Source organism: Mya arenaria, chromosome 8 (genome assembly GCF_026914265.1).
Source record: "Mya arenaria isolate MELC-2E11 chromosome 8, ASM2691426v1".
NCBI classification, from domain to species: Eukaryota; Metazoa; Mollusca; class Bivalvia; order Myida; family Myidae; genus Mya; species Mya arenaria.
In genome coordinates this window covers 32,291,463-32,361,735 of record NC_069129.1, presented here as the reverse complement: position 1 = coordinate 32,361,735, position 70,273 = coordinate 32,291,463, and the positions used below count along the sequence as shown (strand labels likewise).

The 70,273-nt window shown below is 34.6% G+C and overlaps 3 protein-coding genes across 4 annotated transcripts in view; 2 read left to right on the top strand and 1 right to left on the bottom strand.

Annotated features, from left to right (window-relative positions):
- The first annotated feature begins 10,124 nt into the window (after positions 1-10,124).
- On the top strand, positions 10,125-41,931 carry LOC128244139 (zinc finger protein 236-like). Its single transcript, XM_052962154.1, has 33 exons — positions 10,125-10,209; positions 10,646-10,767; positions 11,319-11,525; positions 12,006-12,224; positions 12,522-12,821; positions 13,469-13,605; positions 14,329-14,456; positions 14,801-14,961; positions 15,343-15,468; positions 15,965-16,120; positions 16,420-16,608; positions 16,752-17,010; positions 17,723-17,920; positions 18,311-18,457; positions 18,972-19,221; positions 19,713-19,770; positions 20,067-20,282; positions 20,909-21,001; positions 22,242-22,417; positions 23,028-23,236; positions 26,325-26,585; positions 28,497-28,581; positions 29,972-30,101; positions 30,624-30,735; positions 31,304-31,390; positions 31,633-31,940; positions 32,523-32,666; positions 33,244-33,411; positions 34,367-34,591; positions 38,320-38,512; positions 38,974-39,263; positions 40,238-40,604; positions 41,540-41,931. Exons 1-33 carry the CDS (start codon positions 10,158-10,160, stop codon positions 41,929-41,931), a joined length of 6,165 nt encoding a protein of 2,054 aa, XP_052818114.1. The 5' UTR covers positions 10,125-10,157.
- Positions 41,932-45,624: 3,693 nt separating this feature from the next.
- On the bottom strand, positions 45,625-61,409 carry LOC128242197 (uncharacterized). Of its 2 annotated transcripts, none has more exons than XM_052959272.1 (2): positions 61,190-61,409; positions 45,625-53,549 (listed from the first exon to the last, which is right to left on the bottom strand). In XM_052959272.1, exon 2 carries the CDS (start codon positions 53,497-53,499, stop codon positions 49,999-50,001), a length of 3,501 nt encoding a protein of 1,166 aa, XP_052815232.1. In that variant the 5' UTR covers positions 53,500-53,549; positions 61,190-61,409; the 3' UTR covers positions 45,625-49,998. The 2 variants fall into 2 exon arrangements, with proteins under 2 accessions (XP_052815232.1, XP_052815233.1); XM_052959273.1 differs by lacking the exon at positions 61,190-61,409 and adding an exon at positions 54,956-54,976.
- A 6,142-nt stretch (positions 61,410-67,551) lies between these two features.
- LOC128242434 (putative ferric-chelate reductase 1) overlaps positions 67,552-70,273 on the top strand; it is a 4,123-nt gene continuing 1,401 nt past the window's right edge. The window contains exons 1-3 of the mRNA XM_052959581.1: positions 67,552-67,662; positions 69,524-69,610; positions 69,763-69,919. Of these exons, the coding sequence (XP_052815541.1) occupies positions 67,555-67,662; positions 69,524-69,610; positions 69,763-69,919 (352 nt within the window). The 5' untranslated portion in view covers positions 67,552-67,554. The remainder of the gene's footprint in view (positions 67,663-69,523; positions 69,611-69,762; positions 69,920-70,273) is intronic.

Below are 70,273 nucleotides of genomic sequence, written 5' to 3'. Positions count from 1 at the left end.
ACAATAGCTCACCTTGAGCACTTCATGCTCAGGTGAGCTAAAAATCTGTGATCAAATTTTTAGTCAGCAGTCTTATATAACTGGTGTTCATGGATTTTCGCCAAAATTGGCTCGTTCCAAGACAAAAAAATAATAAAAAAAATGTCAAAACGTTCAATCTGTGAGAGGGCAGCTTTAAACATTTATTAAACTCATATCATCCAGTGTCATTTTAAAAGAGTTTAACTCTCTTTAAAATAAATTACAATCTGAACAAAACTATTTTAATGATCTACTTGAACCAGTGAGCATGCAATAGGTGTTATCCGGAATTCATCGAGAAAGGTTTTTCCGCTTATTTGCATGTAGGTACAAACACATTAAGCCCAGATTGGTGTGGTGATCTATTCATATTAAAATTCAGCTAATCCATATGTCCTTTGTCCATATTAAATTATTTAGATGACATAAGGTCAATATGGTTAACAAGGTATTTGTACTTACAGATTAATTACATTACGGAATAAATCTATTCAGCTATATCTGAACATCAATCTACATCAATCCATGTTATTCTCTCCAACCATTTGGGTGGGAATGCAAAATAAATAATAGCATCTTTGTAGAAAGCATCCACGATTGTTACTGACAGCATATATAAAGCGAATCTCGATGAACTGCGGCCAATACCTCGTTTATAATAACTTTTGAATGCAGACAGCAATGCAGGCAAAGCTACTATTCATGATCAATAAACGCTTACATGTTTTAACAGATACCTTCTTAGTCCCAATCATTCAGCCGCTCTGATCAGAGTCAATTCAAATCAGAACGGCATCAGATGCAAGCGTCTAGATAATCAAGACCTAATAACTTTTACTAGTTTCGTACCCAAATCGGTTCGAACTTTAGTACTTTTCCCGACTTTTTTCCGATTTTAACCCAATCTCGAAAAAATCAAGGCATTTTCACGACCGGGAACAGACTTTTCGATATTCCCGACTTTTTCCCGTTTTCCCAGTAGCGTGGGAACCGTGTTTAAATGATAGTTCCAAATGTTCTAAACAATAATCTTATCCTTTGAAACATGGCCCAAAATGCAATTAAAACTTATCGAACATCTTAAAAAGTTTGTTTTATTCATGTTTGAACAAATCTCATATTTTGTTATTCGTAGAATACAGAAGGAATTTCATTTAAAATTTAGTAGAATGTCAACTTAACCAAGATTTATTTAGATCATGGGTTATTACAACCATGTGATCAGAACAATAACGCTTTAACAAACAATTAATTAAACATATATATATAAACAAAGTGGACATATATTACATACAGTTTCCTAGGAATAGGAATAGAAATACTAAGACAAATAAGTCATATTGTTTTTAAAGGAGAATGACTATTTGACATTAGATAAAAGGGATTTACAAAATATAGCCAGTTTAATAAGTTCTTTTTTGTTTTTACTGTTCATTAATTGATCTAACTTAATACAATTAGAGTTACGACAAAAGTACAATTTAATATTTTTCTTTCTATCGTCTGAAAAATGTTGACATTCAAACAAGTAATGAAATTCATCAACTATTACTACTACACAAATGACATGTTCTACGAAATCTCTCAACATTTTGACCACGCCCTACTTCAATAGGAAATTTGTGATTCATAATTCTAAATTTAAGCAAATACAATGAAAGATTCTTGGGTAGTATATCAATATAGCTTTCAAACCCAAAATCTTTTTTGTATACTTTATACATTTGACATTTTGGTGAATTTGAAACAATACTATACCAATTTTGAATAAATTGGTCAGATAATCTGTTTTTAACCATATTTTTAAAAACAATAACACTATTAACCTGTTGCAAATCAAAGAACATACTTAATCCTAAATCATTTAAAGAATTCTTAACAAAGGAAAGCCATGGGAACTTTAAGCCAGAGGTAACATCATTGTGCAAAGAATATGCAGTATTATACAATAAATGACTAATTTTGCTGCTGCTCACATCAGCAGAATTTACTATTTTACTCCAAAAGGTCAAAAGCCTAGTTTTAGCTTGTATAGAAATTGGTTTTAAACCAAGTTCACCATAAATCATACAATTAGGGGTACACTGTTTTAAATTTAAAATGAGTTTACAATATTTTAACTGAAATTGGTCTAATATCTTAAGATCCTCCATAGCCCATACCTCTGAACCATATAATAATATTGGTACAATCATTGAATTAAACAAATACAATTGTAAAGAGAAAGCTAAGTTAAGTTTACGAGATTTCTTTATAAGTGCAAACATTGCTTTACGAGGTTGATCTACCAAAAGTTTTTTAGTTTTAGTAAATTTACCATTGTAGCTAAACATAACACCAAGATACACAAACTCATCAACAATATCTACTTTAGCGCCATCATAGTAGAAATCCTGTTCTTTCAGTAATGTTCTTTTAGACTTGCAAAAAACAATAACTTTAGTTTTACTAGGATTAACTTTTAAATCCCACATGTTACAATATTCTAGCATGGCATTCAATGCCGCTTGCAAGTCGGCATGAGATTCGGCGAGAATAACTGTGTCATCAGCATAAAGTAATATATAAAGACGTAGGTAAACATCTACATCATCATCACTTAAACATTCAAAGGTACTTTTAGAAAAGGTTTCAAGCCGTTCAAACCTACTTGACATAAACTGAGTCAAATCATTAAGAAACAAAGAAAATAGTATCGGGGAAAGGTTCTCACCTTGCCTAACACCAGCTTGACTACTAAAAAACTCTGATAATGAATTACCAACTTTAACACATGACTTAGCAAAATCATACATACTATTAATTATCTTAATACATTTACCATCTATATTATTTTCTAAGAGTTTATGCCACAAAGCTATTCTATTAACACTATCAAATGCTTTCTTATAATCAATAAAGGCACAGTAAAGTTTTCTACCTTTCATTAAATAAAAATCAATCAAGATTTTCAAAGAAAAAACATGATCAATGGTACTATAATTTTTTCTGAAGCCAGCTTGCTCCTCACAGAGTAAATTGTGGTTAACCAGGAAAGAGTTTAATCTGTTATTTAGGACAGTCGTAAATAATTTTCCCATGCAACTTAAAATTGTAATGCCTCTATAATTATCCGGGTCATTGATGCTACCCTTGTTTTTTTAAATTGGGAAAATGATGCCTCTACTCCAAACCTCTGGGAATACTCCAGAATCAAAAATGAAATTAAATAGTTTGCAAACAAGTAATAAGAAAGACTCACTTCCATTATACTTAAGATATTCGTTTAAAATATTATCAAATGAAGAAGGACATTTATTGTTTTTCAAGCTGTGTACCGCTTTTCTAATTTCATCAATACTAAATACCATGTTTAATTCTTCATTATTGCCCGGGATAGAATCAAAATCAATTTCTGAATACATATCCACATCATTGGTTGACGAAGTTTGATTTAACTTGACAAAGTGTTCATAAAATACATCTTTAGAAATGCTAGACAAGGTTTTCTTCTTTTCATCGCAATATTTATTTAATAATCCCCAAAAAGCTGTGGGATCAGAATTACGAAGACTTTTTAACTTTTTATTTACATTCCCTTTGAAAGTATTAATTTTCTTATTCATTAATTTCTTATAAGACTTACTATTGTTAGCTAAGGAAGCAAAATTTTCATTTGTTCTATTAAATCTGTACTTAATTTTACTTTTAATATAATTAGCTCTAGCAACTTTACAATCATTATCATACCATTCTTTTTTAAAGTGTTTACAAAGTGTTTTATTAACAATTTTCTTTTCTAACAACAATTGAGATTTATCAGCAGCATTAGTTAAAATATTAGAAACACTATTTGTCAAATGATTAACATCAACAGTATACTGCTTACTAATACATAAGCTATCTATTTCATCTGCCAAAGCAGTGATCTTTAACTCATCAATGTGACTTACAAATTGATTTTTTGCATTATTATCCCATATTGGTCCAAACGCTCTATCCTTAATGCTAAGAAGAAGTCTAGCGTACAGGGTACATCAGAAAATTTGCAAGCATTTGGGAAATCAAACACCCGTGTATGCTTTTAAAAATGAGTGAAAAAAATATCAGTCCAGTTTATCCAGACCCCAGCGAAATTGAAGTCTGGGATGACAGTTCGAAATCAAAGCTTTTGGAATCTTCATGGACTGGTGTGGGGTATTCGTTTTCTGGAAGGTAAGCAATATAATAAATATATTCACTAACATGGCACGCATGGCCCTAAACTTTATCCTTATACTATTAATGACTTATGATACTGTGTTTCTAGCGTTCTTTACAGTAGTTTACGTTCAAGCTGTTAATCTCCCCCCCCCCACCCTCTTCCCCACCCAAATAATTTTTTATGACATAGTGTATTTTTCACATAGTGTATTTTTTATTGTGCAAAATAGTGAGAACTGTTTTTTTATTTTATGTATCTATTTACTACTATATATATCGACTGTTGTTGTTTATTAAATTATTCATTACTAAAGGTTCATTAGACACAAGAAGAGAAAATTTGTTCCAAAATGGTTGCAACAGAACGTCAAGAAGGATGGCATGATCAGTGCCCTGGTATGTTTTCTCTTCTGAAATGATTTCTCTAGACCATTTACAACTGTAGAAAGGGATTTGAAAACTTCAATGCTTCAAAACATTGCCATCAGAGATGCTGTAGTAACCGATCACTTGAACAACAACAACATAACAAAGGCAAAGTTAACTTTACCAGATATTCAAAATGAAATAATAACCATCTGTTCAAGCAGCTTTTTAAAGCAGATTTTAGATATGTGTAGGAAAGCTGGAGGATATATATGCAATAATGGCAGATGAGTGTCAGGACTGTACATCCAAGGAACAGCTATTTTTGCAATATGCTATGTCACCAAACAAGGTGGTCAGCAGGCAATCTGGGAAGACTTCATTGGGTTTATCACTTGCAATTCTATCAGGAGTAGCCGTTGTTGAGTCAATCATGACCCTATTGGAGGAATGTGATCTAGATCTCTCCTGAAAGTACGCGGTCAGTGTTACAATGGTTCCATTTATAGGGCTGGAAAATTCAGCGAGTTCTGCTCGCTCATTATGTGCATTGCAGGTCACACAGTTTGAATTAGCAGTCATACACAGCTCCAAATTACTATGTGTGCTCACAATGATGTCAACTGTAGAACACATCACATTCGCTTTCGATGTATATCCTCGTTATTAAATAAAGTTAAACTCTACATTTAGGGAATTATTTCATTGAAATTTAACGCTGTTATCAGAACAATTTGATTAACATAACTGTGGCCAGTAAACATATACGTGTTGCATGGGGTAATCTTTCAGAGCTCTATCTTCCAACAGACAATTTAGCCCATTGATTAAGAAGATCCAGAAACAGAAATAGCAGACTTGCTTTTATTGTGTCTGTTCATGAAAGTTAATGAAATAGCAAAAAGTCTAGCCTGGATTAAAACTCATAACCACTGCCTGGATAATATTATTACATGTATAGGCATAATCGTTAGCGATTGAGTTATCAAGGTATGCTGCTGACTGAGCATGCTCACGAATGCGTTTCCAGTGGTGGTCCACACTTTTGAAGAGCTACATGACCACCACGATGACAGGGCCCTGCTCTTCCTCACTGCAATTCTACTATTTGATTTTATCATAATTCCATGTGTACAGCTTTTACTGCATACTTTAGCCACCATTCCTGATAATTCTGCAACATGTGAGAGATTGATCTGTAGTGCATCAAAGCCTATCCAGATGGGCTGTCTAGCCTAGGACTCATCAGCCACGAAATAGACATGGATGTTGACTTAGTTGTAAAAAGCTATGTTGCTGCCAAAATCATTATTTGTTTAATCAAACTTTGTGCAGGGTGTATTTCTTGATTTTCTTATAGTCATTTAAAACATAATTTAGTGTTGTTATTTTCCTGGAATTGTGTAGTCTTCGGCCGGAAAATAAACATTTCTGTTTTAGTAAAAGTTATAAAGTATTTGATTTTTTATGGGTGCCGCTGTTAACGCTATTACTTCTTTAAGACGATTTTGTGTATTTAATATTAATGTTATGGTTTTAAATGTCTTTATACTTAGCTGGTAAATCATCAATTAATGAATACAAAAGAAGTTATATTCTTAATGATTTACTACTTTTTCTAAAGATAATTGAGCTTGACAGAAGTCAATTCATTTCAGTTACCTACCATTGGCAAAGCTGGGAAGAAGAAGCAGCAGTATGACACTGGCAAAAGCATACAAGGAGGTTGTAAAATCAGGGATGTCTGTGTACAAGGCAGCCATACTGAATGGGCTTCCTGAGTCAACTCTGCGTGATAGAACCCTTGGATTCCAGCCAGTGACCAATAATAACAAGAAATTTACCAAGCTGTGGTCAGCCACCCGCATTCACTGCTAAGGAAGAGAGACAGTTAGTTGAACGGTTAACAGATATGGCAAGCAATGGCTACGGTTACACCCGGCCAGAGCTGTTTAACCTAGCCACCGACTGGGGAATTACACTTCATCGAAATAAGCAGTGCGACCCACAGTTTGCTCCTTCTGGTATACTGGCTTCAAGCGAAGAAACCCTGATGTAACCTTAGCCAAGCCACAAAAGCTATCAGTACTTAAAGTTAAGTGCACATCAGAGGAAATAATCAATAAGTACTTCGCAGAGCTGGAGAAGGTGATGGAGAAACATGATCTTGAAAATCATCCTGAATTTATCTGGAACATTGATGAGACTGGGCTGATGATGGAACATTATCCCCGCCATGTTGTTTGTGTGAAAGGCATGACACCACAGGTCACAACTTCAAATAGGGGGAAGACTGTGACCATTATAGCATGTGGAAGTGCGGCGGGCGGCAGACTTCCTGCATATTATTTATTTCCAGGTATAAGATAGAACCATGACTTGTTGACTGGGGCTAGCCCTAGATCAGTCAGTGCCATGACAGAGTCAGGTTGGTCCAACTCACTTGTATTCATGGAGTACTTGAAGCAACACTTCATGAAGCATATTACAACAAAGGACCACCCTGTTATGATCCTATTTGATGGCCACAAATCACACATCAACCTTACATTATCTACACGAGGAGAAGCAAACAACGTTGTATTTTTTGTCCTTCCACCACACACTTCTCATATGACACAACCCCTTGATGTTGGGTGTTTCGGGCCTCTCAAGAACATCTATCACAGTGAGTGCCAGTCTTATATGCGAAGAAATCCAGGAATGCAGATTAACCGCTACAACATCGCTGATATCTCAAGCAAAGCGTACAACAAGGGAGTCTGTGCTGAAAACCTTATAAGCGCCTTCAGGAAGACTGGTGTATTTCCACGAAGGAGAAGTTCAATAATTACTACCAAAACTGCTCCTTCTGACATCTACGCTATTAACCTTACTGGTGACCATGTGCAGTACACAGATAACAGTCAAGATGTACAGCTGCAGTCCTTTCTAGAAAGCAGAAAAATACTGAAAGTGGTAGAGACAACAAAAAAGGCATGAAAAAGGAAGCCAACCATCATGGGAGATATAACATCTCCATCAAAGAAAGGGCTGATGACGCCGAATGAAAATGTAAAGAAAGCAAAGAAGACAGTCATGAAGAAGACAACCAAGAATGCACACCCTTCACCTGTGCCTGGTCCATCTGGCTATTGTAGCCTTCTGGCTTCAAGTGACACTGAGAGTGAATGTTCCTATGAAGTTGCAGAGGAGGACTTGTGCTTTGTCTACCGGAAGTTTTCACCAGAGCCCGTGAACCTTGTCTACACAATAGAACTGGTGAATTGGGGCAAGTGTGACAAATGTGGCCACTGGACTCAGCTGAAATACTGCAGTCAGTTCTTGTGTCCATGCTGTGAATAGTGACTCCTTGCTGTGATGAGTTACTGACTGTGATAGCTATACTTTCTGTATATATCCAGTGACAGCTGTGATGCATTTCATTCTGTGATATTTTCTGTTATACATAATTATATTAATATGCACTTTATTTTGCAGGGTATAATACATTCCTATACCCAGAACTGTCTTCTGTGTTGACTTATAAATGTAAGCTTACTGAATAGAAGTTTAATGCAGTAGCATCATTACCCAAAATTCCACCTGTATCTGGTAACTGAAAAAATCCAATATGGCGGCCAAGATTAGTAAGCAAAAGGCATCTAGAAATGTTAATGTTGTTCCCTGTTATATAAAACTTACTGTTATTGATGCGAAAATGATTGTTGTTTAATATATATTAGTAAAACTTTAAAATGATGGTATATAATATTGCATACAATACTGATACGTTGGATTGTTACTTAAAGGGGCTATATGATGAAATAGCGAAAAAAAGAAGAAAATTGTCGAAAACTGACATAAGCTTGGTATCGATGTGTACAATGCATTGAAACTAACTGAAGTACCATATAGTCTCTGTGGCATAGTGGTTAAGCTTCTGCCTATGGAGCAGGAAGTCGTGGGTTTGATCCCCGGCTGCGTCATACTAAAAGACGTTTAAAGTTGGTACAAGTAGCTCCCTTGCCTGGCGCTCGGCATCTAAAGGGTAGTGCTTGGAAAAGTGGTGTACTCAATACTGGTTTAACCCAGGAAAGTTGTACCCTGTGCATCGGTGCTTTACACCAAGCATGTAAAAGAACCAAGGGGTCTCTTCAAAAAAGAGGTAGTGTATCGCACCCGGACTTCCTTGTATCCCACCACTGTCTCTTCAGCGTGCTGTCCCTCCAGCAAAAACAAAGGACCCCGTTAGAAATAAGTGCTTGCACTTTCACGGGTTATCCTTGACCGCAAGGTGTAGAGAAATACATACGTACATACATACATACATAGTTTACAAAAAAAAATGACTAGCTAGGTAGAATTCATTCTTATGCGTGATTGGCTAGTCGATGTTAGTAGAATTCATTCTTATGCGTGATTGGCTAGTCGGTGTAACCACATGATATTACCAAGTTATGCACCAGTCAATTGTTACCACACACCCACCAGGTCCAGGGAATAGCGGGGACTTTGACTTTCGGTCCAGCCAACATTGGCTTAAATCCCCGCCCTGCGGAAATAAACTGTTGGTAAAATCACTGCCAAATGCCCCTGCACCCAAGGGACCTTAGGTTGGGCCCATTCCCTGCTATATTTTGCGCGAAGACAAAACCACTGCATTCACCCGGCACTGCAGGGCCACCTGAAAGGTAAACTCACGGCCCATTTTCCCGGCTATCCCCAGTACACCCATGGACCTGGGGGGGGGGGGGGGGGTCTTGGTTACAATTGACTGGTGCATTAGGTATATAGCTTAGATATTCCAAATGTTTAGAGTAAACCTTTATAGCACAGTGGATCCAACACTCGACTGCAATTTTGGTGACACCGGTTCGAACCCAGTCTCATTTTTTTATACATTTTCGTATTTTGTTTTACAATTATGATATCAAAGAGTAAAACATTGTATTAAATAATTGTCCTGAGATTCATTACAGAAAAACCTTTTTTGGGTGCCAATCTGGTGTATAGTGACTTAGTCCCTTTAATACACCGGTATTTGGTACATCCAGGATATAGTTTGATTTAAGGTAGCATGGCTGAGGTTGCTAGGGAAGAAAAATTACAGTGTGTGTCGGGCCTACAACTTTTTAAGGCTTAGCTACGCCCCTTCAAGTCAAGGTTATGCCCCTGAAGGGCCTTACCCCGACGAATACTTGTTTTGCCCCTCGTAAAATTTATGTATTACTTATTTAAAAAATGCAGAGTATTTCCAATTTGCTATTGATATTATAAACGTGGCGTACAAGAGAAAACCCCCTCAAAGTAGCCCTACCGGCTCTTTGTGTCTATTCATGCAAAGCATTGTTCCTTTTTATAATTTTTAGTTATTTGCGACCAGATTTTGTTCCAAAAGTCTTGTTTACGTGGGTATTCGCATTGATGTGAATCAAAATACTTACGATTGCCTTTAAATCTGCTAACGCCTTAAAAAAATATCAACTACTGCAGCCGTAGATGTCGTCTGCTCATTTCACGTTCTATACGGGCACTTGGCGATTGCATTTCAGCCTCGTTTTGATAATTTAGATGTCGGCCATTTTGGATATTTGTAAAAATGAAAAATGTCGTTCGAGGCTGTTTCAGCGGCAGAAATAAATATCGAAGGCATTCCAGGTATTGTTCTTGAGGTTTTGTTACTAATGGGTATCATTTTAGCTAAATGATTTGGGCTAATCTATAGTTTTTACTTAGAAATCGACGAGCTACTTTTGCGTCATTCGGCCAAGTGGTCGTCAGGCGTATTGATACGTGGAACTTCACATTGCGAATGAATATTTCTAGTATTCATACTCGTGGACTGTAAGTTATGTTCGCATGTTTGTTCAGAAATGAAAACTTCATTGTTTTTTAAGGAATTGATCCTTTACCTGATTTTACTCTCTGACTTTTCTGCACTCACCCTATTTCGAACCAACAGCCATTGCTTTTCATACATTCAAAACCATGACCTACATTGTTCCAATTTTGAAAGTGAAAGTAAAGAGTTGACAGCAAATACCCGCATAACATGCCAGAAGTAGATTATACAGAATAAAATTATTCGTTCCAGGTTTTGCCCAGTATGTAGCTTCAAACACAAATCATCAAGATGGCGGTGTGCAAGCAGTCACTGATGTTGGCCAGTCAGTACTTCAGCTTCAAGATGTTGGGGGTTCAAATACATTCATACAGGTGATGAACACTTTTGTTAATTACTCTAAACTCTCTATTCATTAATTGCTATTGATAATGAATAAAAAAGAAACAACACCAAGTTGTTTAAAGTCCAATGTAATGTTCTAATGTTGTGTCACAAACTGTACCATGGTATAAACTGTGTATGTTGGCATACAGCATGGAATAAACAGTACTGTATGACCAGTACATGCAGCTAACTGTACTGTAGAAATCTGGGAGTCCAGGGCCTAATTTAAGGAGTTTTGTACTCCCATATTTCCATAAGTGTCAACCCTGTAGTAAATAGATGTATTTATTTACAATTAAATTGACAAACAATAAAAAAAGTAGTTAAAATATTCAGTTTAAAACATCAAATGAACAAGTAAGTGTACAATAAGGCGGCCCAAGTTCTGATTATAGCCTTCATGTATACATACATTGTTGCCTATTTTTTTTAACTAGATTTAAGGATTCGAGTTATCAATCCATAGATTTTGATTTATTTATAAATGTTTCTAAACCAAAAATGGATTAACATGTATATATCGCACCCTTTGTTTTAGGTTTCTGAGGGCAACTTTGCCCCATTGGTACAGTTTGGAGACCAGTCACAGGGCATGTACATCACTGACAGCTCAGGCATTCCCCAAAGTATTCAGATTCTTGATGGATCAGTGCCCATTATCCAGGGCCCAGATGGCACTTCCATTATACAGCTGGCGGCCCCTTCTCAGTTTGTGTCGGGAGCAGGGATGGAGGGTCTTACACAGGTATATACAGAGTCCTACGCTCTTTGTTTTTCTTGTTCTTTCTTAAACCAGGATGCATATATATATGAACTTTGATCACTATGCTTCATACTTATTATTTTGCTCATGACCCATGGTTTTAAAAAATGCAAGTCCACAAGATGCATTGAAGCAGATTTCAAAATGCATCAGCGGTATGAAAAATATGATGTGTCACAAATAAATCAAAGGCTGTGCCTTTAATATCAGTAATTAGAATAAAGGTTCAAATAAGAAGATTGGCCATACAGTTTGTGCTAAGCATTAATGACATTCTGTCTGTCATAGACTATTATTTATAAAAATTATTTCCTATGTTATTTCAAATGTAATAATGTCAATTCAATGTTGACTTTGATTTTACTTCAAAAAAGTAATGATTAATAGTATTTGCATTTAGAATGATGTTGATTAAATCCTATTGTTATAAGGGAATCAATTCACATTTCTGTAATTATTCAGGTGGTTCAGTTTGCCGGAGGCCAGATAGCCCTCATAGAACACCAAGAAAACATCGACCCACAGAATGTTCAGTTTGTTCTTGAACAAGTTCCAGTCCAACAGACTGCTACAGATGCTGGGGACGGGGAAATGCAGCAACAACAACAGCAGCTGATGAGCACAGCCGCACCAATGCCTGCCATGCGAGATCAAGAAGATCTGAAACCACCTATTGGAAAGGTTTTTGATTTTGATTTTTTCTGTTTGATTATTTTTTACATTTTTTTTCTTTTTTGATTATTTAACGATTTCAACTGCATATTAATGAGATTTTTTTCTAAGACAGTAATGTGATATTTCATCCTTGCCTCATTGAAAGAAGCACGATCCATTATTAGTATTAAGTAACATCAATGAAAAGTCAACAAGATATTAAAAGTTTCCAGTCACTGTCTGGCATAATTATTTTTAAAAACAATTGTGGTATTGATAATATGGTGTTTATCGTTGTTTCACAGTGTTTTGATTCCTCCACAGGGGCCATACACATGTGACATCTGTGAGAAAAAGTGTGAGAAGTGGAACCAGTATGTCCGCCATATCAAGACGCACGATGATGACAAACCATTCAGATGTTTCCACTGTCCAGCCACCTTCAACATTGCGGACAATCTGAAACTCCATCTAGCAATACATGTAGAAGACGGTGCCAAGCCATCATGCCCCGATTGTGGAAAGGATTTTTCCCGTATTGCGAGTCTGAAGGCCCACATAATGCTGCATGAGAAGGAGGAAAGTCTCATGTGTATTGAATGTGGGGATGAGTTTGGTACACAGGTACGTGCAGATACAAACATTTAAAAAAAAAAAATAATGCACAGATATGTTTTAAAAGTAATTTTTGCATCAACCTGTACTTAGCCCATTAAGTGTGTTAGAAGTCATTGTCAGGAGTTTTTTCCCATTGGCGAATGAAAAAAAAAATCTTAAATGCAAGTAAGTCAGATGTTCAGTAACCCAACCCTAGTTATGAATAAGAGAGAAAACAAACAGAAGTTCAGGACCTGCATTGAGCAAAACTAAGAGTTACTGGAACAAGTACGCATTCGTATAATATTGAGATAATAACACATAAGCCCGAAAATGGAGACATATGAGAACATCAATAGTATTGTACAAGCCTGGGCTTCCTTCGGGCATATGGACTTTTGCTTGATTCAATCACTAGATCACTAGTCCTGTAGAAATGCACTGTCAAAAAATAATAAGATTATAACACACAAGCCCGAAAATGAAAACATATGAGAATATCAAAAGTTTATGGCATACATGCCTGACGGGCCATGCTTATTTCTATCAGTGAACCTGTATAAATGATTGTTGTTTCTTAAAATTCCTTACAGAGTGGGTACAGCTGACAAATCAATCATGGTTGCAAACAACAACTTCATCATGCTCTATTTTGAATGTGTTTTTATTTGTAGAGCCACCTTGACCGTCACATGTTGGAACATAAGGAGGAGAGAGAGGGAACGAGAGTGTTCTCTTGTAAGCAGTGTAGCGCCCAGTTCTTCTCCCGCGGAGAACTTAAGGAACACACAAAACAACACTTTAAAATCAGGTCAGATGTTTTGGTTGATGTCAGGCCTTAAATTTGTTATCTGAGTTCAGGGCAACATTTTCTTTAGTCCAGTCAAAACAACCAAGCAAGTTTTGAATTCTTACCATGACAATTCAGTATATTGTGTATTAAATAATTAATAACTTCATGCTTTTAATTGTAATCAGCAACTTTTAATCGGTAAATTTGATACTATGCATCTGGGTTTTAAAAATACCCGGAGTGTCGAGGGATTTTTCCAGAAAGGCTCGGTTTGCTTAACATTATGATAGGTAAAAAAATAAGGCCTTAGCTGGGTCCCTTAATTGAAGTTTTGATATCAGCAGCATTCTTGTGACATTGTTTTCGCAAAAGCTTTATTGTTTGCTGTTTGTAACCATAAGCGTTCATATATGGCTGTGACTATGTTTAAGTAGAAAACTAAGCTAAAAAGATACCTCAAATTTATTAGTAAGAACAAAATAAAATTTGTATCACACAAAACGTTTTAATGACCTGGGCCATAAAACATCCATTCAAAGAAAAGTACTAGGGTTTCAGCATCAAGGCGTTAATATAAGTAGATATAAATAATGAAAATAAAGTATTTTGGATAGTTTTAAGTTATCTTATCATATGACCAGTGAGATTCTTGACTTAGGAAAATGGAAATGACTTAAGATGTTTCATGAATACCGGCTCAGGCTTGTACAGACATGTAAAGTATCATAATGTGAACTACAGGTCCTCACTATCCCACCGCACATACAAGAAGGAGGTGGACAGGACAAGCTTTTCTAACAAGTGTTCACACTGTAATAAGACATTCCAGAAACCAAGCCAGCTTCTTAGGCACGTCCGAATTCACACAGGTATGTATTGTGGAATGGTGGTTGTATATGTAGATGTTATAGTGCTGTCTCTTACTTGCCTGAGGTTCCGGTGGCATTTTGTGCTCATTTATTTGCTACAAAGTTTTTATTTGTTTCATATCATGGTAGTTAATTTTCACACTTTTTCTCTATCTTTTTTTATCAACACCATTATTTTCTCTAAGTTGATTATACCTGTACAAAATACTTATAATGTTATAGTTGAGTACATAACTCTGCTCTGATAATGGTTATTTTTCTGGTCTTATTTTAGTGAAATATTTAAATGGATTATCAAGGTTAATTGCTAAAATGTATACATACATTCATTGTGTATTTACCAGGTGATCGGCCGTTCAAATGCCATGTGTGTTTGAAGGCGTTCAACCAGCGTGGAGCTCTACAGCTGCACATTATAGGTCGACACACGGACAGAAAACCCCATAGATGTCAGTTTTGTGGCACTGGCTTTGTACAGAAGGGCAACCTTAGAGCACATATACAGGTACGTGTTGAGCATTTGTTAGTTTAAAGATGTGAGTGTGGTCTTGTGTTGTGAGGGAAACCTGAGAATCCGGAGAAAACCCACTTGTCAGGCTTGGTGACCACAAACCAAACTCACATGCGACCAAGCCGGTAATCAAACGCAGGTTGCTAGGGGAGAGCGAGTGCGCTAATCACTTTGCTAACAGGACAACCTGGTTCCATATTATTATTAAAGCAAAATCACTCTTCTAAAGAATTAAATTATTGGTTCTCTCATATTTGTGGGGAAATGCTCAAAACCCGCTAACTTTCTTTGGAAATATAGAAGTATTGCATACATTGTGACGATTACATATTACCTGTTAGGCTGTATTTTGAGACAATATGTTTGTATTTGTAGAGAGTGCATACACTGACTGAGAAGAATGAGGAAGAACAGGCTGTGTACACATGTACGGAGTGCTCGTGTATGTTCAAGAAACTGGGTAGCCTTAATGCCCACATCAGCAGGGTCCATACTCAGCTGGTAAGTTCTGGGGCCATAATAAACAGTCTCATGTTAAAGTGTAGACTCAGACTCAGAAAGTCACTTTTATTAAATAACAAAGTATCATCTTTATTCCATTTTTTTCACAAACATAAATGTCAGTAATTGTAAAATTCTGAATAGAATTATAATTCAGCTAATTTCAACCTCAAAACTCAACTAGAAAGATAGTTACAATGAAATGAACATTTGCAGTTTTGCCACTTGAGTCTGAACTCAAACTTGAGACTGTTTGTTATCATGTGATTAGATATGTGTACATGAACTTGTACATTAAGCCGTAAATGAGTTCTATTAAACCTCTAAGTAGAGTTTTTAATGATAAATATACCAGAGACTAGCAATATGGAATTGACTTCGATCACTTGAACATATTATATATATTGTAAGCTATGAAAAAACAGGATTGAAGATGTCCTTAGATATTTATGCAAGTGATGTATGAGACTTGACTAGTAATTTTGTTCTATTTCAGGATGACGAGGCAGCAAAACTTCTAACAAAGAGGAAAAAGTACATCTATGACGAGGAGCCCAACGGTACAGACGATGTCATTCAACAGCTGTTGGAGCTATCAGAGGCTGGAGAAAAGTCAATAAAACCAGAAGCTACCAGCACTGAAGGAGGCCAGGTAATATTAATTTCAAATTCTTTAGTGAAATTTTCACCATGCCTGTGTAAAATCATTCTCATAAAAACTTTGAAATGTATTGACAGAAATTTTGAATTTTATTAATTAAGAAAACACGATTATTTATATTTATATTGTTATATTTTTCTGTACACAGATCTCAGGCAAAATTTATTTTATTTATTTAAAATGTTTGCAAAGTATGTCTGACATAGCAACATCTCTAGCATATTGTGTATTCTGTTTTTACACACCTCTTGCTGGTCAATATAGCCAATTTGTTTCTATTTGTGTTATAGAACGATGATCAAGCTGGAGAAGACATACTGCAACAAGCCCTGGAAAACAGCGGTGTACAGAACACGGACAAGGGTCAAGATAGTGCAACATCTGGCCAGGACCTCAAATCTGGACCAGGGGGAACTCTGTCTCTTATGAACCTGCGAGACACAGCCACAGGGCTTATCAAGAAACACTATGTCAGGAAGGTAGGAAGACTTTATTAACGCAAGTTTTAAAAAGAATAGTGTTTGGGCTTTTGTAATTTTTTTGTAATAACTTTTGACAGTGAATTCTGAATCTGGCTAAATAAGCAGTAACAGCATTTAATGTTCAAACATTTTAATTTCAGTTGGGAAATGTGATCTGGCATCAGTGCGCATTCTGCCACAAAGAGTTTAAGAAACCAAGCGATCTGATACGCCATTCACGTATCCACTCCCACGAGAAACCATACAAATGTACCCAGTGTTTCCGAGCATTTGCCGTAAAGAGCACCCTCAACTCACACATACGGACACACTCTGGAATCAAGTCTTTCGGCTGTACAGTCTGTGACAAGAACTTTGCCACCCAAGGCAGTCTCAAAGTTCATCTGAGGCTACACACAGGTATGTTCATGCAGTGCTACAACCAGGATTTTAAAAGGGCAGGGTGCTACAATGTAGGTCAGAAAGGTCACATTTTATGTGCATTGAATGAGCCTATATGGGTCCTTTGCAAGGATCAATGTTCACTTCTTAATGTTTATGTGTTGTAACTACTTTCTACACTAATAGTTTGTTATGAATTCCTTAGCTGTTATCTTTACTTTAGTTAACATTACGGATATTTATTATTTTTATACTTATTTCTAAAATTTGGCTCTGTCAAACAAATGGCAAAGCAGGGTGTAGTAAATGGCAGTAGGGTGATGGAAAAGGGCAACAGGGGCCCACCCAGCAATTTATTCCTAGCTTGAGCTCTGTTCATGTATGAATTAGCTCTTTGTCTGGAGCTTTCGCAAGATTCTTGATCTAGGGTCAGAATGTATTTTGAATGCTGAAAGCTTATATTTATATTTTATTAGGACATCGAGCTTTGTGTGTGTTAGTATTTTGATATTAAAGATTCAATCAATTCCCATCATGTCAGTGTAAACAAGGGATCACAGTGATCTTTGAAGTTATGCATACTGAAATATCATATAAAATACTCTTTATATGAACATATCGTAAATGAGCTTGAATTGTAAAAAATAATGCTTGAATAACCATAAATAATGGATATTTGTTTCATAATAAAGCTATGAAAATACCTAACTGTAATTTGTATCTTATGCAGGAATAAAGCCATACAAGTGTGGCGAATGTTCAAAGACGTTCCGCACCCAGGCCCATCTGAGAGCCCACATTGCCAGCCACAGCAAAAACTCTGGGGAGAGGGGACCTGTGAGGATGAAAAGTGACTCTGCATTGAAACGTCTGGGAAAGGAAATGCCTGATATACCACTGCAGGAACCCATACTCATCACTGATACAGGTACTTCAATTTTCAATTAATTTATGTTTTCAAGTTCAAAACTAGCTTTGGATCAAGAAAGAGGCAAAACTGGTCCTATTTAGCTTAAATTAAAGGTAAAATTGTACCTATTCAGCTGAAAAAGGGGCAAAATTGGTCATAATCAGCTATATCAGATGTAAAATTAAACCTGTTAACACTAGTAAGGGGCAAAATTTTACAACCTCAGATTAAAAGGGGCAATATTGGACTTGTTCAGCTTAAGAAAGAGGCATAAAAATTGGTCCTGATTAGCTTAATTGAGAAGCAAAGCTGGACCAATTCAACTTCCAGAGAGACAAAATTGGACCTATTCAACTGATGTTAATATATGTTTTATTGCATTTTATTAAAGTACGTTGTATTTTCTAGGCCTGATTCAACAGCCACCGCGTAGTTCCATGTTCAACCAGTACCTTGGAGAATCTAGCAGTGTTGATCGGCCGTACAAATGTAGCTACTGTCAGAGAGGGTTTAAGAAATCGAGTCATCTGAAACAGCACATACGCTCACACACAGGTTGGTAACTGTTAATGCTCGGTCTGGACTGTACTGGCTGGCAGTCTACAAGTTAGTCAATTCAATTAAGACTCGGTCCGGTCATATTTCGCAAGACAAAAAAAATTATATATATTTTAATGCGTTATCATATTTAACTCGTACGACTTTAATGATCAAAACAAAAAAAAAACGATGATTTAGGTACAGATAAAAAAGTATTATCAATGTTTTGTTTTGTTTTTACTGTAGAATATAGCTATTGATTTAAAAAATCTTACAATTATAAAGGAAAATATTATTTTGCATCAAACCTATATTGTGCGCTTTTAATTGGAAAAACTTCCAAGATTGTTTGGATTGTTCAGTTGATTGATTTAAGACTTTAAGTCAAGGAATGTTTATGACTTTGTGGTTAATCTGTTGCTATAAAATACATGTAAAAAATATGAAATGTTGCATGTTACAGTTTTTAATTGTTATTTAGTTATAAATGGCTGTATTTCAACCATCAAATTTGAATAATATTTTACAGGAGAGAAGCCGTATAAGTGTATGCTTTGTTCGCGCTCCTTTGTCTCGAATGGCGTCTTAAAGGCCCACATCCGAATCCACTCGGGACAGAAGACATTCAAGTGTCTACTGTGTGACAATCTCTTCTCCACAAATGGCAGTCTGAAGCGCCATATGTCCACTCACAGTGATGTTCGCCCATTCATGTGTCCGTACTGTCAGAGACAGTTTAAGACTAATGTTAACTGCAAGAAGCACATGAGAACACATAGGTACAGTCTGTTTGCATTGTTTAAATGTTATATTCACATTAAACAAACAATTTTGAAAGGTAAATGAAAATGAAAGTGAGAATGAAAACATCTTAAATCTTTTCATAACTTATGTCAATTTACTTACTTAAGTATATCTCTTATTATATGAGCTGATAATTTGATGATATCTGAAATACTTTATTTCCAATGTTTTTTTAAAAATACAAATTCTTTTCTTTTAATTTCACTTTGAAAATTTTATGATTTTGACTTAAGTTAAGAAATGACTTGAGAAGTTTTATGAATACAGCACAAGGGCTCAAAATATAAAAGAAATGCTGAATTACCAACTGTTTCCTAAAGGACATGAACAGGTTAAAACAAAAAAAGTATCCAAAACCACCATTTGGTGCACAAATTATACATTTAAATGTCCAGTCGTAGGTTTAATTACTTTGAGCATTGTAAATGTCTTTATATTGAGAAAGATTTCCTTGCTAATATTTCAGACACGAGCTAGCCATGCAGCATATGACTGGACCAACACAGATACAGAGCATAGAACAAGTATGACCCCTTCTTTTGCATTGAAATGTTTGCATAAGGAAGTTCCTGTTTAATTACTCCATTTAAGTCATCCATTCATGTAAAGGCATTGCATCGAATAGTTACTTGGCCAAAATTCAAATGACCAAAAAGGACAAACATTTTCAAAGACAATCTGTTTCTTTCTTTAACAAGACAGCAAAACCGCAGTATATTACAAACCGACAGACCTCTTTAATATTTTTCTGTTTAAAAATGCACATTTATTAGACTATTTGTTTTCTCAAGAATATTATTACCTGTTTTTCTCCTAACAGACAGTACAGAACCATGAGACAGTTATCACTAACAATGAGCAAGCCCAGTATGTGGAGGAGGAAGCTGTGGATAATGAACTAAGCCTTGTCCAGCATGATCCCAACACCAGTATGGCCAGTGCAGACCTTGGTCAGTCTACAGTGCTTGGACAGACAGGGCTACAGGACCTCGGACTGACCAGTACCAGCCTTGACCAGCAGATACTGGGACAACAGGTACGCGAAAGGTTGCTGGTTTTCATAGGGAATAAATGATTATTATATATGGTAATTTTTGAAGGTTATGACATGTACTTATTGCTAAGAGGCCAGGTAAGAAGTGTAAGCCAGAGAAGCAGAGAAATTCACTTTCTGTTTACTTTAAACTTGAACTATCTAGGCAATACACAATTTACTATAGAGTAATTAACAGATTCATCAAAATTTGTCATAAATGTACATTAGTACATACAAGTCTTCATTTCTGATAATATTAACTTTATATTTGTCTAGAAATGTTTTTCCTGAAAAAAAGTTTTTTTTGTCAGCTGCAAAATTTGAATTTGCCTTATGTTGATTGGCAGGGAATTAATTGGCTGAGAGCTAACCGATTGCTGTTGTATTAGTCATTAATACACCACCACCACCAAAGAAGCAGATGATCTGAGTTGTATTTAACATCTGATTAAACCACAAGGCCCTCCCTCAATTCCAAATAGGTTTAATATAGTTTGTATATTTTGTAAGATTTGAGCAATGTTTTGTTTTTTTAGATTAGCTTGGTTTATACCAGCTGAATAATAAAAATCACAAAACTGACTTGGACTGTTGGTCTATTTATGAAACTTTCTCTACTTTTACAGATGTTTGGAGGCCAGGCACAGACGTTCACCCAGAGTCTACTTGGGACAGGACCTGTGACTCTCAATACTTCCCATAGCCAGTATAATCTACAGGTTAGTGATTCACAATTATGGTAGAGGTTGGAATACATTATAGGCTCGTAAAGTGTCATAATTATACAGTCGAAACTCGATGGCTTGATATTCTTGGGACCAGCCAAAATACTTTGAGCCTCGAGAATAACGAGCCAAGCGGGATTGCTTACAGAATGTTTTTTATTCGTTACAAAAAGTCTTGTTTACCTCGTTTGTTATTAGCTACGCTATCTCCACAAGAGAAGAGTATTTATTGGACATAGGTACACATCGTTCAGTTCGTAACATGACTTATTTGATACTTAGAAAATATAATTTGATTTTTTTTTTTATTAACGCAATAAAATAAAAATAAAAATACATTTATGCGAAAACAACAAACAAGCAATTTTAAACAGTGAGTAACATAAACATAGCTTATAAGTTATCTCAAAATGCATTGAAATGAATACATGGATAACGATTAGAGACATAACTATAAGTGATGGCATGTTTATTTAAACTGTTTAACCATTTAAATTTGATAATAATTATAATAAAATCAAGCAATTTTTATCTATAAGCGCCTTGTGCTAAATTAAGCCAAGCAAACAAATCCAGGTGTGAGATTCTTACCTGAACCTGCGAAAATGACATCGACCCAAGCAAAGAAAACAAAGTGTGAAATTCTTACTTGGGATCGGGAAATGACATCGAGCGTGGAGAAATATCGACCCTCAAGATATCGAGCCATCCAATCGAATTTTATATGAACATAGAGTTAAAAAAAATCGCTCCTTATAATCTGGTTAGAGCCAACGAGGATATCAAGCCATGAGATATCGAGCCAACAAGTTTCGACTGTATATTATACAGAATTTTTGACCTGTATAAGCCTTAAATACGAGGAATTATTTCATTTATGAAATGAATTGAATATGGGAATTGACTAGTCGCCAGTCGTCAATCATTCAATATTAATTGACCAATAATAGGATTACAGTTTGTAAATAGATATAAGCATATGGTTTCATTATCCAATAGATTGACTGGTTTACCCCTACCCAATGATGTCACAATAATTACTTAAGCGACTGTTTCATTGAACTTAAATCATGATGAAAGTTAAAAATTGTAATTGTAAGTATTTAGAATAATACGGAATGAGATTTTTATCAAAAATTCTGAAATGGGGATTGCTAAAATTAAAAAATGGTATGATATTGTGCATGCCATTGCTGCACATAAATGTTCAAGCCATGCTTGTATTCCCGACTAGAATCCAGTAGAGGTGACGTTCAGCCAGTCTGTTGAGGAGTCGATGGAAACTGACCCTGGTCAGGCTACTATGGGTGAGACCATGGATGGCACTGACCAAGACAACGCTGTGGATGCTGGCCAGATGATCAGCTCTGATATGCCTAGTACATCCATGCAGAACATTCTGCCTACTGGGTAGGGACTGAGGTTTTATTTGTCTATTCCAAAGTTACTCAACCAAATGGTAAAACATTGTGGTCTGAAGGGTGAGAGTTGTCTAGTGGTATAGGTGCCCGCCTCTCACTCAAGAGGTTTTGGGTTTGATCCCCGACAGCTTTTGTCACAATCGAGCTAGAAGAAATAATTATAAACTATAAACATTCATTGCAGTTTCAAGTGCTTGGTGTTTCATTTTTTTTCTATCCCAAACTTACTCCATCCCAACCAAAAAAGTTTAATAGTCATTGCAGTCTTACGAATAACTAGTTATTTTAGCATTTATGTAGAGATGTTTGAATGAAATGGATGCTTAAGTAACAGTTGTCAACCAGCTTGATGAAATTATCCTAAGCATCTAGATAGGGCACTAAATGGACCATGACATTCTCAATGTTTTAAAATTGCTGCATTCTAATTGGAGCAAAATCTTTTAACAAAAGCATAGTTACAATTATTTGATTATTTTTTTTAGAAAAGTCAAGATACTTGCGTTTGAATATTGAACAGTCCCCATAACTATTGTACAAGTTCTGGCCTTTATTTTGATTATGAATTAATCCTTTAAAGAGGATTTTTTTTATCACAGAGACCTTGCAGATGAGGAGGATGATGAAAACAATGTTGATGACATCCCTACTGATGAGGAAGTGGAGGACGAGGAGGATAATGAGCCAGTGGACGAGGGAGGGGAACAGACAGAGGACTCCCCCTCCCTCCGACCACACCAATGTGGGTATTGCGAAAAGGCATACAAGAAGTCCAGTCACCTCAAACAGCACATTCGCTCTCATACAGGTAAGATTGAGCTTGTGTTGACTAGGTACAAAAAGATAGGTTTTCTTGTTCAGTTCATGTTTAAAAAGTATGTCACTTTCCTTGTCTGTTTCTGAAAAAAATACATATTCCTTTTTTTTCAATACAAGGGTTAATTTAATAAAAAAAATATTTGTCTTGCATCTTAAATGTCATGAAACAAATTTATCTTTGACAAGGAGCAAATTGCTAAAACTAAATCTACTTGCATAGCTACAGATAAGGGTTGTAATAGGTGTAAATACGCTTAAGGTATTAGCCATGTAATACAACTCGGGGAAACATCGGGTTACATCGACATATATCGCCACTCGCCGTAACAGATCGCGACGAACATCGGGCGTATTCGGCCTGTACCGGATGTTGCTATTTTTAGAAACAGAAGGTATTTCCCGGCTATTCATAGGTCAATAATGGAATTTCTACATCGTAGGATTTGGAAACATTGTGATGTTTTTCTCATGAATATACGTTTAAAATAAATAAACATTAAAAGTACACGCTGACAGTTGATTACGATACATCTAACAATTTGAGTCATTACAGTGAAACATGGATTATAAGTGAAATATACGCGTAAGAGAAGATTTTCTCTCGAAAAAATGAACTGTCAACAATCGGCATGAAACTGGGATATTCAGATATTCGTATCAAAGGGCTCTAAATGTAAGTATCCTTGAGCAGTTTTGTACGTTGATGTGTTCAAAAACGTTTGTTTTTTAATTTATCTTTGGAATTCTTAAATCATTTTTATTAGCTAAATGTTTAGACAGCATGTTCATATTTTACATGTACTTATGTACATGTTACATATTTTTATATGTACTTATGTACATAACTTATGTTTAAGATATGATATGAGTATGTAATCTTTAAATTGATTGTTTTATCTTAAAGAAATATTAGACTTAAAATTTTGTTTAAAAATGATGTGTTTTGGTACGTGACCTATTTCTAACATACCACAATACATGTACATGCCCGTTATTTGTTTACAAAATGCATATTTTCAAAATTAACCTGTGAAAAAAAGTTGTATATGGTTTGGGGCTTGAAGCCACATCTGCTAGGACACTATTGACATTCATTGGCTTGGTGTAGGTCTCGTTAAAACCCCATACTGTTGTGAATCATTATCAACCATATGCACAACAACTACACATTTGTGCCTACCAACCCTTACTCTTGGCTAAAACAGATATTAGTGCAGAATGTATAATACTTGTGCATTTGTATATTACGGTGGAAGTTTCTGCTGGTTGATAATCAGAAGTCTAATTTCTTTCAGGCAGGAAAATGACTGAATATTACTTAGTCAACAACACTGGGTTATGAAGAATTCCAGCCTGCATTAAATACTATGTTTGATCCTTGAGAGCGGATTTGACAGCCATGTCCATCCACAAGGCAGTCGCATCTGATCGAGATAATGTGAGTATTTCATATAAAACATATTTGGCTTGGTTTTTGTTTTTATAAACACACTGTATTCAATAATCAAGTGTTGGTGGTGGTGGTGGTGATGGTGGTCAAGTGGTGGTGGTGGTGGTGGTGGTGGTGGTGGTGGTGATGGTGATGGTGATGATGATGATGAATTTTATTGATAAATTTAATAATTTTCTTTATAGATATACATGTATGTATCAGCTTGTTGTTGTGTTTTCAAAATAATGTCGAGAAATATTAAACTGTTTATATTTTATTTTGTATATGTATGGCAGTATAATTATCTATACTAATTAGTTAGAAAGGCTTTAAACTACAATTGTTTTCCTTTACAGCACTAAACATTCTTGATGGGTAAAGTACCTGAAGGTGCATGAAAACCAAATCAGCATTGACTCAGCATTGAGTAGTTATCATCTGTGCACACACTACAAGTACAAAGCATGGGAACAGAGCAAACTTCAACTGTTGAAGAGTGAAGAATTATTGTGAAAAAAACTAAATGTTAGAATACCAATGACAAAATAAAACAGATAGACATCAAATTACCCACAGAGATTGTTTACATGTTATAATATTAAAAAAAAATTAGTTGAGAACTTCCACTCTGATATTTTTGGAGGGGCGAGCCCACTTAGTGTTCTTGTTTCTTCACATATTTTAGTTTAAAAGTACACTCATTTGTTTTAAACTCTGTATTCTGAGTTAGTATCATAAGTAAAATTCATTTATTTGAAAGAGTACATTTTATGAATAAGTCCAATTAAGCTTTATAAATATTTACAAGAAAAAGGTTGATTTTTAAGCATTTTATTAGCTATAAAAATGTATGGTAACATGACATTATGTATATTTTCTTCAAAACTGGACGGTAAACTATCATAAATTGTCTTTTAAATTGTTCAATAGACATCATAGATAATATCTAAAATGATTTCAGCAGCTTGCCTTATAGTTAACTATTTTTATGAATTTTATAAAACTGCTATATATTTTCAAACATCGAAAAACTGCTCTTTTCCGAAGAATCATAAGATTAATCAAAATGATTTTTTTCCATGTGTATCAATAATGTGTTCGTTTGAACTTTAGTTTTCTGTTAACTGAAGGTTATTTTACCAGAAACTGTTGTGTTTATTTCATAATCTCTGATGATGCGAAAAAAATTCAAATATAGGCAAAATATTTACTAGTCGCTCTTTGTAGCCCTTGGAGTTTGGGGGTGGGTGTAATGAAACATAAATAGCTTTTTTAATTCACGGTAAAAAATCTTCAAAATTTGAATAAAAGTCCCATAGTGTACCGTGATTATAACTATGTTGTCGGTTAAAGCTTTTAAAAAAGTGTGTATTACGCGGCTAATACCTTAAGTCCATCAATTACAATATCAAAACAAACATCTATTTTGTATCAGTATGAAATCAAATTGTTATGTAAGGATGTAATGTTACTACCATCAATTAACTGTTTTGGGAACAACCTTTTTGACCAAATCATAAATGGCAAATAAACCTGTGTATAATCACTTTTATTTCATAAAATTACTGAAAGGCGTAAAATACACTTTAAGCAAAAAAGTAATCTGTAACTCTGCATTTGTTATATTCAATGTTCCTGTTCGCAGGGGAGAAGCCCTACAAATGCAGCCAATGTGAGAAGACATTTGTATCGATGGGTGTTCTACGTCAACACCTGCGAACCCACACCGGAGTAAAGGAATACAAGTGTTCCGTCTGTCAAGCCCTCTTTACAACAAACGGTTCTCTAACACGCCATATGAATGTTCATATGACATTGAGGGCCAAGCCGTATAAATGCCCATTCTGCTTGGAGGCATTCCGCACTGCTCATCTCTGCAAGAAACATATGGAAAAACATACTAATGGTAAAATATCAGTACTAACAGTAAAACATCTGTACTAACAGTAAAACATATGTACTAACAGTAAAACATCAGTACTAACAGTAAAACATCATTACTAATGGTAAAACATCAGTACTAATGGTATAATATCAGTACTAACAGTAAAACATCTGTACTAACAGTAAAACATCAGTACTAACAGTAAAACATCATTACTTATGGTAAAACATCAGTACTAACAGTAAAACATCAGTACTAATGGTAAAACATCAGTACTAATGGTAAAACATCTGTACTAACAGTAAAACATCAGTACTAACAGTAAAACATCAGTACTAACAGTAAAACATCATTACTAATGGTAAAACATCAGTACTAATGGTAAAACATCTGTACTAACAGTAAAACATCAAAACATCAGTACTAACAGTAAAACATCAGTACTAATGGTAAAATATCAGTACTAACAGTAAAACATCTGTACTAACAGTAAAACATCAGTACTAACAGTAAAACATCAGTACTAATGGTAAAACATCTGTACTAACAGTAAAACATCAGAAATAACAGTAAAACATCAGTACTAACAGTAAAACATCAGTATTAATGGTAAAACATCAGTACTAATGGTAAAACATCTGTACTAACAGTAAAACATCAGTACTAACAGTAAAACATCAGTACTAACGGTAAAACATCATTACTAATGGTAAAACATCAGTACTAATGGTAAAACATCTGTACTAACAGTAAAACATCAGTACTAACAGTAAAACATCAGTACTAACAGTAAAACATCATTACTAATGGTAAAACATCAGTACTAATGGTAAAACATCTGTACTAACAGTAAAACATCAGTACTAACAGTAAAACATCAGTACTAACAGTTAAACATCATTACTAATGGTAAAACATCAGTACTAATGGTAAAACATCTGTACTAACAGTAATATATCAGTACTAACAGTAAATCATCAGTACTAACAGTAAAACATCAGTACTAACAGTAAAACATCATTACTAATGGTAAAACATCAGTACTAATGGTAAAACATCAGTACTAACAGTAAAACATCAGTACTAACAGTAAAACATCAGTACTAATGGTAAAACATCAGTACTAACAGTAAAACATCATTACTAATGGTAAAACATCAGTACTAATGGTTAAACATCTGTGCTAACAGTAAAACATCAGTACTAACAGTAAAACATCTGTACTAAGGGTAAAACATCATTACTAATGGTAAAACACCAGTACTTATGGTAAAACATCAGTACTAACAGTAAAATATCATTACTCATGGTAAAACATCAGTACTAACAGTTAAACATCAGTACTAACAGTAAAACATCATTACTAATGGTAAAACATCAGTACTTACAGTAAAACATCATTACTAATTGGTAAAACATCAGTACTTACAGTAAAACATCATTACTAATTGGTAAAACATCAGTACTAACAGTAAAACATCATTACTAATGGTAAAACATCAGTACTTACAGTAAAACATCATTACTAATTGGTAAAACATCAGTACTAACAGTAAAACATCATTACTAATGGTAAAACATCAGTACTAACAGGAAAACATCAGTATTGAAAGGTGATTTTGTCATTATTTTTGTGCATAACAGATATTTTGTTTTAATTATTGATTTTAAGCAAAAATGTATGAATGTTAAATATTATGTATATAAAGTGGAATACTAGATGCAAGTAGACTAGGTTTGTTATGTATGGATTACATTTGCTAATATTAGCGATTTCAAATTCGTTGTGGATTCATGACTTAGCTAAGAAGCATATCAAGAACTGATCATATATACCAACAGGATTCGTATCATCATACTGTCAAGAATATTAGCGGAAATTAACCGTAGCAAATCTAAATCGCTTTTTGATTTATGTTTTTCATTTTCAAGGAGAGGATGAGGAGGAGGAGACGATTGTTGCAGGCACTGTGGAGGAAGTCTTGCCACCTCTTCCAAAAGAACCCCTTCTTTCTGGGCAAGTATACTAATCTAGGGAACACTTCCCTTTATATAGTTCTTTGAATGTTTTCAATTAACAACTTAGATCAATCTAAAATTTAAGAGTAGAATCAGAGACTGGACTGAAAAATTAAATGACCAATTAACAGAATGGAATCACTGAGGCATATCTTAGGATTGATAGCTTTATAAGAACTATATTGAATACCGCCTTTGGGCCATTACTGACTTAACAAAGACTTCAACTATATGATTGGATTGTATGATTACGGTAGTAATACAAAGTAGTAGTTTTAATATCAGGAAATAGAAATGTCTTGCCTTAAATTTTTCATTAAAGGCCCCAGGTGTCAATTTGCATTGCAGGTGTTCTAAAGTTCAGAGTTAATCATCCTGTTAGAGCTGCAATGAATCACTTAAAACTTGATTTGATTCCGATATCAAACATGCCAAATTGATTATTTTTATTTTCGATTTGATTCATGTTTTACTTATTGCTGCTATTAAATATTAAGTTGCATATATATATATTTTAAAGCTTGTTCAATCATTGTATTAAGAAAAACTAGGAAAGTTTAAATCAAGAAGGAATTTTAATTAACAAAACTTTGTTTACAAAGTTAATTAACAAAAAACCCATCACACACTTACAACAGAAACAATCTGTTGATGAATTTTAAATGAATAACAAAACATTACATGGTTTTGTTATTCATTTCAATTTTGTTAACAGATAGGTTCTGTTATAAATGTGCGACGTTTTCTGTACATGTCGAATTTGTCAATATTACGAACTTAAGTTTGAGCACATCGTTGGAGTGTTTCCTTTTTTAAAGGATGCATCAGATTAGCCGGGCTGCAGGACTTCGGATAACTAAAGTCATCGAAATAAATCTTATATGTCGCTTTTGTATCAATCGCTCGCAGAGCCTGCAATGTGCCCACTCTCTTGATTTTAGTTCATTATAAGCATCTTTCAATGAGGGGGATGCCATGTTACTAGGCTAGTAAGAATGAAACTCTATTATTGATTTGATGCCAGATTAACTATTAACCATTCGCACACTGCGTAACAAAAGTCGACATATTTAGAATGCATTTACAATGGGTCAGTTTTTAGTGTGCATGTTTAATATGCAGATTGAAACAAATTTTGGGTTTCCGTAACCAATCAAATCGGGGAATTAAAACCATTTTTTTTATGCATCGGAGTGAATCGTTGCACCTCTACCATGTATATATTACAATTAATATATTAATGTGTAAATTGCTAAAAGTTAAACAGCCAATTGATCAATAATTGATCAGGCATAGAAAAGATTATCTCATTTTATTTTGAGTTTTCTCAACATAATGAACATTCTTTCAAGTATTTAAAATTGAAGTTTTGATTATTTCTTTTTCAGACCAAGACGCATCCAGAAGTCAAGAGCAAACCTATTCAAGAGGGCGAATGTAGCTGATGTGCTAAACAATGCAAATCTATCTGAGAAAGTATTGGCAGAGTCAAATACTGAGAGGGAAAGAGTTAGTGAGGTAAGATAGGTGAAATTGTATGCAAATGTAAAAATAACAATTCCCTTGTTTATATTCACTAGTTAAAATTTTAAGACAAAATTTTGTGTTCAAGTTTCTTATTCCTTTCATAAATTCAAAGTTGTTTATCCAATCTTCAAGAAACTCGATCAAAATATTTCTTAGCATGATATTTAAGACCTTTGTGAATATGTGTCATCATGGGTCAAAGCCTAAGTCAGACCAGTGCTAATATGGGTCAGCAGTATTTTCATATATTATTTGTTATAAGATAGCATTTGTTATAATAAAAAATCTTGCTTTAATGTGGTTTCTGCTTTAACACCTTGTTGTGTAATAGTTAATGTTGTCATGATTAATTTAATGATTGAACTTTGACCACATCTTAAAATTGGAACCAGTTCAAGAAATTTGAAGTAACAATGATAAAATAATGAAAGCAAAATTGCTTACATTAAGGTTATGTAAATCAGTTCTGGTTATCTTAGTGATGTTCTGGTATGTGTTCTACCCTTTTTGCAGCTTAAGGAGCTACAGGTGATCAAAGGAGAGAAGTTTGCTCACCAGTGTCAACATTGTCCCAAAAGCTTCAAGAAACCTAGTGACCTTGCCAGGCATATTCGCATACACACGGGTAATTGGCTTAACTCTGACTTTTTAAATCATCAGTTAACAAAAGTTTGTGTTTGTCATTTCTTAAAAGAAGTGTTTTCTGTTGAAATAAGGAATCAGACTTGATCAAATCTTAGGATATGTAAAATATGTTGTTGTTTTTATTTTCATAGGCTTGGACTTAACTGCCTATTCATTCCTAAACAAAATGTTGAAATGGAAATTTCCATCTCATTCAGTTGTCATCCCTATGCATTGGCAGTGTTTGAAATTCAAATTCTCAAGCACCAGACCGCATTTCGATATCTCAAAGATACATACAGACTCTGCTCTGTAAAACATTTAAAAATTCTGCTTGTACTAGCCTTAAAGGGGCAAAATATACCGATAGGTGGATGCCAAATAAGCATGTGATGTGTGTACAGATAAAGAAATGTAAACATGCAAATGGTCTCAAATTCATGAATCTGATGTAGTCAATTATCTTTAAATGTATCTTTAACAATAAAACTGCTCGTGAAGTATGTACAATGTATGTTCAGTTTTGGTTATTTGAATGTTTTATTTATACATGTGTGGTGTATCTTCAGGAGAGAAGCCATACTCCTGTGGGATCTGTGGCAGGCCTTTCACAGTGAAGTCAACTCTGGACAGCCACATGAAGACTCATGGATCAAGTAAGCATTGCTTTCCCTTGGTTTAGCGTTACATTAATGGAAAAACTTAATGTTGCTTGCATAAACTAAACTATATTACAGTTGATAAATGTAAAGATATATCAATTTACTGTCTTTATAAACATATTGTTAAATACTCAATCAAATTTTTTAACAAAACATTTGCATCTTGAAGTATTCATATTTGTAATTCATGAGTTTATAACCATGATATTAACTTTTGATATTATATCCTATTTCAGATGAGAAGTCAATAGCCTGTCATGTATGTAACTCCATGTTCAGTACGAAGGGCAGTCTCAAAGTGCACATGAGATTACACACTGGCGCCAAGCCATTCAAATGTCCGCACTGCAGCCAACGTTTCCGTACCTCTGGACATAGAAAATCCCATGTTCTACAGCACTACAAGCCTGGAACCTCACTGCGTAGAAAGAGACAGAACATACAGCCAGTTAGTGAGATTATGAACACCGAGCAGCCCACAGAGCCAATTGATTTCCTCAACCAAGTTCCCGCTGCACAGACTGACCAACAAGCACAGGGACAGGTTTGTAGAATTTTCATGACTCAGTCAGCAAAATTACCGGTTGGATCACATTGAATTCAATATTCATTTCAGCCAGTTGGTTTATACTAATTTATTTTTGCTTGATTGAAAAGAAAGCTGAAAGCTGATATGAATCACTGTTGAGTTCCTGGGCAGAAACCAGAAATGTGTCCATTTTGAGAGGTCAGGACATAGTACTCCTGGTGGTGCTCAAACCCACAACCACTTGGGTGAAAAGTGGAGACCTATACCACTAGACTTCTCTCACAGTCCTTTACCTAGTTGATGATATGTGTTACAGAAATATCTTGTATAGAAGTTAAAGAAAAAAATTGACTTCAAAACACATTAACTCTTGAATATATGTTTTGCTTACACCTTGAAATACATGTTTGACATAAATAATAAACATGTTTTACACAATGCATATACATTTAAACATTTTTAAGTCATTGGGACCCAGATAAAAACTTAACAATTGTTAGGAATAATATGCATTCGCAAATTATGGGTGTCGTAAAATAATTAGTCGTGAAGTTTGCAATATCGGCTACACGTAACTTACTTTTAATAACTTGTTAGGTTCTGCAGCAAGGCCAGATGCAGATGGGACAGGTGGTGAATATTGACCCGTCCATGTTACAGGGCAATATGATGCCTCTATCACTGACCATCGACAACTTTGGTAACATCACGGATGGCTCCATGGGAAACCAGATGATACAGGTATACCTTATCATTTAATTCTGTCGTTTAATTCCCCTTGGGAAAAGCAGGGATGAATACTTCTAGTATAGTATGTAAGTCCTGGCTTTTTCTTCTGGACCTCTTTTGCAGGCTTAAGTATTTAATCAATACAGTCAGAGACAGCGTGTCAAAGAACTTCAAACAATTGCTGTTCAACAAAAATGACATCTTGTTTACATGCTGTCAAGGCTATGAATATATGTCACAAGAGGAAATGACATCATCAGGTGTATGAGCAAATTTCAGGGTGAATCAAGGCTGAAGTAAAACAATGATCAGTTTAATTGTTCCATGTCAGCCTTTTATTTTCAGTTTGTATTTAATGCTTAAAGGCCCATTCATTTAAAAAATATTTTTAACTTATTTCTATGGATAGGAATATGTCCTTGATCTTTCATGTTTGAAGGCTGTAAAACATAGCATTGTCTCAGAAAATGTCTAAGACCAGAATGATATGGAATTGAAGTCATGATTATGTCTATCCATTAAATTGTTATATTATTATGATATTTAAAAGTTGGTGATCATTATCTATCATATGCTATGTAACTTATAGGGTCTTGAAGGTGTACAAATCCAGCTACCAGGTGGAAATCTTGCCCAGGGAATACAAATTACCGGCCTTGACCCGAACTCAGTAGGGCAGGCAATACAGATTGACGCCAATCTGCTACAGCAAATACAAGCAGGGCTTAACATCTCATTTAATCCAGGACAGCTACAGGTAATTGCATATGATTTCCAGTGATTTATAGAGATTTATCAGTGAAATAACATTTATATTTAATTGTTTCAAACAGTGAAAATATCAATTTGATATTTTTCACTGTTTTGAAAATTAGGACCGCACTTAGTTCCAAATCAAACATCAATTTGCACAGGGCTGGGACACAATTTCAACGACATCATATCCAACATTAGGTTATGTGCGCATACAAATTTTGGTGATCCCTCGGTGAAATATATTACGATCTTACTCTGAAACAAACGATTATCCTCTATTTCTTTGAATCAAATTGATGGAATATTTCTATTGCACATTTGATAGGTTGGAGGGCTGCCTGCAAATTCTTGGTAAATAAAATACCTAGAAGTCAGGTTGTAACTTATTTATTTTTAAGACATGCCATGGGCTTGCTTAAGTCTCAGATGGAACCTCAGATTATTCTTGCATAAGACCAACATTAAAAAAAAAGTATGTAATGTGGAAACTAGACACATTTAAATTTAATTTAAACTTATTTATTTTATGATTGTGAAACAAGTTATTACAACATTATATTAAATCAAGTTGAGACAATGTTACATGAGGGTGCGGTCTTGTGTTGTGGGGGAATACAGAGTACCCTGAGAAACCCCACTTGTCCGGCTTGGTGACCACAACCCAAACTTACATTCAAATGTAAGAGTAGGTCACAGGTTAAACTGGTGAATGGTTCACAATGAAATAACCACTTAAGGGTGTGGTCTTGTGTTGTTGCGGAAACCGGAGTACCCTGAGGAAACCCACTTGTCCGGCTTGGTGACCACAACCCAAACTTAAATTAAAATGTAAGAGTAGGTCACAGGTTAAACTGGTGAATGGTTCACGATGAAATAACCACTTGGGTTACTGACACTTATCAATCTGAAAATCTTAGGTAAGTTTAAAATATCCTGATGAATGTTACCAATTTCAGGTTGCTGACCCCAACATGGTCCAGAGCCTAGCAAATTTGCAGGTGCAACCTATGAACATCCAGGACGGGGTGAACCCCAACCTTGTCATCCAGCCACTAGGGGCCATGGGGGTAGACCAGGGTGGGGTCCAGATGCCCCCAGGCTCACATATTGGAATGGTGTCAGATATGGGGCAGGGAGGCAATTTTGTCATGACAACCAGTGGAATGGTGGTGGAACAACAGGTATGGCAGTATGGACAGGCGTTGGTTTCTCTTAAAAGTTAAACATGACAAGTGGAAAATATTAAATACAAATGCTAATATGTTGGAACACTTTTGTTTAGCATTTTAAAGTAAAGATTTTTAATAGACAAATCTTGACAAGCTATGGAGATCTGTTTCGGTATTCATTGTCCTACAAGCTGATTTAATACTGTTTTTTCAACTATACATCTCATCTTGAGCTCTGAGCAACAATTGGGCTCTGAGCAACCCTTTGGGAAGACTTCTTGCAATAATACAAGCTCAATTAAGGTGTGAGTCAGTGAAATAAGGCAGCAAATTGGTGAAGGCAGTGCAATAAGGCAGCAAATTGGTGTGAGTCAGTGCAATAAGGCAGCAAATTAGTGTTAGTCAGTGCAATAAGGCAGCAAATTGGTGTGAGTCAGGCAATAAGGCAGTAAATTGGCGTGAGTCAGTGCAATAAGCCAGCAAATTGGTGTAAGTGATGCAATAAGGCAGAACAATGGTGTGAGTTAGTGCAATAAGGCAGCAAAATGGAGTGAGACAGTGCAATAAGGCACAAATTGGTGTGAGTCAAAGCAAAAAGGTAGCTAATTGGTGAAGGCAATGCAATAAGCAAATTGGTTCAGGCAATGCAATAAGGCAGCAAATTGTTGTGAGTCAGAGCAAAAAGGTGGCAAATTGGTGTGAGTCAGTGCAATAATGCAGCAAATTGGTGTGAGTCAGTGCAATAAGGCAGCAAATTGGTGAAGCCAGTGTAATAAGGCAGCAGATTGGCGTGAGTCAGTGCAATGAGGCAGCAAAATGGAGTGAGACAGTGCAATAAGGCTGCAAATTGGTGAGTCAAAGCAAAAAGGTAGCTAATTGGTGAAGGCAATGCAATAAGCAAATTGGTGAAGGCAATGCAGTGAGGCAGCAAATTGGTGTTAGTCAGAGCAATAAGGTGGCAAATTGGTGTGAGTCGGTGCAATAATGCAGCAAATTGGCGTGAGTCAATGCAATAAGGCAGCAAATTGGTGAAGGCAGTGCAATAAGGCAGCAGATTGGTGTGAATCAGTGCAATGAGGCAGCAAATTGGTGTGAGTCAGTGCAATAAGGCAGCAAATTAATGAAGGCAGTGCAATGAGGCAGCAAATTGGTGAAGGTAGTGCAATAAGGCAGCAAATTGGTGTTAGTCAGTACAATAAGGCACGGTCGACAGTATTTACCTCAGGTTGACAATATGCACTGTCACCCTCAAGGCAGTCAATATTTATATAATGTCATTCAGTTAAATTAAAATAACAAATCTCAAATTATGGGCTTCTTAAAACATAACAGGGATTTGTTAGGAAACAAATTAATTTCATCAATCATATACTGTTCATTATGAACAATAGTTGATATTTACTTTCATTCTTAGACAAGAGTTTGACAAAACATATTAGATAATAAATTTTACTGGCACTTTTGTGAGATTGATTTGAAAATAAAGCATCCACCTTTATTGTTTTAAATTGAAAAAAGTCTGATTAATATCAGCTGTGGTAGCCCCATAGATTTCATTTATTAGCTTCAAAAATTGTATATGTGCCAATTAAATAAAAAAGATGAGCTTTTGTTTCCGTGTACTCATTTTATACCTTTTAAATAGCATGGTAAAATATTTGTCTATTTATATTGAGTTCAAAAATATGTGTTTAAATATGAGTTATACAAATTGCTTGCAAAGCAAAATACATTTCATATGATAAATGCAATTAATATTAATTTTATCTTTAATATACATGTTTTTTTTCCATCGTTTTTTTTTTTCATTGTTTTATGGCAGTTAAATTGAACACCAAAGACTTGATAGCACTTTTGGGTTAAACCTTATATATTTAAGGTTAGTATATTCATAGTCAGTATTAATTATGATATATATTACAATATAGTTATAAAACACTCATATAGCTCAATATTTTTATTTGAAATTCATTAAAAATGCATTTCATTGCTTCAACATTTTTTTGTCAAGTCTTAAAATAGAGGATTGAAATTTATATTAAATTACATATTGTCCAGCTTGTTTCTCTATCACACTTTCCAGTGGTACTCTTCTTGTCGAAATTCAGCCTTATTCTCAATGCAAAAATATACATTTTTTTTTCTAAATTTTGAAAAATGAAATTCCCAATTTAATGCTTCAAAGAAAAAAAATGATTTTTTTTTTATTTTGGTTGTTGTTTTTGTATAAAAGAATTGGTAATTGAAAAGAATTGTTTAAAAGAAAGTCTACCTATTTTTTAAAGTATTCTTGTTCATTTCTAGGCAAACTTGGAATTCCCAATTTTATTGAAAATGACACATTTTTCCCAATCAGAATGACCCTGACCTCATTCCCAAAATAGGGGGAAAAACACTGCTTTCTATGTCTTCTTTGTAAGTCTGAAAAAACAAAATTGTTTTGTAATTTTCTTTCAATAAATTGGAACATTGAACTTCTGAATTTTAAACATTTTTTCTAACCAAAAATATAACGGTAGCATATATATGGCTTCACATTTAGATAAACGGAAGAAAAAAGGAGACAACCTAGCATTTATGATGAATATATTAATGTGTTTGTCACCTAGTTCTTGTAACATGCTGACAGCATGAAATTGAAGTTAATGTTAAAAGCTGCTGTTTTTTGAGATATCACTGTTGTGAATGACATTTTCACACAAATATAGGTGGCAAACTGTCAGTATATCTGATGATTCAGTTGATATGTTTGTAATGAATAAAACTGTAAAACCCTATATTTGAATTCAGAAAAAAAACTTTCTGAGAAATGGAGCTAAACTTGTAATTTAATACAGAAGTGCAAAAAGTTCCGTATTTAAAATCCAAAACAGTGCGTACAATGAAATTTTTCATCAGAATGATCTTAAATAATACTTGCAAAGGTAATTTCTATAAAAATACTTAGTAGTCAACATTTTCTTGTCCAATGGGAAGGCAGCTTATTTGAGGTCAACATTCTTCTTGTCCAATGAGATGGCAGCTTACTTCAATTTTGCCAATACATATTCTTCAGTAAATAAGCAGTCAGTCAAAATTGATTTGAATCAAGTGAACCAGTAGATATAAACAGTGGCTGGCCCACTGAGTGGGTAGTCTATACAATTGTATGTAGACCACTAAAACAGTTAAAGATTGTTAGTATATTCTTACATAAAATAGATGGAAAGGCATAGCAGTCACATCAAACCAATCATACTAACAATCTTGAACCATTACCTAATTTTGACTACCATGTAAAGTAACAAAGAACTCTGTTGGACAATTTTGAAACCATGATCTATAAAACAAAACACTATGGTCAATGTAAGTGATACACATGCATGTAAATATATATATAAAAAAAGAACAAAGTATTGACATGTTTAGTTATAAGAGTATGATGGACAGTTACAATGATATCAATGCTTTTTGACTACAGTGGTCAAAATTAACACAAGCCTTTAAGCCCTGCACTGGTTAAATGTTTTCCGGGCTTGCTGAAATTCTGAATTTTATATAGCCTGGCTTGTTGAAAAATTTGATGTCAAGCAATGGTATAAGAATTCAGGCTTGTTCTTCCAAAGACCTAATTTCGATGACTGTTACCAATCAAGGTAAAACAATCAACTTTTGATACCAGTAATTTGTTTCAACCCTGTTCTAGGTTGTGCCTGAATTGTTTACATATCAGATATTAGACCTCACATATTTTGTTCCAGCAGTCAATGATACACCAGTCCAGCGTGATGTCAGTTGGCGGGGATCAGATGGGTGGTCAGTCAGTGCAGGCCGCTGGCCCAACACACATGGATCACGTTGTAGGAGGTGCCCCAGGAGGTATGGACCTCCAGGGGTCACTGCAGACCTTCAGACAGGACATGGAGGGGGATGGTGGAAGCATGTCACAGCTGGGTAATTATGGAGTTTTGGATAGATCTACCCTGGTTTATTTACATTTTATAACAGATTCATACCAAAGTTTACAGTAGTATCCTGAATAACTCTTATTACAGTCTAATTTAATGAAAATACCTTTATATTAACTTTAGATCATTGGTGGCAATGGTCCAGTGGTTAGCTTATTGTACTCTGAATCAGAGGGTACTGGGTTTGATTCCCACTCTGAGCTTTGCCAATGATATTACTAGTTATAACCCAGGAATGATAAATAGTTCGTAATTACATTTAGATAGCAGATTTAAAAAAACATAATTAACAAACCTTCCCTACAGAGCTTATGTCAATGTACTTGATTGACAATGATTCATTGTGACATGAAATAAGTCTTACCTTATATCTTTATCAAAGTTTACACTTACACATTCAATTTGACTGTGACTCATTATCCTTTCATTTTACTCCTTTTCTCACAGATCCCAACATGAGTTCCGACCATCTAGGAGACAACATGGCGGGTCTGTCTAACGCCATGATAGGTGGAAACCATGGTGAGGTGGAATCAGACAGTGAAGTGGTTGCAGAGGTACTAGATGATGCACAGGACGACTCCCACGAAGATGATGATGTCGTACCTGAGACTGTGGGTGATGACATCATTGATGAGCATCTACACGACGAGGGAATGGTGGATCAGTTGATGAAGCCACATATAGGAGAACAGATGGTGGTTCAAAACTTTGGAAGGGCCATTTATCAGTGTAATGTAAGTAATTTAACATCAAGAGGAGGATAAGAATGGGGTGATGTTACCTTCTTTATTCACAGGCATGTGAATTGTCTGCGGTTCTTATTACTCCAGGGACCAAAAAAAGGAAAAGATATTTGTTTGCTTTTGATTGTTACTTTATTTGTTGATAGAATTGACACTCCCAAGAATTGACACTCCCAAGAATTGACACTCCCAAGAATTGACACTCCAGTTTGCTTCAAATTTGTTGTCTGGAGAGTTCTTCGAAAAAGGCAATTCTGCTTCTGAGGCAGGATGCTTCAGACTAAAAAGTGCACAAATTTCTTTGAATCATGTGTATAAAACACATTGTGTATGCAACAGGGTTTCGTTGTTTACATGCCTTAGTGATTTCATCATTACTTGGGATGCTAGAGAGGTTACAAACCTAGTGTATGATGCAGATATGTTTCCATATGAAGATTGAATTTCACATCAGTTTGTTTACCTAACTTTTTACCAGAAATTGATATGCAATACCATGGTCTCCATATTCCTTCCTGTGCTAAATAATCTGCAAATAAAATCATTTTTCCATTGTGAATTAATACCTGCTTGAACTAAACATTTATTCTTGGTTCCCATCTTAACTTTCTGCCGAACTAGTATGGTGTCCCTCTGTGACCTGATATGGAGGTTCTGGTATCCCTTCATGATATATGGTGTCCTTATCATCCCTGGACACTGTTAGTGTTGAACACTGATTAATGTGATCCTATCGTTTGACCCCTTGAACTCTGCTACTGTTTGGTATTTAGTCAAAATCTGATATAAATCAAATAATCAATTTAAATGTGAGTAAATGTCTAAAGTCAATAGTTTTCCAAAGTCAGTCTGTCTGGTGACCTTGATTCCAAAGAAACTCACAGGGCTTCCGATCTTTAAGGATTCCTAGGTAACCCTTGTGTTGCCAGTCTGACATTAACTATTTAAAATCTGTTTTCCTTCAGACCTGTGGTCATCAGTTCAATGATGTCAAGAAGCTGAAACAGCATCAGAAGGTTCATATGAGAAAATCAAGGATGAACAGAAATGAGATGCCCCAAACCAACACTATAGAAACTCTCGGGGTCTCAGACAACCCTAATGTGGTACACCTAAGTGGGGATGTCGTCATGTCAAACCCTAACATTGTATCCCTGCCAGAGGCTACTGTGACTACTTTGTCGGAGCACAGTACCCCTAGCAGGGCCGCAGCAAAACCTGGTAAAGCTTCGGGGTCTGCTAGGAAGTCAGGGGGGCCTCATGATTGTCCATTCTGTGGAAAGACGTTCCAAAAACCCAGTCAGATGGAGAGACACAGAAGAATACACACAGGTAATGAGGAAAACAATATGCTTTGTTTGGAAAATGATGTTTTAACCTGTACTTTCTTGGGGAGGGGGGAGGGGGGGGGGTGAAGAAGAATAGTCTAGGTATTGCATAATTGCATAGCCTTGGTGACATTGTTGGTGATGGCGATTGTGTGCAAAATTTCTCACCATAAGTAAAAAAAAATTCAATATATTTCAATGAAACTTGGCAATTGTGTTGCCATGGATAGTACACACTTGTAAAGAATGGCCTATAACTCTTACTTTAGAAATTTTCAAGGTTTTTAACTGAAAAAATAAAGAAAAGCGTTCACTCAGCAGCTTGTTATTGATAATAATTTATGAATTGTTATTATGGTAATGACTAGTTGTCTATATCACGCCTCCAACATGAATGATGCAACACCATTGGTCCAGGACTGGTCACACAGTGACCCCATATTTTTCCAAATTGGGTCACCAAATTTATAAAGTTCCAAAATGGCGTATAAGTTCCAAAATATACGCCATTTTGGAACTTTATAAATTTGGTGACCCAATATGGGATGCTTGGGATGAATAAATAAAACATTTAAACATGTAAATATGTTGTTGAGGTGATATGTACTCTTTGCTCTCACCCCATATGGTTTCTTTTGTCCCTTATAGCCCATCTGGTCACCTACTAACCCCTTAACTTATAATAGTAAAACAGTGATATTGACTTGGGGAATATCATTTGGTCTAAACTTATGTAGGGCTGAATGTTTTTTAAGCTATACAGTTTTACTGTGTTAAAACACCTTAGTCATACCCTTTTATGGCTATTATAAAGGGGTAAGTCAAAACAAAGTCAAATCCATGTGTGAGTCTAAGAATTGACTTTTTATGAAAATAACCTATGTTAAAGTAAAATATTTTATAAATCAATTAATTAACACTGTGTCCATATTGTTTCAGGAGAGCGTCCATTCCGATGTGACCTGTGTAGCAAAGCCTTCAACCAGAAAAACGCACTACAGATGCATCTGAAGAAGCACAAAGGAGAGAAGTCCCACCAGTGTCCTTACTGCAACACTGCGTTTGTACAGAAGGGGAACTTGAACACACACATCAAGCGATCCCACTACCTGGAGATGGTTCGAGCCATGCAGAAAGGCGGGATTGGGGATGGAGACATTGAGATACATTTAGAGTCAGTTGGTGGTGGGGGCGATATGGCCCAGGGTGGGGATGATGGGGAGGGGGAAATGGGGGAGGGTCTTGAGTCGGACCAGGGAGCAGGGGATGGAGCTGAGGTCGTTAATAAGGACATCAATCTTGGACATGTGGATGAACTGTTTAATAATTAGTCATGGATGAACTGGTGAAAGGGTGTGGAAATCTTAGTCAGATAGGGTTTGGGGGAGGCTTGTGATGGAATGTGGGTAAACTGTACAAGAACATACCAAAGAACTCAGATTTAGTGATTTAGTGGTTAACATTTAAGCACAAATGATTTTTCAACACATTGAACAAGAGAGACAATAGTGCCCATAGAAAGTTTTTTTTTAATATAAATTGTTTTGTCATTCTGGATGTTTGAAATTAACATGAATGTTGGCTTCAACATGTGATAAAATACAGATAGTTGCCTTCATGGTTATGTGACTCGGGGTTTGGCCAGGTTTTAAATTTGACAGGTTGCTGAAGAAGAGGGACAGGTTGCTGAAGAAAAGGGACAGGTTGCTGAAGAAAAGGGACAGGGTGATAAGGGATGAAACTGGCACATTGTTTCAGGCTGTGAAGAACTCTAACGTTGTGAATTTCACAGAAAGTGTTGGAAATTTAGCTTAAAGTAACATCAGGTTGCAACTGCCAACTATGTCATGTGTGTATGAATGTCAAATATTATTTTTAGTTTTAAATGAACTAGAGAAGTATTTGATTATCTTAAGCATTTCATTCTATGAAGGCAGAAGAGTGCCCATGCTGTTTTCCACGAGAGCAGAAAGGATTTACCCAAAATGGTGCAGCGTCCTTCTATCATTTAGCTTTCACCTAATGTAACTTTTTGTGTACTTTTGTCTATATTTGGTGTTAAAATTGTGAAAATACAAGTAATCTGTTTCCATACAAATAATTTATTATTCATTTGTTTCTGAACAAAGATTGATCTTGAACATTATCATTCATCAAATTTAATAGATGCACCATTATTATTTGTTTGTGTATTTAAGTTCAAGAAATCTAATGCATGCTTTATAAAATAAACTAAAATTTGGATAAAAAAAAGACTAGTGCTTTCATTGTTCAACAACTTTTTTTGGGAATAGTTAAAGTTTTTATCTGAAGAACAATGCTATGAGTGGTTAAATAAAGATGCATATTATGAGTTAAAAATCTTTCATGTTTTACCACAAGTAATTGAGTTGTTTTTTTGCCTGTTGAATGATGTTAACTGATTGATGAAAACGGCATATGCTTGGATTATTGATGTTATAATAACGTTTTATTGCATTATGATAAATAAAATTGTTTAATTTGCATATTTGTTTAGTTTCTATACATTCCCTTGCATTTCAAAATACTATATGATTAATTACATTAAGAACATGTTCTAAACATCACTAAATAAAATATACTTTAGAATATATTACCTTACATTTTCAGGCTCAGTCACTCTTGAGTTTCTGACCTCAAACTATTTTATTGAAAACGGTTATGGTGACATTTGACCTTGATTTAAGAGAGGTCATGTACTTGTCTAAATTTACGGTACCATATTTGGAATCTGAGAATCTTTGGCTTTACATCAGCACCATTCCTTGCAAAGTTCTGCCCTGGGATGTATATGTCATTAAATCGCACATAGAATCATGACATTGCTCAATTGACCACAAATCCCAGGTTTTTACTGGATGGCCATTTCGGATGTGGACCAGTATTAATTGTTTATGGAAAACCAACTGATTCTGAATTCTAGGTCACATTAATTATCATGACTCCCCTTTGACTGAAAGAGAGACATAATGCATTTGTCATTCCCCCACCCTCCACTCCCATGATGAGAAGAAATGTTGTTTTTGTTTGGGTTGTCTGTTGGTCTGCTCATCTGTCCATCATAAGTCTTGTCCCTCTGTCTGTCACAAATCTGGTCAACTCCATATCTCTCAAACCGCTGGAAAGATTTTGAAAAGCATATGTTGCCATATTGAGATGATGTGCAGAGCACATGTAACAACCAGCTCGGCTCAAAATCAAGGTCACACTAAGAGGTCAAGAGTCACATTACTATATTTCGTGTCTGCTGCATATCTCTTGAACTGCTTGAAGGATTTTGAAATGACTCACCATAAATGTTCACCATATGAAGACAATGTGCAGAGCGCATGTAACAACCAGCTTGTTTAAGGCAAGGTCACATTGAGAGGTCAAGCGTCATAGGTATATTTTTGTGTCGACTATCTCTATACTGCTGGAAGAATTTTAAAATACCTGGCCACAAATGTTCACCTTATTGAGACTCTGTACAGCATATGTCACAACCAGCTCAGTTCAAGGTCAAGGTCACACTTTGAGATCAAAGATCACTTGTCTACATATTTGTGTCCACTACATATCTTCTAAGGTCACACTTTGAGGTCAAAAGTCACATGACTATATGTGTCTGCTGCATATCTCCTGAGCTGCTTGAAGGATTTTGAAATAAATTTCCTCAAATGTTCACCAAATTGAGATTGTAAAGTGGATATTACAACCAGCTTGGTTAAAGGTGAAGGTCACATTAAGAGGTCAAAGGTTATATCACTATGATATAAATAGATATATTTGCCCCATATCTCTTGAACTTCATGAACGATTTTGAAATTATTACCAACAAATGTTCACCATTTTGAGATTATGTGAAAGAGGGCATGTTACAACCAGCTCGGTTCAAGGTCAAGGTCACATGAAGAGGTCAAACGTCCTATGACTATATTTTTGTGTATGCTCAATATCTCTTTAACTGCTTGGTTGAACTTGAAATAATTTGCCACAAATGTTCACTATAATGTGATTATTTCAAGGTCATACTAAGAGGTTAAAGGTCATATTACTATGTTTTTATCCACTCCATAGCTCTTGAACTGATTGTATGATTTTGAAATAACTTGCCATAATTGTTCACCATATTGATATGATGTGCAGAGTGTATGTTGCAACCTGCTGGGTTCAAGGTTAAGGTCACACATAGAGGTCAAAGCACATATGACAACATATTCAAGTCTCCTCCATATCTCCTGACCCACTTAAAGAATTATAAAAAAACTGCAAACATTCAATAAATTGAGATGATGTGAAGAATGCATGTCACTACCATTTCAGTTCAAGATCAAGGTCACACTTAGAGGTCAAAGGTCTTATGACTATAATATTTGACAACCCTTCATGAAACAAGTATCGCTCAAAGCCGTCAGGGTTATTTGACAACCTTTCATGAAACAAGTATCGCTCAAAGGCGTCAGGGTTATTTGACAACCCTTCATGAAACAAGTATCGCTCAAAGCCCTCAGGGTTATTTGACAACCCTTCATGAAACAAGTATCGCTCAAAGCCGTCAGGGTTATTTGAACACCCTTTATGAAACATGTACAGCTAAAAGCCCTCAGGGTTATTTGAACGCCCTTCATGAAACATGTATCGCTCAAAGCCCTCAGGGTTATTTGAACACCCTATATGAAAAGTGTATGGCTCAAAACCCTGTTATTTGAACACCCTTTATTAAACATGTTCAGCTCAAAGCCTTCAGGGTTATTTGAACACCTTTATGAAACATGTATCGCTCAAAGCCCTCAGGGTTATTTGAACACCCTATATGAAAAGTGTATAGCTCAAAGCCCTGTTATTTGAACACCCTTTATGAAACATGTGCAGCTCAAAGCCCTCAGGGTTATTAAACTACCCTTTTTGAACTGTGTATTGGTTTATTTGACCACCCTTATTGAAAGGTATAACTTGGAAGCCTTTAGGGTTGGCTATTTAAACAGCAGTATCAATTCTTGCAATGATAAGACACATAACACTTTTACATTAATATTTTATTGTTTCAAATATAATAATAAACATTTTCATCAACCATGGAAATTCATAAAACATTAAAAGGCAAAATATGGATATAAGGTTGAGATACAATTTTAAATGTAAAGCTTACATTGACATGACATCGAAATAATGAAAAAAATTAGAAGCAAAATAAATATCACAACATATATTGTGTCTGCTGTAGAACAAAAATCTGATAGTTAATCATTGTAGAGTTTCTAATGAGAAGTGATATTCAAATGTCAACAATAATTTGTTGATATCCATATGTCAACAATAAATCATTGATATTCCAATGTCAACAATAAATCATTGATATCCACATATTGTAAGTGAACATTTCAAAAAGTGAAAAAAATAAAATGGTAACAGAAACTTTAACAGACAAAAACAGTTTGTAGTTTTTTTTCCCTCGTTAACAAAAATGAAAACAATGCCATGTTAGGATTCAATATAGTGTAAGTTTACAACTTGTGTATTATGGATAAAATTTATACAGATAAAACATTTTAGGCCTGTAAAAAGTGAGGTTTCTCAAGTAGTTTACATAACAATTCTTAGTTTTACAAAGTTTTACTTAGATTAACATGCATTTTACATGCATTATAAGTTTTTTTCAGGGTTTCTATTTAACAGCTGATAAATGTCAATCATGAAAATAGTCAAGGTATTTTAAGTATGAGGGATTTATGCCCAAAGGCTGGGCTAAGACCCCTTTTGAAAATGTTTTCAAAGTCATTTTTTTTTTTTTTAACGAATTCAGTGCAAATGTCCAAGCAAAAAAAAAAAATGATCGTAACAACCAGACAACAGGCTAAAGTTGAAAGCTTTCAATTTGGAACTCTTTTTTTTTCACTTTTAGCACTAACATTTTTTTTACTTTTAATAACATGAGTGTTTGCAAGTCTCGATCCAAATACCAATATTTTACCCAAATGTAAACAAACAGTATAGTGCCTTTGTTTTAATTAAAGATAGATGATAGGATCACGTTAAATCATAATTATATCCTTTTAAATACCAATAAAATGTAATAATCAAAAATTTGGTTTCCATGGAAACATGAATTAAGGTAATTTCTACAACTCTCTAAAAATGATGCTTAAGTCGAACAACTTTCACAGAAAATATTATGGCATTTTTTACCAAGGATATTCCATTCATTCAAATCATGTCTTAAGACTCAAAATCGTTTGTTGTAACTCACCAATTAGGTAGTACCTTTTTAACTGAGAATAAGTTACACTTCTCATTTTGATTATATCTACATGATGACACTCAGTTTTATGCCAATGTTTTTTTGAAAAGTGAAATATCTTAAATATTGTACCAATCAGATAAATATGATAGAAATTAGAATAAGAAACATCACTTTTTCTAGGCCTTGTGATATTGGTAAGAAAGCATAATAGTCTAAAATCTATCTACAAATGTAAGAAATAAAACTGTGTAAGCAAGGAAAGTGTTAAGATGCATTTTGGGTAAAATGCAGGATTAATATTAAATATAGGATTTCTTAAAATAGACATATATTTTGTCATCATTAACATTTTAAAGCAGTCAAATCAACATTAAACAAAACATACATTTGTCAGAAGATCATAAAGAATGTTTTTCCATTATAAATATTCTGTAACAAAAATACACTCATTAAATTTTTTTTAAGGAAATTCTTTAAGACAATTCCTAAAATTTTGACCTGAACATGTTTCTGCATGGTATGATATTTTTGCACACCAATTTTTTCAATGATGTATTCATTTTTGTGCTGCTAAAAATTCTTTGACAAGATTGAATACTTTCTTTTGGTTAAAATTCAACAAAATTGATCAATTTTTAGAGAAATAACGCCCAATGTTGAAAACATGAAAACATTTTTTTTTTTCATCAAGTCAGAAACATACGTAGGAATGATGGAAAAGGTTTGTTAAATCTTTAATGCAGTAAAAAAATATCTCCACCAAACATTAAGCAAGATGTATAACCAAATATCAGCAACATTTACCATGCTATAAACAAATCCATCAAATACTAAAGCTCATTCATCATTATGACTTGATCTGTATTTTTTTCAAAAAACTATTCTCATTTTATGAATTGCCTTTACTGTATTTGTTGTTTTCATAAATCTCAAAATGTAATCCATCTTTTTCCATTAAGACCTCTTAAACTGGTTGAATCATAACAAGTTATTGAGTAGGTGTCTTTAAAATACTGCGTAAAATACACAAAAAGTTGAGTTTTGATTAAAAAGAATTAATTCTAAAACATAAAGTACTAAATATATAGAGGAGAAAATATTAGTTATTCTAAACCTAATTGTACTGATCCAAATATATCTCCGTATTGTACAGAAAAGTGTTAAATAACATATAATAAATATGCAGACAAATTCTGTTTACTCATTAATATCCATTAAAGTGAACTCATCATATCAGATATCTTTATATACTGCATAACATTAGCAACTTTTATTTTATTAAGGAATATGATTCTTACCATAAAACTTGCTATCACTTAGCAGTCACAATAATACTTGAACTTACCAAAACCAATAATAAAAATGTTGAAAAATAAGTGAAAAATGTTCATTACTCAAAACAAACAATTTTGTTAACATTTAAAACAATAAAAAAAAAAAAACTATCGTACAAATCATTGTCGCTTCATAACTTAAAAGCTCACAAATAAAGGAATGTAATCGGTTACAGATTTCTTCAACTCATGCTAATAAAAAAATTACTTTATAACTTTAAAACATCCTTAGCCTTATTAAAAACATGTACGTAATACATATCCAACAATGTTACCGAAAAAATAACACCTGCGCAGCAACCACAATTTATGTTCCGCAGGATAAAAATGGCATGAAACTATTTCACAGGGTAAGTTATCTTCCAGGAGTTCAAAAGAATGAATGCATTAAAAACCTCTTTAATAAAGATAGATAGGAAAATAGAAATGTATGGAGAAGTCGATTATTTATCACATTCTGGTCATATTTAAATGCTTATATAGTGTAAGTATTTAGTGATTCATGTGTATTAAACTTTTCGAAGAAAGGAATTACCTTTCGGAATATATATTTGAGTTTATGAAGCACCTTCAAATAATTTCAGTAAGATAATGGTATCTATGCTAGAAAATTAAAGTAACGTAAGAATATATACATTAAAAAGAAATTGACTTTTCAATAACTGCTGATTTTTCGTAAGAAAAATAATAACAAGACAAAATATATGCTTAACAAACAGTAAGAAACAACAATGACAACAGAATTTGGTGTATAATACAAGCTACTGTAAATTGCTTTCATATCATACTGGGTATTATTTTCGTGATCTTAGAACTTCGCAATATACCAGTAGGTATTTTCGTGGGCATTATCTCTCGAAAGGAGACTGTTTTTATACCATAGGCATATACAGAAACAATTCATATGTTTATGATATTGCAAATACTCATCCTATGCTATTATTATGGCAATAGTCAAATTAGGCCTAACAAAAAATAATCTGAGTTCAGGGCAGGGACAATGTTGTTGTATTTTTTGTGCATTTTTCCCCCCAAGTCCAGTCAAAACAGCTAAGCCAGTTTACTGCTTATGATGACATGTGTTATTTTTTTTTATTTTATTTAAAAAAAAACACTATCGAGTAAAAAAAAATCTAGGGTTGGGGGGGGGGTGCAAGGTAGGATCAGGTTGCCTGAAACATAGATAACTTTTTTTAGGCCTTAGTCATATTCATGAAAAAGGGCAGTTGCAAATTGAAAGCAATCTACAGTATATTACAAGGGTGTTAGGCATCAAATAAGTGATTGTCGCTGCAAATATAGCATCAACATTGTAGCAATGGTTTTGTAATTACATAACTCATATTTAATATAAATTCAATCAATAATAATCAATAATAAAACAATGCATGGCAGAATTTCATGTATGAATTAACAAATCTATGACAGTATATTTATGCTGAAAATTAGAAGAATTCCATGCCATATACTTATTCTAGGAAAATGGTTATTTGAGAACAAGGATGTTTAGATGTTTAGACCAAATCAAATTCTTCTGTCATAGACAAGTATTTCAAACTATAAATTTCAATTTTGCTTAAACATAAATACCAGTAACATCTTTTTACAATTATTCACATTCCTTGGAAAAAATGCAATGCGGTACAAGATTTCAAACAAAGACTAGAGATTTGAACAAGTATACATTTGTACAACATACAAAATAATATCAAAATATTTAATTAAAGTCACAACCTTATAAAGAAATCCATGACACCCCCAGCAATGATACTTCATTTTGAACTTTTGTGTGCCTAAGAAATGTTAACAAAAGCTAGTGCTCATTTAGCTTTATTTTGCTTTGCTTTATTAGCCAGTTCTTTCGCCATTTCGTAATATTTGGAGAATTTGGCAGTGTGATCCAGAGGAAGATATACATAGGGGCTCATATTGAAGGCCTCTTTAATTCCGTAACGTTTAACGCTTGAAAGATGGCACCGACTCAAATGGTAACGATATGAGCCTTTTGATGCAAATCTCCGACTGCAAGCGGTACAACGATATTCTGTCGGGTCACCGTCACTGTTCGAGGGTGAATTGAGAGCCTCATAGTCGGAACAGCTGTCTGCGTCATCCTGACGAGACTTATGCGATCGAGTGTCGTCTTCATCACTTTCAGCTTTGGGCGATTTCACTGACAAGTTGAGAGGAGAAGTGAGATCCAGATTTGCTTGATGTAGCTGGAGATGTGGCGGAAGAAATTTAAAATGTCCTGATCCCCCTGCACCACCCATAAGGTTTGGAATGTCCGATTTGGTAATAAGTCTTTGGAGGCTATCAAGAGGGTGCTCACTTGTAAGTGTCTGTCCATACACAAAGCTACTAAGATTGTCCAGTGCAGAAGCTTTACCATCTTTTTTGGTGTCTTTGTTGTCTTCCATGTTCAGATACTTATTTTCCAGGTTTTCCTTTCTATCTGCTACACTTGAGCTATCAGAGGCAGCAGATGCTACACTATTTCTTCCATCTTCTTTCTCATCATCAGAGTTTGACTTTGGAGACAGTTTACCATTTCTTTCTTTCTCGTTCTTACTTGACTTCAGCCCATTTCTATGGTTACTATGATCAACTCGACCCTTTTCCTTTTCTTGAGATTCATACTTGAAACCATTGTTTAAATTCAAAGCTGCATAAAAGTTTTTATACCTACTCAAGTAATCTGCACTCTCAAAACCCACAACTGAGCTGTTCAGCGGTTTTGGATGAATGGTGGCATCAGCGCTTGTATGTGGATTGATTATAATATTACCCTTTTTGTAGTCAAATTTGCTGCTGAAACTTTTCTTGATAAAAGATTCCATTGCAGACAAAGCTGACCCTTCACCTGACTCACCATCTTTTGTGTTATCAGGATCTATAATATCAAGTTTCTTAGTAGCATTGTTTTTCAGTTTCTTTGTTTCTGTTTTGATCTCATCGACAAACTTTTCAGTTTCCACTTTCTCATTAAGACGACCCTTGCTTTCCACAAGTGTTTGGATTTCTTTCAATATATTCTTACTCTTGTCTGTTATCTCACCAGCTTCTAGACTATAATCACTATTTTCTGAATTAGTTTCAACTGACTCTGAACATTTCTTGAGACTTTTGGAATTTTCAAGTACTGTATCAGCTTCTTTCAATTCATTGTCATTTTCAATGTCATCCTTTTCTTCCTTGATGTCAATGCTTTCCCTCCCAGATTCACCATTAACTGTCTCAATGTTTTCTTCCATTCTCCTCTTTTTAACTGGAGAACTTTCTTTATCAGAACTACTGTCATTATGTTCAGATGACATCCTTTTCTCTTTTTCAAGTTTCCTAAAGTTTTCCTTCTCTTTTTCAAACCTAGCAACATCTTCCTTCAGTTTTTGTCCCAAACAAGCCCGTACATGTTCAACAAAAGATTTCATTTCAATTTTCTGGCCACAGTTTTCACAACTGATTCTGTTGTCATCGATTTCATCGGCAGGCATTTCTGGACTGGACTGTCCACCAAGAATGTGTCTTTTATATTCAAACATGGCTGTCATACTTGGATTTCCAAAAGGATTCAGAGCTTCTTCGAAGCTGTAACGTTTCCGCTTTTTGAAATGCATGTCAGAAACAGGTTGGTTAGTACGGGCCTGTTTCTTATGGTGCCCTGATAGTATCATGTGATTTGCAAGACCTTCCATGTCCGGGAATGTATCTTCACAAACTTTACATTTGAACACACACTCTTTATCAGCGTCTTTGTCACAGTAAGCTGAACACTTGTGCGCACGCCTAGCATGCTCTGAACTTACAATCTTCGTATAATGCTGTGTTTTCATCATATGTACAGTCAACAGAGGCAATGTTTTGAATGATTCCCCACACTGTATACATCTCAATATTCTACGTGTCTGCTCTGACTCTTGGTTCAACCACATGTCCTGTCCTCTTACAAGTTTTGGATATTCCAGCAAACTTACAGACTTATTCCTAGCAGGCAAATGTCCTGTTTCTTGTAAATGCAAGCTAAGAGAATACAACCCATCATACCATTTACCACAGGTACATAAATGGTTGGTATAATTTTCTCCCTGTTTATCCTCATTTCCCTGATCCTGTTCAATGTCCTTATCAGAGTTGTCTCGTTCAGTGGCTTTTCCATTATGCCTGTGTTCATGTTTCAATGATTTGTAGCTGTCTTCATGTTTCGGTTTGCTTGGAGAAGGTGTGGAATTTGAGTGGCGATGTTTTTCTGGTGTGATTTTTGGAAATCCATTGGAAAATGGAAGTGGATATGGCGGTAAACCCATGGATGCAGAATGAAGCAGAGCCTGGTGTAATGCTGGGATTTCAGGACCATATAACATATAATTCAGAGGCTTACGAAGTCCCCTAAGGTGAAAGTCGCCTCCAAACTTTTGCTGCAGACTTTGTAAACTTGTCGATGAGAGACCACTTTCATGAGCATTTAAAGATTTGCTTGATGATCTTGACTTTGAGTCATTTGAAGATTTTCCAGTCTTTCTTGATAAATCTAATGGTTGGTCATTTTCCATCTGTAGATTTTGATTCGGAAACACCGGCTGACTGACCGGATAAGATCGGGATAATAATGAGCTTGTAGAAAAAGATGATTTCAGTAGACTAGAGGATTTTGAACTTGAAGTCCTTAAGTTTGCAATATTATGCGACAACAGCTGCTTTGGATGAGATGCAAGTTTTGGAGGTAATGTTGAATTTGAACTCGGAATGATAACAGATGCAAGTTTTGATGTAAAGCCCTCCTTGTGCGTTATACTGTCTTTGAACCGTTTAGGGGGCGATGGGGACGCTATATTCGACTTCAAGGCAGGAAGGTCCTGCCTCATCAATCTCTGTAAAGGAGGAGTATCTGGCCTCCTCCCTGGCGAAGACCTTTCAGACTTCATTCCACAACTTTGTAGCCAATTATAGTCTGATATGTCTTTCTTTGATTTCAGTTTTGGAACACGGATTTCAACTGCTTCATTAAGTTCACGCTTAACCACTTTCTCTATTTCAGAATCACTCAGTTTTTCAGTTTTCATATTTGACTTTTCATTACTATCACTGTCATTTTCCACCTTAAGATCATTTTCACACTTTGTCTCCTCTTCAGAGTCTGGATCACATTTAGATCTCTTTTCATCAGCAAGCTTGTCCTCAACTGATTCATCAACGTCTTGTTCACATTTTACACCATTTTCAACTATGCAATCCATATTGTCACTGTTATTTGACTTTTCACCAGCAAGGTCAGCAGATTCCAGGTCAAGGTCACTGTTATGTTCAGGAGTGAGTTCTGTCATTTTGCTGCTGTGTTTGTCTTTGTCTTCATCATCTTCATCATCACCAGATGCTGAAAATAGAAAAAGAACAAAATTAAGACCAAATATTATTAATTAAAGAATTCAACAGTTCATTTTCTAACTTGATGGCCAATTGATATAAGTGATATTCTTGGCATGTTTCATGCATTTGTGTTTTAGACAGACAGCCAGAATACATTTTTTCAGTAAAAGTAAATTTTTGGTAAATTGATTTGTATTTACAGATTTTTCAAGCTCAATTTATCCCATACACTGGCAGATGAAATAAAATTCACAAAAGTCCCATATTATAAATAACATTTACCTTAACATAAATTATTTTTTATTTCACTATAACTCTCTTAATTCCTAAAGATTTCACTCGTTCCATTCAATCATCGCAAGGTTTAATTATTACAAATAAGGCAATATTTACTTGGCAAATTCATCATGCCCAATTTTTTGTATATCAAATTCTGCATCAAGTCATCACAACTTCAAAGTAAGACAGAGTTTTTGTCTGGATCATTTGTCATGTAAAGGCAGACTTTTTATCAATTCAAACAAATGGATTTTTGTCATCAATATGAACTATCAATCATTCTTCGTCATGCCCATGTAAATGCTTGTTTAGTTCACATTTCATGTTTATAACCACAGAAACCTGGCAACAATAAAAACATCTTATATCTGCTAATAAATAATCTTCCTATTTTTAGAAGCAAGCTCTTGTTTTTGTTGTTTATAAAAAGTTGTGCATCTCGGTAGCAATGTTTTCCTTATTAATGAATATTAGAAGCAATAAAAGATGTCGGAAATGTAATCAAAGATTTTAAACTCTTCTAATCTTTTATTACGAAACACAGTGCTTAAAAATATACAAACCCTTGGCCGAAATTTTCACAGAATTTGAGAACAAATAATGAATTAAATGGAATAACAAATTTGGTTTTTTTATGAGTTAATAAAATAAAAAAAATACCTATAAATCTCCAAAAAGTGAGAAAACGTGTTTCTTGCTTATAGTTTGGATGCTACTTAAATATTGACATGAGTTTTCAGATTTAATGGCTAAAAAGCTCAACAAGAACGTTCTTAATAAAGCCATCCAACGGTTAAAAAAAAATGGACATAAATTAATAATATCGGCATTGTAACCTGAATTAATTGCTCGACAGATATCCCTAAATGGGATAAAATATTGTAAGGCTAAGCCAGACCATACATCTTATGTCTGTGTGACAAAAACCCATTGAAAATGCATAAATCCCGATGTCAAACAAATAATTCTGCATGCAGAATTAATTTCTGTATCATGTATCCATAGAAAAATGTGATCCAGTAATAAATTTTCTCCACACAAGACCATGAATCAACACATTTCACACTTTACATTGAAAGCATGTCAGAATCCCAGAAGAACTAATCCATTAAAATGCAAGTTCATTTTTCCTACCATTTCAAACGTACATTCAATCCCATAAGTCATAGCAGAATGACAGAATTTAAATTTTAAGAGCCATTTCACATTATCCGTATTTTACAATGGACCCTTCACTTATGCAATAATTCAAACCTGTGACACAACTTTTGATAAATAAAACTAGTAGGATCTTAAAGAGATGATATAAACCTCTTGAAAAAACTGATAGCGCCTTTCAAAGGGATAGTTAGTATTGTTGTATCTGTTTGAGTTCAACATGATAATCTACATTTATTGTCTATTATTTGAACTATTATCAGTCATTAAAAATTCAAAATCAAGACTTGTACTGCATTGACGCAATAATGAAATTTAAAAAATATTTATATATATTATTCATATCTTTTTTATAAATTGCAGAGCACCTGAATTTTCCTAATGTTTGAACAAGAGTGCCACGGAGTGTTGTTTTTTCGGTAAAAAATGAAGCGAAACTCACCAATGATTTAAGCGATACTGAGCGTAATTGGCCTAGTTAAACAAGTGCGTATTCTCTCCTGCAACATGTGTATTAAGTTTCATCTGAATGGCTTGAATCTTTTACGAGTTATGGCCAACGTTACTATTTTCAACGCAGACAACAACAACACCAAGAAATGAATTACATCAGTCCAGAGCATTTGGTACAGTTTTAACATCTGTTTTTATATATATAATATAGGTTGACAAATTGACAGAATTGTGCTACAATAAGGTACTTAAGTGCGAAATTTTGCATCTTCATGACGAGAAATAGGTTGACATATTAATATATCCAGCATCATCAAAGTCATTACTTAACGACGTGTCAGCTCTCGGATTATGTCACTTAATCTCTGCAGGGGAGAAGGCATTAATTCAACAGTCTTCAACGTCTATAATATTTCAAGACATTTATATAATCTGAAATATTATCCATTAACAGGCCCTATAAAGATATTTTGCTTTAAAGGTGCTCTTTATCAATTTGACAAAAAGTTGGCATAAATTTATAAAACCAGCAAGGACAAAATTACCGGGTAATCAATACTTTATTTCACGTTGTCCGATCATAAAAACACCCACAACTTGAATTTTTTGGCCCGGTGGTAATGTTTGTTTTTTTTACGTTTTTCATTACAGAATTTATAATTTAGGAAAGTAAAAAAACAAACAATAAACACCTTCCTATCTGCCTACCCACGGCTAAAAATGAGGGTACGGAATATTAAACATGACTAACAAACTCTTAATGAAATCAGTGACCTTAGTGATTGATTATTTGATTTTAGTTATATGTTTGTTATCATTACACCATTAACTTTGTGCATCAAAAGATCAGTATACTATAGTATGCTAGTAATTCATGATCAGAACTTGTGAAATGATTCAACTTAGGATCAACACCCTATAAAGGACATACAAGGACATCATTGTCATCCATCAGCACGTAATTTGGTGTTTTTTTAATCATCAAACACTATCTTGAACTTAGAATACCAAAAAAGTTAGAATAATGATAAAGGAGTTAGTTCACGAAAGTTTATTTTTGGCCGTGCAAATTCTTCAAAAAATAAAAGCCACCAATTATAACGTAATATAACATAAAATATATATCACCAATAATGCAACAAATACTTTATTTTTTGTCAAACAATTAAGTAATAAATTTAAGGAACAGATGGCGTTATGAATTTGAAAATGGTTTTGTTAATATTTACAAGTGGCCCCATCCTTTACCAGCAGTCATGATTTGCCTATGTTAGGTGTTTCACAAACAAAGTATGTGGTTAAAATCTTGTTGATGATATAAGATATGTGGCCATATTCATTTTTTCTATCAAAGTCATGAAATAAAAATGGAAAAAATGGCAAAAAACGCCATTCTTAACCCTTTAAACCATAATTTTGTATCTACAAAACAAAATGATGTATTAGATCAAATTGTATTCATGTTTGTCTTCAAAAAAGACTTATATATATTATCTTAAAGTAAATTTCAAACGGCACAAACATTTATTTGGAATCATTTGCAAATTTATGGTGCTGAAAATTACCACAATAAATTGTTATGGCTGTTTGGTTTTGGTCATTACATGTACACTACATTTTTATATTTACATTGGCCTAGTCCGTTGTATAGATAAAACTTGATGTTCATATTGATTAACACGCTAGGAGTTATGATGTCGTTGTTTATTTCAGTACTGCGGTCCAATTGGATTAGTGCTACGTCAATGAATTGTAACCAATACCACCATACAAATATCAGATATTCTTAACAAATTATTCAAATGCATGTTGTCGGCAACACTTCTTTTAGTACAAATATTCAATTGCCGAAAATATTGCAATTTTTTTTATCGGCATGAATAGATAATTAAAATGTAAATATATGTATCGATCTGTTTATGCTGTATGAATGCGGTACAGCAAGTATGCAAAATGCCAAAAAGCACTAGTGCGCTTCACGGCTCGCATGCCCTACTGCATTCAAACTCAAGAAACAATGTGGAAATCTTTAATTATTCAAGACACTTCTAAACACTTTCAGGTGACTTGTAACAACCAATTGATCTTTAAACAGATACAGGTTTTTATCTCTTTTTTCACCAAAATCACTAAAAGCTATCCCTAAGCCTATCAATTTCGAGATAGCTTGAGTAGACAATCCAGGGAAACTACACAGTGTAAAATGCGACAACAGTTGGGATCCCCAAAAAGGTTACTTTATAATACATTGTGTACTTACTACACTTGTTTGAGAATGATTTCTTCATTTTCATCTACACATTAACTCCCATATCGGAACAGTAACAAAACAGACATAACCATTCAAAAAATACCATGCGGATAAACTACAATGCTTATTCACCTATACGCACACTTTTGAAAGCTGTCCTTGACATTTTCTGTGATCGGCAACCCTTATGATTGAAAATATTCACAGGCTCTTAAGCGCTGTGTATTATCTCAATAACTAGGGTCATATGTGCAGTACTAATCCTTACAAATGGAGTTATGATTAGTGCACATAATAACAATCATTACCGTACATGATGGTCTAACTAGCTAAATCTGTAAAAAAGTTTGGTTGTTTGTGAAGACTATGATGTACCTTTAACGTAATATTTCAGAATTGAAAGGGATACCGGATACCTGGGGATTACCAATTAATAGACATATTTTTCGTGAATAATTAATCACGACCATATTGCCCTGGTTTGACAGATAGCAAAAACTGGGTACACAACGTAGTACTTGAACATTGATGGGTAATTTGTCATGTCATAATTCATATTGATCAATATCGTATTAACCAGATTAGAAAATCAAACAGTTCAATGTCTGTTTAGGCTTTGTATATTATAGTGCATGGCTATTTCTAATCTGTATATTGTAGGGTGTGGAATATTTTGCACTTTTCCCCAAAAAACATTTTTTTTGTTAATTTGTATTATACTTTGATTTGAGAAAAAATTGCTTTTCATGAGTTTTTATATTAATTTATGGGGAAATCTGATTACATTTTTTTACTCATCAATCTATCGACATTGAACGCACAATCAATGTCAAACCTGCTGGATCATGATATAACAATCATAATAGCGAAAAACATTGTCACCATCTGTGAATCGTATCATAATAATTACAAAAACCTGCATTTCTTTTATGTAAAATCAATGTTTATTTCGCAACATCATTTATATAATAAAGCAATTATTACAGATTTAAAAAACCTTATACAAAATATAATATGTTTTCAACCAGCATTATTTTACCGTAGATGCAAGGAACACAATATATTTCTACGATTATCCACATATTGGATAAAATAATGAAGGAACCAAAAGCCTGAAATCATAGCCAATGTTTTCGAAAGGGTTTCATGTTCGAGTCTAAAATAAGAATTTTAAGACTCAGACTCAAATTTTCTTCTCTTTTTTTTTACATTTTAAAAAAATAGCATGCAAAATTAATGGTTTAATCAGACATAATCATTAATATGTTTGGTCAAAGGCTGTTTAACTAGTGTATTTTTTTGCCAGTTTTGCAAACTGCAGACAAATGGCAGCTGTACCTTGTCAGAGGCCCGTTATCGGCAACTTATCAGTGGTAATTGAGTGAGATGCAACCAACATTATCACAATAGAAATTATGACAATTAGGCACGCCTTTTCAATAATCTGAACTAAAGCATTATCTTCCTGTCTATAAGCCCTGGATGGCAGAGCTCTGATAAACACATCAAATAGAATATTGAATTAGCTGCCATTTAACAACATGTTGTATTGAGAAATGATTGAGAATAGTGGCGGTTCCATTGGGCTTTACCTTTTAATTGTATCGGGCTCTACAGTTTAATTGGGCTTTACCATTCAATTGGGCTCTATTGGGCTCCTACGTTCAATTAGACTCTACAGAGAAAAGATTAGACAAGCTTTGCCCATCAACCGTGACAACAGAGAATTACTTTATATTAAATAAAGGGATATATAAGCCATTTTTATACAAACTGTTAATTAAAATTACACATTTATTGTAGAAGTATGATAATATAAATTATACAGTAGATAATTTAACAGTTTCTGTATTTCTGTGTGTTCTTATTTGCTAATATATGATATTTATCAATTTTTATTTGTATTTGGTGTTTATTTTTGTATTTACAGTTGTTGATGTTTCATAAAAATGTTAAATATCATGTTCGTTACATTACATGACTGTTGTGTTATATCACATGACTGTGGCATTATATCACATGACTGTGGCGCTATATTACATAACTGTGGCTTTGTATAACTTTACTGTGGCGCTATATTACATAACTGTGGTGTTGTATCACATTGCTGTGGCATTATATCACATGACTGTGGTGTTGTATCACATGACTGTGGCATTATATCACATGAATGCGGTATTATCACATGACTGTGGCATTATATAACAGTACAGTAGAATTGTATCACATGACTGTGGTGTTATATCACATGACTGGGTGTTATATCACATGATTGTGGCTATAAATCAAATGACTGTAACATTGTTTTACATGACTTATAATTCACCACTTATAAGTTCAAACTCATCTTCATTTTTATAAAAGCATAAGTTTTGTTTAATAACATCACACATAACAGCATCATGACATATTCTTTGATCCTTATCAACTTTTGACAGAGTCCCTCGAAACAAGAATTTGTCACTTCAAGTTTTAAAAGAGGTTTTGATTGACCGTTTTCATCAAAAATCTAATTTCAAGAAACAAGACACAATAACTGGGGGATCAAGTGTGGATATTATATTTTCCTATCAGTAATACCGTCTTTGATGAGTAGAATATTGAAAATTCCTGCTTTTATGTTTTCAAAAAAATATCTGATAGGTTACGAAAAATTCAGTCATCAATCGAGACCATCGTTTGCCCATAGACGAGATTCGATCGAACAATAAATATAAACAAGAGATGAGCTATTCATTTGATTGAATGTCAGTTATTCGACAAACCCATTAAAACCTGGCGTATTGTTTGAGTCCAATTATCAGAATTATTAATCAGATTTAAATAGTGTAATTAATTACTTTACTTTACCGGGTGTCAAAATACGATACCCTCGTAACAGAAGCATCAATCAATCTAATAGTATTGTGACAGAATATTGTATGTCGGAAAGATATGGGTATCGAATATTTATTTGGGTGATTAAAATAGATCCGCATTAAGTTACTTCGTAAACATTAATGTCATCATTTAAGGGTAACCAAGTAGATTCTGCACTGTGAAACAATTAATAACTGTCAAAAATACAAGCCCTCCTTTTAATAACAGTAAAATAACAGAAAATATTAATTTGAACATAATAATCTCAATTTACCATTGTCGTAAAAATATTTTTCAAATAATCTAAAAAAAATACGGAAATCTATAACATAAATTATTGCTTGGTGAGACAAAACATTATTAATAAAACCATACACATTTTACATATTTTACCAATAATCATATATATTTTTAACCCCCACCCCCACGTTCCTCCCCACACCTTATTACTTATTCATAAAATAACAGATTGATAATGGTAATTTACAGTTTTTACATAATTTCATTAATACACAGAAAATTAATTAAGCACTTTTCAATATTAAATTCCATTAGTGGCAATAATTTTTTATTATGAGTTGTGCTATGACAGAAAACATGGAACATTTTGTAAAACCTTTCTACAATATCTAGTAACTATAATGTACCTGTATATCCACATCTTTCACAAATTCAAACAACAATGAATGTTAGCCCGTAACTTTAATGTTCCAATAATATCACTGGCAACATTTTCGAGTTTTCTTCACTTGAACAAAATAGTCCAATACATACAAGATTCGTGAGCCAACCAATGCGACTGCTTGCACAAATGAAGGACTTAATGCTTATTCATGCTCCAAACCAATAATGTCTATCAGCTAGTGTCAACCTTTTAACTTAAAGCATACAAATAAAATGATAGCATCTCTATCAAGGACTATTCTCTGGTTCAAACATACATCCTGCTTTAGACGTTTAATAAATTTCTCTCATCCTCTCGAATAAGATTTGATACATTTAAACTTTGTGACGTGACAATGAATGAATGCAAAGACTATTTATAATCTATTACTGTATTTAAGATGAAACTTTAGCAAATCATTAAAATAATTAATATTTTGGTACTTATTCAACTTACAACATCTCTAAGGTCACAATTAATAATTTGGAGTTTTTTGTCACAATTAATATAACAGATAGCATCTGAAGCTCTTCCATAGTTTCAGATAATTGTGGTATTGTTTGTTCTGTCCAGCAGTTTAAAACCTGTTGAATTAATTATTTGAGCTGCTATGCTTTAACCTGTGCCTATGGAATTACCAGTAAGATTCTAAAGATCTAATTATTTAGAAAGCCTCTGATGGAAACAAAAGCCAAGTCTGCCGATTAGGTTATCATTACTTGGTTGACAAACTCAACATTGAAGTTGAGTTGAATACAGAATTCCTGTTGATAACTTGTACTGTATTTCTGAACATCTATCACTCTAAACTGTGAAAGTTGAAAACTACACTAAAATTTAAATCTATTAGGGCACATGAATCATTATCAAATATACTGCTTCTCTCAAAAAAATATGTCTGGCACTAAGTCAACTTAAAAGTGATCATGCATACCAAGTTCCAGAACAATTCCTCTCTTACTTACAATGAAATTTGCTCCAAATCAGAATATGAATTTGATATAACACTTCAAAGAAAGATAACTCCTGAACAAGCTGACTATATAGCTGTAGAAAACCAGATGATGTACACTGTACACAACACCTCACGACCGACCATCTGACCAACTGACAAAAACATTATGACAACCGAAAAATATCCTCTTCAAACTTAAATATATATTTCCAGGAATATAAAAATATAATATTATATAACTAAACGACAAGGCCACGTAGAAGCAAGTTCCGCCAAAAAACTTCCTCCTCCCTTTTATTTCCAAATGTCTCAAATAAATCAAAGTGGGAATGCATGTTTTCGCATAAAAAGCTGTTCACACGCACATGTCTCACGTCATAAATAATGCAGAACACCCGATAATTACGGATGATCTACGAAGTTGTCACCTGCTGCACAAAGATCAAGCATGTGTTTCATCGTGTTTTAAAATATATCACCTCATATCTCTTAAAGTTTTCATCCAAAAAACTACAATAATACTCTGTACTTAAACTAACAAATCAAATAGCATGTTTCGTACATGACATTATATATTCCATTCAGAAGAATTTGAGTTATTTTATGTGTAAAAAAATTAACAGCCACAACTGGGATTCAAACCTGAATGGCTGAATGTATTAATTTCAATCAATTTTCGTTCTTCTGTATATTAACTTCTCCGAGAGGGAATTATATGCTATAACAGAACATGTTGATGACTGAGTTGCCACTAGTAAGGGGCCACAACTGGGATTTGAACTGAGTTTGCTGGATTGACTGACAGTCAATTTTCATTTGTCTGTATATTTACTTTTTCCGTGACCGACTTATATGCCAGAAAAGAACTGGCTATTGACTGAGTTGCTAGTAATGAGAGTAAAAAATCCAGGTTATAAATACATAGATATGATCTAAAAATAGAACATCAATTGACGTAGCAACCTTAAAATAGATGCCTTATTATAGTTCTGTTTATGGTTATAAGTCAATTCGAGTTGGTAAATTGGCGTCGTCACAGATGTCTTCTGTTTCTCATAATGGACCAGCAAAATCCAGCCAAATTCTGGTTCCATTCCTTATTGCAGCAGCTGATTTTTAAATGCAATTTCTCTATACATTTATTCCCTTGAATGTGTCTCCAAATGAGAAGGAGATATATAATTATATATATATTAAATTGTGTTCAAAATTGTCTACAGTGAAAGCGTGAAAAAAAAAAATTATATTCCCACTTACATACATGTGATAATTTCTTGGGTCGATTCCGGGACACTCGTCGTAATGTCAACGCACACTCGGGGGGTTCGGGGGCATGCCCCCCCCGGAAATTTTTTTAAATGGGGAACGTCTGTGGTGCATTCCATAGCATATCTGGGGCTATTTTAGTCGTTTTTAACGTCGGGAAAATGTACCTATTTTGACTGTCAAGACGTATTTTTTACCTGACATGGTTGTTTTTTTTTCTGCATTTTCTTGAAAAAATAAAACCACCAGATATTTTCCCAGGCTTTAAATGAAGTGCTAACCAGGAGGATATGCAGTCTACTTTCGGTTTCATCAAAACAGGAAATAAACAACTATACGGGCACCTGTTTTCCCGCGCTTTTGAGAACATGCGTTACGAAATATTTATTTTTTCATCACATTTAAAACTTTTGCAATTAATGACACACAATATTTTCCAGACGATAAAGAAGATTTCTCAGTCGATGAGCTTTTTTCCGTTTGGAGATGCATATAATTTTGATAGAGACGTGTCAACAATCAGCTGTATAAAGCGATCACGTGACTTACCATGGTCACGTGATTAAAGCACTCTATATAACCGTCTGTAAACCCCATATCGTCAGTTTTATTTCGGCGTAAAAATACGTAAAAATACACACGATAGTTCGGAAACGGTCAAAACACTAAAATTCCTTGTTTTCCGTGTTTTAATTTTGTTTTTTTTACTCATTTTGTCACTTTCTTTGAACTTACCTTCATGCACGTTTGTTGGTAAAATGTGTGAAAAATATCAATTCATCAATTAAAAGCTATCATTCATAAGACCAAACAAATCCATATGAAAACAATGAATTAGTATACAAGAACCCTCCCCCACTCGTTAAGCACAACAATAGGCCGATAGATCAATTATCGGGTGATTGACGATGACCTCGACGACACACGTACCAATTAACGGATTAGTGTCAACATGTCCTGTGTTTTACGACCAGTGTCCCGGACAGGCAAAATAGCTGACTTACAATGGTAAAATTAAGATAATCGATTCCGATTCCGAGATTTTTTTTTTCGTTTTTTTTTATGACTTTCCGGGACAAACATGCACCCTCCGTGACTCCGTGACAGAGATACGATTTCCGGGACAATCCCGGACGTCCGGGACGTTATCACATGTATGCCCACTTAAACCCGACCGACCCTTGTTTTTCCTCCCTATCCTACACTTTTTTCTTCAAGAAAAGTTATTCCTTACCTACCTAGATATGAGATTTATAATTGTTATTTGCAGTACTAAGTTCTCATCACATTCTCTATCATCCAAGTTTTCATCTGAAAAACCACAAAGATTACCATATTGCCATCAAACTGTCATTATATAAAGGCACACACTTATCTAAGAGAATTATTGTAGACTATATATGCTTAATATGAACATTCCAGACCCATTTCCATTAAAATGTAAATCATCCATTTCCAGTAATATGATGATTCAATGACATCCATTTACAGTAATATGAAATTTCAATGACATCCATTTCCAGTAATATGAAGATTCAATGACATCCATTTCCAGTAATATGAAATTTCAAAGACATCCATTTCCAGTAATATGAAATTTCAAAGACATCCATTTCCAGTACGATGAAATTTCAATGACATCCATTTCCAGTACAACGAAATTTCAATAACATCCATTTCCAGAAATATGAAGATTCAATGACATCCATTTCCAGCAATATTTTTTTTTTAAGATTCAATGACATCCATTGCCTATAATATGAAGATTCAATGACATCCATTGCCTGTTATATGAAGATTCAATGACATCCATTGCCTGTTATATGAAGATTCAATGACATCCATTTCCAGTAATATAAAGATTCAATGCCATCCATTTCCAGTAATATAAAGATTCAATGCCATCCTTTTCCAGTAATATAAAGATTCAATGACATCTATTTTCAGTAATATAAAGATTCAATGACATCCATTGTATGTAACATAAAGATTCAATGAATTCCATTTCCAGTAATATAAAGATTCAATGCCATCCATTTCCAGTAATATAAAGATTCAATGACATCCATTGTATATAACATGAAGATTCAATGACATCAATTTATGGAGATTAAATGAGACCGATTTTAAGTAAAACAAACAATATTATGAAGTTTCAATGATACCATTAAAGACAACAAGGGTTGCAGACTCCATTATAAAGTTACTGGCATGAGAATGCTCCCTTAAAAGTTGTAGGTCTACTCCACAAAATTCACCCTTTAAGACAGTAGGTTAAAGACTCTACAGAATGCACCCTGAAAGACAGGAGGTTGCAGACTCCACAGAATTCACCCTGAAAGACAGGAGGTTGTAGACTCCAAAGAATCCACCCTGAAAGACAGGAGGTTGCAGACTCCATAGAATGCACCCTGAAAGACAGGAGTTTCCAGACTCCACAGAATGCACCCTGAAAGACAGTAGGTTGTAGACTCCACAGAATGCACCCTGAAAGACAGGAGGTTGCAGACTCCACAGAATGCACCCTGAAAGACAGTAGGTTGTAGACTCCAAAGAATGCACCCTGAAAGACAGGAGGTTGCAGACTCCACAGAATGCACCCTGAAAGACAGGAGGTTGCAGACTCCACAGAATGCACCCTGCACCCTGAAAGACAATAGGTTGTAGACTCCCCAGAATGCACCCTGAAAGACAGTCCATTGCAGACTCCACATAATGCATCCTAAAAGATAGTAGGTTGTAGATTCCACAGAATGCACCCTGAAAGACAGTATAGGTTGAAGACTCCACAGAATGCACCCTAAAAGACAGTAGGTTGTAGACTCCACAGAATGCACCCTGAAAGACAGAAGGTTGCAAACTCTACAGAATGCACCCTGAAAGACAGTAGGTTGTAGACTCCCCAGAATGCACCCTGAAAGACAGTCCATTGCAGACTCCACATAATGCATCCTAAAAGATAGTAGGTTGTAGACTCCACAGAATGCACCCTGAAAGACAGTATAGGTTGAAGACTCCACAGAATGCACCCTAAAAGACAGTAGGTTGTAGACTCCACAGAATGCACCCTGAAAGACAGAAGGTTGCAAACTCTACAGAATGCACCCTGAAAGACAGTAGGTTGTAGACTCCACAGAATGCACCCTGAAAGACAGTAGGTTGCAGACTCCACAGAATGCACCCTGAAAGACAGAAGGTTGCAGAATCTTCAGAATGCACCCTGAAAGACAGTAGGTTGTAGACTCCACAGAATGTACCCTGAAAGACAGAAGGTTGCAGACTCTTCAGAATGCACCCTGAAAGACAGTAGGTTGCAGACTCCACAGAATGTACCCTGAAAGACAGTAGGTTGCAGACTCCACATAATGCACCAGATATTTTGAGAATTCTTTAGAATAATGGACATGTTCTTTTCATGTTTATGCACGTCGGTTAATGAAGGCCCCGAAGTTGGTCTGTCAATATTTATGCATTTACGTCAAGTAATTCCGAAAATAACGTAAAACAAACCTACAAAATTTTCCAGAAGAAGGCAGTTTCCCAGATAAATGTTTCCACAAAGAAGTGGAATAAATGACAAAATACAAATAAGCCAATAACGCAATTACAAGTAAAGACATAAACTCCACAATTATGCCTCCCTTTAAAACACTTGTGGTTGGTTTATAATCATTTAACAGTAAATAAGGTTATGGCAGGTTTATTTATCTGTGATATTTTAACTATGATGGAGAAAGGGGCATAATTAGGCATATGTCAGTTTACCTCGGAGGGGTTCTACGATATAAATGTTCATTGTAGTTTCAACAATTACACCTTAGCTTTTTTGCTGAAATATTTCTTACTCTGATTTTCACACGATCATTATTTGTTTCATGGTGCTCACGAATTATTGTAGACGTGAGATTAATGTGTGAATAAATTAAAAGATTGATAAAATGCCAACATTGGCCAGAATACTGCACACACTTATGAATGTCGGTGTGTTAGCAACTGGCACATTTATTTTGAACGTATAGGTGACAATTAGTTATACACCATGCTTTTGACCCATTTATTTTGACATGTCGAAGCGAAACTAGAGATTTGATGCAAGAATGTTTCTATGCCATTTCCCAGGTATCCTGATGATCATTGCTTGGATGTTGTTTGTTGGCATCACAACCATCGTTTCTCGTTATTACAAAGAGTTCAAGGCGGATTCCAACATGTTTGGTACAAAATATTGGTTCCAAGTATGTGCTGTATTTTTGTTCTCAATATTGGTAGTTATTATGTGTTCAATGTTGAAAAGCGGTCTTATTGATGATTATTGTATTTTTCTTATTCAAACGTCCAATTGATACATGTTGTGTTCTTTGTTATTAAACACGACAGTGAATTAAAGCATGGTTTACCATATCAGACCGTTTGCGGCATTATGTCTGTGCATGTTTAATAACTAAATGGTGTGCAGTATAGACAACTTGCTGAACATAGTGTGTCTTATTGAAATAATTTTTAATTCACATTTTCACGACAGTGTTTATACCTCTACAAGGCATTGTGTACCTGCATCGAATATATAGTGGTTACATTCAATACATTTCTATTTCTCTTATAAGGAAAGTAACTTTTTAATGTTGTTTAATGTTTAATACATAGTCATCTCTTTTCGGTGTTGGGGGGTCCTGACAGGCTATAAATCAGTGTGTTTTTTTCGAGAAAATTGGTGATGTCACTTTGAATTTTATATTGAAAATGTATTTGGTGGACTATAACCATAAACGGATAACAGTACTATATAAACCTTCAGGTGGCGCTGGGGCTAATTTTGTATAATTTTATGCATGCCTCACATCAGGGACATTTTCCAAATTAAGAAATACTTACAAATAGTTTAGACATGAAGGCATCTAGGATAAAGGTAACACGAAAAAACATTCCTTGCGTTTGTTTTGATATTAACATCACTACTATGCACACCGTAATGCGTGGAAAGGTTCTGAATGAAGGGCAGAACGGACAGACGTTCTAGATTAAGCATGACATAAAGTTTCTATCATAATGATTACGATGATCACTTCTGAGAGTGAGAACGATGTTAACAGCTATAATTGGAAAGAAACAAATACTGCCAAGAAAAGTACTTTAAAATATATGTTTTCCCGTTGAAACGTTTTCACCTTGACACCGACAAAATGGACTTACCATCAAGTTTAAAGTGATTGTTAAGAGTAAGTCTTTTTGGAAAATAAATAACAAATAGCCAGTTTGTTCTTCCGGTTTTCTTATCAATTCGCCTGAAGAAGCAATTGTTACTGTAAACATGATCACTCAAAAAGTCATATCCATATATTGCCTGTGCAAATCACAAATCAATGTTTATGAATGAATCTGAACTTTAGGCACGCAGAGCACTTTTGGGCTGCTAAGAGATTAATAAATTCCGCATATTCTTGATTTCGAAATTCATATACAGTGTAGGCATTTTAAAGAAAGACCGCTTTGTTTGTTTTGTCAATGTCAGCGTTTGAAAAAAAAGTCAGGGTAGTTATCGATAACTATAATATTAACATTGACTGAGTTTTCGCGTTTGCTTCCCTTTTTTAATATTTCAATTTCAATACAATTACAAAGAGCTTTGTTGTATGAACGTACATTCGACTATTCCCTAATATTTATTTCTGATACCTTAAATATTTAGATAAATTTAAGTGCATTTCGATATATGATTTCTAATTTGCTTGTTATTTGTACAAAGTTGTAAAAATATTTATTCCTAAGTATAATTTATTAAATAACACGCTTCATGCAATAAAGGATTCACACAATTATATTTTGGTTAGTATACAGAGTATATATGCCACACTCCCAAAGCAATTAAACCATTGGCAAATATAAAGGCATAAAATAAGAACTTAACATTGCTGCATACAATATTGTATTGCAGACACTAATGGATACATCTTGACTAGACTTAAATGGTGATTTCTCCAGCTCTGTACTCGTCCATATTATATATATTGAACACACCAATGTTAACATAAGTATTTGAATATTCGAATGCTTCGTTTTGTCGCCTTATTGCAACTTTATGCTTCATGTTTTTTCCAGATTCACCGGGGAAGCGCAGTTATTGCTTGGTTCATCACGGCGGCCAGTTTTGTCATAATTTTTGTAAAGGTCAAAGGGCTTTCGACGGTGAGTAATTTTGAATACATCCTTATTGACCAAATTATAGCTTTATGCAATGTATCGACGTAATTTCTGTGTTTTGTGTCACACAACGTGAGGTTTTTTATGTCAATAGCTGAATCATTTAGAAGAATGCTGTTTTTCTACATTGATTCTAGACGGCAGAAATCCACGCCTACCTCGGTATAGCTCTGATGTCAGCATGTACCCTACAAATAGTATGCGGTGTGGCGCACCCTGACTTGAAGTCTCGTTTGAGGCCAATTTTCAATTGGGGTCATTGGTTCCTTGGGAAATCGTGTCACCTCTTGGCAGGTAATGATCCTTATGGGAAACACCAGTTTTATTATGGTCAGATTTGTTACTTTTTTTGCTTTTTGGAGTAAGATTAACATTTCTTTTCAAGTAATGAGTATTAGTGGTAAGGTGATTAGTCGCGTGACATTTATATTGACTATAATTAGGAATGAAGAAAACACATTGGGCTTGGAACGTTTATCTATCAATGTGACTTACCTTGAATGTTTATTTTATCCGTTAACTCATTTGTTTCCTATAGTTTCCCAGGTTCAATTTGGTAAAAAGGAGTTTTCTTTTTGTAAAATAAATTAAATAAATAAAAATTACCATCTCCACAGCTCAGTTTTCCTCTTTTCTATTTCGCACATT

Excerpts from the sequence above, each read along its gene's own strand:
- LOC128244139 (XM_052962154.1), top strand. The coding sequence starts at position 10,158 with ATGTCGTTCGAGGCTGTTTCAGCGGCAGAAATAAATATCGAAGGCATT. Across the intron at positions 12,225-12,521 it reads TGAAACCACCTATTGGAAAG|GGGCCATACACATGTGACAT; the intron begins GTTTTTGATTTT and ends ATTCCTCCACAG. Across the intron at positions 32,667-33,243 it reads TGGGAAACCAGATGATACAG|GGTCTTGAAGGTGTACAAAT; the intron begins GTATACCTTATC and ends TGTAACTTATAG.
- LOC128242197 (XM_052959272.1), bottom strand. The coding sequence starts at position 53,499 with ATGACAGAACTCACTCCTGAACATAACAGTGACCTTGACCTGGAATCT.